Genomic DNA, 58,440 nt, shown 5'->3' with positions numbered 1-58,440 from the left:
TATTCTAAATATTTAGGATTTTCTTAACCCAGGCATAGATAACCTTAGCCGTATTTGGCACAACGTTTTGATTTTTTTTGTCATCAATGCTCTTTAACTTAATGTTTTCTGAATATTTTTATCCGAGCACTATGGTTATGTAAATAAAACGCGCGTCTGGCGTATAAAATTATATAAGTCTGGCACCTTTGATAACTATTAGCATGTCGAAATGTATTATTGTTTTGTTTGTATGTGTATTTCTCTGTCCTGAATCTTCTTGCATTTATTTGTACTGCAGTCCTGTCATGTGATGTTGTCCTTTTAGTGTTATATTTAACATTGCCATAAAACCCGACATAGCCAAAAATTAGTAGTGCTTTTGCTAATTATTATTCATAAGGCAAATGAGAATTGTACCACGTGATAATAGTTTGAACTGGACTGGCTTGATATTACTAAATTTTTTAAAACACGGATATTATAAGTTGTCCGTCACAGAGTCCTTATTTACAATCACTTTGATATTTCCGTAAAGTTGTCAGGCGGTTAAAATCAAAACAATGAACGCAAATTTAGTGAATTTTTCAAGTTTTCGTGAGTTTATTCTTCTTGAAATAGGGGCATTTTGACTTCACGTGAAATCCTAGAGTTCAACGACTACACATACAAGGTTTGGACTTGCTTATTCTTTAGACATTCAAGTTTCAAATTTCACCCCGGCAACCTGTTTTTTTAATGACCATGTAAGCCAATTTTCAACAAGAGGTTTGCAAATTTGATGTTTCAGCTATTTCAGCCAGTATTTTACACTGCAACGTTAAAAGCCTCTCGCTTCGTTTTTTAAAATAGCTCAGGAACCTTGATTTTTGCAACAACAGTCATTATGTTACGTTTAACTGGTGTATATTGTTGTGTATGCTTATTTTCTGCCCCGGCAAGCTGTCCATCACTTAAATTAAAATTAAAACAGACATTTTTTCAAAATTCCCTATCATTTTAATATAATTTCCGTGACCCGTATCTGATTTCTTTAGTGTAATATTCAAATAAGCAAAGTGGCGTTGATTTCTGGATATGAAGTTTGGCTAGCCACAAAACAAGGTTCAACCCACCATTTTTTCTTAAATTTTCCTGTACTAAGTCAGGAAATTGGCAGTTGTTATCATATAGTTCGTATCTGTGGGTGCTAAATTGTCATTTGGTTTGGTTTTCGCACTTTAGTGTTTCTGTTGCTTCGTTGTTTTCCTCTTATAGTTGATATGTTTCCCTCGGTTTTAGTTTGTAACCCAGATTTGTTTTATGTCAATCGATTTATAACCTTTGAACAACGGTTTACTGCTGTTTCCTTGATTTATTCCTTTTACAAAACAATCACATTCCGGTGGCTTATCTTTTATTTACAAAACATTCGCGAATGTTCAAAGTTTTTTGTTTCAAACTTTAGAATGTAATCTGAAACATTAGTAAAGGAAATTATAATGTCTTTTACCAAACGAGAATTAAAGATAAATGCGTTATTAGTCATGTCTGTACAGAAACACTTGACCCTTGAGGTTGTCATTCTTTACAATTCAGTTTGAGGGGTGATTGCGTTGCTGTTTATGAAGTCGGTGGAAAGCCAATATTCACGCACGTAACATACCAATTGACATATGAAAACGACAAACAAGTGACAGAAGGTATATGATCACTGAGAACCTCAAGAATAAGAAGTTGGCAACAGGAAAATTAAAATGCTATTTGTCAAGTTTGATAAAGGAGTAGGTTCAGTAAGACCCCTTTTTGGCCCCAAAATTAATCAGTTTTGCAAAATTGTGAAAATGTAATCTTTTAGCTATTTTTTGGAAAGTAGAATGCTTCTGCTACATTAAAATGTGCTGTTTTTGACAATCCAATGTACATATATCGTGTACTAGCATCATAAAGTCATGCTTAATTACTGAAATCTTCACAATTATAGCATTTTAGTCGAATTTTAGACGGTTTCCGTCTTAAATGAAAGTGGCCGCATTCGTGTTCATTCATAATATTGAAATGTAAGTTGCATTTGGTGATAATACATAACATATATAAAGGTTGAGGATGAACACGGATGCGGCCACTTTCATTTTTGACGAAAACCATCTGAAAAGTGATGTTTTTTGGCATATTTGATAAATTTTTCATATTTAAGCTTCAATCGGAGCGTTTTTAATGACTGAATCAGTTAAAATCTTTTACATAAACTAATCGAATCAATTGAAATAGACACTTAAGTGTTTTAAAAGTGTCCTAAACATCTCGTTAGATGAAACTGAAATTTGGGGTCAAAATCGGCCCTTACCGGACCTACTCCTTTAATCTATGAAAACATTTTTATAACGCCACATTCAAATTGCGTAGTTAATGTCAACCATTTATTTTCATTTATGTTTTCCAAAAACATCAAAAATGGTATCTTACAATTTTTGATTTTTTTTTATCAATTTGTAAACTTTTAATTCAAAATTATTATGTGTTTCCAAAGTAGTGGCATTTTTTCAAAGTATACAAACCCTCCTTTTCTAGTTTCTCATAAGAACGAATTAACCCCGAAAGTGCTTTGGGAGCATGGAATCATCCAAAACTATTAATAACTTATAATAAGACACGCTTAATACTAATGTTCAATGACTGATTATAAAAAAAAACGAAAAAAAAAAAAAAAAAAATGCGCAGCGTTAATATTCATAAAAGAGGGGCGAAAGATACCAGTACTGGTACCGTTGAAAACTATTTACTCTCATAGATCGAAAATAAACTGACAACGCCATGGCTACAAATGAAAAAAGACAAACAGAAAAATAATAGTACACATGACACAACATACAAAACTAAAGACTAAGCAACACGACCCCAACAAAAACTCGGGGTGATCTAAGGTGCCATGGAAGGGTAAGCAAATCCTGCTCCACATGTGACACCCGTCGTGTAGCGTAGAGATGACTAACATCAAACGTCACAAGAATACTTCCAGACGATGTATAAAACAAATATAGAATCAACAAATAAGTATTCATATCGTTTGATTAACGGGCACTAAAATTAGATCAATATGGCTTTATTTATAGATATTTTGCATATAATCAATTTCATAATGTTATAACATTCAAAGTGATAGTTAGAGTTTACAAAGAGGTCAATAAGAACAAAGCCATTATTCATATTAGAAACAAGATCATTATCACAAACGCATATAAGAAAAAAAAACAATGACAAGAAATTAACTTCAATAATTAAAAAAATGTGCAACATAATCAGGTGTTAGGTAATCAAACAAAGACGTCTAACCACATTGTCACCAATAAAAGACACAATCATGTATATAGACATTTTTAACCACTCAATTTTGATATCTTACATATACTTGTTTGTAAAAAATTTGATACAATTGAGAAATGATAAATTTAGATGACACTTACACTTAAAATAAAATGATCATCATTTGATTGATTTGAGAAAATTAGTTAATGAAAACGTTCATTCAAACTATGTGTCTGAGTTTTAATAGCTTTCTGTCAATTTCACAGATATATTTCTCTATTAAGTCGTGAATGTCCAAAAGTTTTAACTGGTCACAAGTATGTTGATTCGAAACCATTAAAATAGTAACGTAATTCGTCAACTATGCAAGATATTTGACACAATTTTGACAAGTCGTTTTGAGGTTAATTAAAGTCAAATATGACTATTCAGGTCGACTTTAATATTAATAAAGTGATAAATCATGTACGAAGAGACATTAAAAAAATAACCTAATGATAAAAAACAAAATCCTATTTAATTCTATAATTGAACACATTTAACCGGTATAAAATTGATTTTTAAGTGGTAAACTGGAAATTAAAAATTATCAATTAAAAAGGGCATTGAAGGTGAAACAAGGATGAACTATTTGCTTGACTAATTCGATCTACCAAAATATTTTGAAAACAGATCGAAACGATGACAAAGATACTTTTAAACCTGTAATATGAAATCAATTAGACTTAGACTAAACCAATTGCATGTTTTTGCTATCTAAATTTTAAGACCTTGTAATTTTGTGCTGAATATTTTTTTTTTCTGCCTAGTTTTTTTCCTCTCAAGCTGTTGAGTTGATTCGCAAGATGTCGCTTAGATATTTGGTATATACGATAGCACAGAACAGTTTATACGCTTTTGCAATTGACACTGTTCAACTGAATACTTTTTCTTGTAAAAAGTAAAATCACAAAAATACGGAGGACAATTCAAACCGGAAAGTCCCTAATCAAATGACAAAACACATCAAACGAATGGACAACAACTGTCATATTCATGACTTGGTACAGTCATTTTCAAATGTAGAAAAATTGTTGATTGAACCTAGTTTTATAGCGCTAAACCTCCCACTTGTATTCAAACAAAAAATTCTCAGAAACTGACATTATCAAGATCCCTGATTTCTTGATTGACAACATATTTGTTACGTTTGGAGGAGTGCTTTTATTATGTCTATTACCCAAAGTAAACCGTAACACCTAAATGTGATATTTGGTGCCCTCGGCATGAATCGAAGATACCTCTATATACCTCTAAAACTTAAATGGTGTGTTCTATTCTAAATTTGTACTATATTCCATATTACTAGAAACAACAGATCAATTTAGGAAATTTGAGGCTCCAGGGGGAAACCCCGTTAAAAAAATGACTACCCCCGGGGTCATTAAGCAGATAATTTAACATGTAAAAGTTATGTTTTTATTATTTAAAAGTCTATTGTATAGAAAACAACTGTGCTTGGAAGTTATGCAAAACTCAGATGTTAGCATTCAATTTTATAAATCTTTAAGTTAATTCATACATCAGACTATTGTCTTCGTACATACAGCTTTTGCTAGAATTGTAAAAAGTAAAATCTCAAAAATACTGAACTCTGAAGAAAATACAAAACGGAAAGTCCCTAATGAAATGGCACAATCAAAGGATAAACACATCAAACGAATGGACTACAACTGTCATATTCCTGAATTGGTACAGGCATTTTCAGATTTTTTGTTTAAACACTTCTAGTTCATATATTAGCTAAATTATGTTAGATATATGGTTAGAAATGATACTGTTGTGACAAGATTTCTCAACTGACTATATGAGGCAGAAACTTTGAATTTTCATTGACACATATGCATATAGTAGGATGTGGACTGACGACAGAGACAGGATTGGATATTTTATACTATCTTGAATTTTGAATGCACTCCTGTGGTGACATGAATTAATGATATGGGCATAATTATAAACTTTTTGTTAACAAAACGTTGAATTTTTGAAATATTAAGGCTATTTTACTTCAGGAATAGATTGCCTTAGCTGTATTTGGCAAGACTTTTAGGAATTGTTAGTCCTCAATGATCTTCTACTTCGTACTTTATTTAGCCTTTGACATTTTTTTTTTGGAAGCGAGCGTCACTAGTGAGTTTTTTGTAGACAAAATTTCCATCTGAGTTTATTGGAATATTGAACTACTTAACAATACATTTATAGTATTCTGAAATGCTTTTAATTTCTTATCCGAATAGTTTCAAACGGGTTCTAGACATTTCATGTCAGAAAACATTCACATAGGATAAGCTGGCAATGATTAAAGTCTAGTTTTCGAATTCTTTAAACAATTGTAACAGAAGTGGGTGTATATAAAATGTATTGTAAAAGAAAACTTGGAGTTTATGCAGTGATTTCCTCAAATCTGATAATTAAAATAAGTATTGTTGTGAGAAAAAGTGTTGGAGAGAGTTTTTTATTTGAATAAATGTTAGTATAGGTTGCACTTTGTGAACACAATTGTTTCCTATGTGAAGTTGCATTGTCTATATTTACAGAAAGGCCACCTATAGGGTCCTATGGGACTTTGTACATTACGTCACGATCTATATGACCTCGAAACAATCAACCGAAAGTAACCTTGTGTAAACCCGAAGCAGCTATGGTCTGTTCTTATTAAATATAATAGTATATAGAACCATATATTTTTGGTAATTGTAAAGTTGACTATCAAATAAAACCGGAAGTGACATTTTTTTCAAACCAGAAGTAACAAAATATATCCCTTATTTCAAACAAACGGTTATAGAAACTCTTTATTTTTAAGATCAGCGTACAGTAAGCTATCATTAAATACTGTAAATGACTTCAAACTGAATTTTTATAGTTTTGATATCAAAATAAATCGTTTCGTATGGAAAGAGCTTCCATTGTTCGTTGAACAATTGGTTTTTTAATTATATATATGTTAATATCGGGTTAAATGATCGTCGGCGGTTTTCCGTTATTGTTGGTACCAGTTTTTTCTTACCAGATACGCATATAATTTATGAAATCAATCAAAATCAATAATTATATAATTTACGAAAACTGAGAGCTATTTTTTACAACTATAAATGTCTTTTATTGATGTTTGATTAAAAAATTCTACAATTAAATACAACGTTAAAGAGGAGCCAATTGATAATTCATAAAAGGTTTTCATTCGTGTGTTGTTTTTGAGCTTTTGTTTTTACCATTTAATTAGGGTCTTTTCATTTTTAATTTCCTTAGAGTTCGGTATATTTAACAGTTTGCACATATTTGTTTTGTCCAAAAGCTATGCTAGAAATAGCTTTTATGTCAAATATGTAATTTTTGACATGTTTTAACTTAATGTTATGGAGAAAGTTAACATTAATGTGTGACAAATTATTGTTTTTTGTGAAGTGTAAAAAAAACCCACTTGTTCCCCGTTCAAAGCAAGGCGTTCGTCTGTTAATATTGATTATCTGAATTAAAAAAGGAAATATTTTTTTTAAATTACTGTTTTACAATTTTCAAAAATACAGCTTATCTAAAACGGAAAATCGTAACAAGGAGAATATTTATCATTCTACAGCTTAGATAATAAATGTCTTAAACTAAATACATTCATCGTTATTAATTAATTAACACATCATAAATCATAACCTCAAAAAAGGTGAAAAATTAATTAGTGTCATTTTCGCGTTAGATCTATGATTTGATGCTAGTTGTTTCGTTACTCTATTTCATACATCATTCTTTGAACGGTGATATGATATCATAGGAAAATAGAATACACGTATTTAAATCAGGCATATCATTGGTTTGTACATTGTCTTAAACATATGGGCAATAAAACTTATAAATGTATTAAACTATCTCATTGATATCAATCCAATATATCCGTTTTCCTAAGTATGAGCCGACAATTTTCTCGTAAACACATTTTGAATTTGCTATCGAATTTAAAAAAAAGCAAATAGCATGAATTCCAAATGTCCCGGCTGATTACATCGACAGAATGGACGTCGACTGCTATCAACGTATGAATCAAAGGCCATGAGAAACTAGAATCAAAATCTGTAAAAAATGTCGCTATGTTTTTTTGGACAACGGTACGTCACGATAGTATCGATGAACCAATTTGTGTTTGCTATCGAATTTTTTAAGAAAGCAAATAGCATGAGCTCCAAATGTCCCGGCAGATTACGTCGACAGAATAAACGTCTACTGCTATCTGCGTATGAATCAAGGGCCATGATAATCTAGACTCAAAATCAAAATATCATGATAAGTATTATAACATAATTGGTAAACTTGCAGATTAGGACTGTAAAATTTTTTTTTTTGGACAAGTGTACGTCACGATAGTATCGATTAACCAATTTGTGTTTGTGATCATTACAATTATATATTGTTGATTTCTGTCGTTCCTCCTCATTATTCTGCTAAAGAAATGTTTATGTTATAATCACGACGCTGTACAATTAATCCTCGTTGATTAAGTATATGTATGTGAGGAAATTTGTAAAAAACTAGGATTTTGTAAAATCCTTGCAATTTTAGGAGATTTGTCAAATCACTGAACTGATAAGTAATTTTATAAAATCCCAGTAATAATCAAGAATTTTGTAATAGATTCGCTGATTTTATTCAGAGAATTTGTAATATGATAAATCGTTTTGTTTAAATAATTAATTGAAAATAAAATATGTCCCGTTTAATTAAAAAAAAAAGAGCTGTTGAAAAATGAGGCGAGTTAAATGGGATTATTGAAACAAATGAATATGGAGAAATTGTGAAAACGTAGATACAAATATCTTGTATTAAAGGGAGGGATAAATACTACTTTGTAAAAAATCACTCTGATTTTAACTACGAATTTTCTAAAATTAACTTTATCAAGATGCTTGATTTTTTAAGCCCATGTCCCACTAGACCACGATCGCACTACGCTCAACGCGATCTAAAATAAATTCAGATCGTGGTGAGGTCGCGGTATGAGCGGCATGAAAATGTAAATTTTCGTTGCTTTCACGATACTACTACGTCCTCATTATGCTTCTACAACGATCCCGCTACGATTATATCACGTTCTCATCGCGTTTATTCTGCGACCTCATTACGCTTATCCAGATCTTTCTGCGCTTATCACGTTCTCACTACGGCCATACCACGAGTTATCCGATTGCAACACGATCTTACCACGCTTCTACTGCGATTATAGCACGTTCTTACCGCGATTACACTACGTTCATACTGCGATCTTACTACGTTCTCAGCAATAACGTCAACATCGTGTACATATAGATACTGTTCGATTCTTAATATTTCTGATTCAAACGTAGATTTCTCGGATACAACACAGTCATGCCACCAATATCTACCAGAACACGTGGGCGTGGTGATAGTGGTAGATGAAAAGGCAGAGGGACCTCTAATAGTAACGAATCCAGATCTAGCAGAGAGGTCGGACCAACCAATGCAACCTGAAACACCGTGGCAACCTACTGCTGGTCTATCAAACTGAAATGAAGAAATTTTAGTGAACGATAGCAGGGATGACACAGATTTGTCAAGCATGATTGAGCCGTTGGTCATATCTTAGATTATACTGTGATATAAACCCTTGCTATCACATATAAATGGATAATGATATATATTTACTCCACTCTTTAGGTCAAGATCAAAAGAAAAACTTTCATTTACTATTACTCATACTGTCACTGTATGACATTCTTCAATGTAGAGATGTTCAAACACAAGTGGATCTGTCGAAAAGCAGAACAATTATGTAACAACAGATGTCACAAAACTTTTATGTAAATTGTAGCCTAGTTATGTATGTATATCTGTCTTTTTCTCATAGACACTGTAAAATATTGGAAATTAGTAATGTCTATTACTTGAATATGATAAGAAAATTAATGGTCTATTTATATTAGAAAAAATACATTTCTAATATTAAGTTCCAAATTGTAATTAGGAATATTACCAAATATCCACAACAATATTTTTTTTAAAGTCATAAAAATTTATAGGATTTTACAAAAAATCACTAAAACTGTAATTTTTTTCAAAATGGCTAATTATTTCAGGGATTTTTCAAAATCCCTGATTTACATATTCACTGTAACATATAAAAATCCTAATAATGTGGACATGCACTCGCGTACCTATTAATTGAAAAACACAACCACCATATATACGACAAAGTGTAAGTTGATATACTACTAGTTTTTGATCCGTGTAAATTTCAAGAATAATGCCATGTAATAACAGAAACACTTAACTACATCAAAAGCAAACACCAACATACATAGAACGGACTGTAAATAATAACTGCTATAGTCATGACTTGGTACAGGACATTTTTAGAAAAAAAATGGTGTATGAACCTGGTTTTATAGCTTGCCAAATCACCCGCCTAAATTGCAATGTTAAACATACTGCTAAAATGACAACACTACGTGACAGGAATACCGACCCTCCCGTTTCAGTAGAAAACTCTAGTGTCAAGTTCATTTGGGATTATTGAGACACACGCAATCGCTGATATTGGGGTAATTTAGTGACCCTATATCACCGATACGTGTTAAAATTTTAATGAAGTTTTCCTCACAATCAAATGTTAGACATTTAATCTTCAATAAAAAACAAAAAATCAAAGCATTTTAAGATTTCAAAACCTATTGTCTTTTAACACTGTCTCAGAGTCTTGTAATAAATTCCATGTTTCAATCTAAAAGTTCATTGTTAAGCAGGATTTTCTTTTCTTTCTTTCTACGGTATTTTAATTAAGAGTTTTACAGTAACTAATCGACGTTTGCTATGTTTTCCAAGTATCCTATGGATAATTTGGATTTTTTCAGGCCATTAAGGTATTTTTAACTATGTTATTTTCAAAGATCTGTTTCAACTTTCCATCCGTTTTTCTAGGAAAATCATCACTTTCTGTTGAACTTTCTGCTATTCAGCTTATAATTTGTAAAGCTTGTTTGTTTGTAAGTACATAATCTTTCACGTTTGACTGAAGTTCGTGGATCACTTTTCGTTTACTATCTTTGATCTCTGTTATGACTTTTTTTTTTAAGGCTACGCAATGTCTTGTGATTACTTATCAGTCTTATAGTTCATGTAACATTCTTTTTACTTTTATTCATGGTGTCAACCAATTTAGTAACAACTGAGGCTACTATCGTTTCCGAATCATCTTTTCTTACAATGTTGTGTAATGCTCTGTCAAGGTCTGTTCGTTATACAAAACCCTTCAGGCTTTCATTCATACTGTCAAAATCATAGTAGAAGTTTGACAGCTAAATTTTCATATATAAACTGCTATCCAATGAGACATCTGTATGAGTTTCCTTAGTGTCTGCTATTTTTTTTAGATGTCAGCAATGTGTGTACAGTTGGTATTAGTTTTTGTCACCTTATTATCACTATTTGCTATAACATAAATGGTACATATATTAATGCATAGATGCTTATTTCGACAATCAGGGTGAAAATGGTGGTGGTGGTGGTGGTGTTTTGTTTTGAGTGGTGGGATATGGGGGGGGGGGGGGGGGGTCTTTTATAAAAAAAAACATGAATAAATGAAGTTTTCATCATGCTTTTTTCCAAAATACAATAACAAGTATGGGTCACCGGACTTTTTAGCACGCTACAGGTTGTGCAAAATAGTCATATTTTGTATAGATTATACATGGAAAATCCATTTTTGTAGGATAAAACGAAAACTACACTATAGATTTTTAAGATAAATGTGACAAGATAGCTTATTACATTTATAGGACTTGTTTTCTTGCTACATATTAAAATAGGTAAAATTATAAAAATTGCAATCTGAGTTATCTCCCCTTATGAGCCAAAGTTTTAAAATACAGCCGTAAATATGATAAAACACATGATTTCCTATGTTAGGATGAAAAGTCTTATACCAGTAAACGGTTGCCACTGCTGGTGGACGTTTCGTCCCCGAGGGTATCCCCATCCCAGTAGTAAGCACTTCGGTGTTGACATGAATATTAATTATGTGGTCATTTTCATAAATTTCCTGTTTTCAAAGCTTTGAATTTTTCGAAAAACTAAGGATTTTCTTATCCCAGCAAAAGATTACCTTAGCCGTATTTGGCACAACTTTTTTGAATTTTGATCATCAATGCTCTTCAACTTTGTACTTGTTTGGCTTTATAAATAGTATGATATGAGCGTCACTGATGAGTCTTATGTGGACGAAACGCGCATCTGGCGTACCAAATTATAATACTGGTACCTTTGATAATTGTTACATATGAATTACATACTACTTCCAAATTTGCACATACAGATCTAAATCAATTGTTATTTTAAAAATCCAATATGGAGGAAGACACCATAATGCTTCTCCGACGATCCTCGAGGTTTAAATATTTTAATATAAAAAATCTAATACAAATATATATCAAAGTTTCTATTTGACATTGTCACAGTAAAAAAATATGAAATAGAAACCCAAATTAGTTCTTTAAGAAAAAAAGAAGACTACAAATTGTGTACAGTATTATTGAAATGTTCTTACTACACTTTAAAAAAATCTTTCTCCAAAATTTCCAAAGTTCAAAAACCAAATTTTCTCAATAAAAGTTATTTGACTGTGTAGATATAATCACATGGAACATCTTGATATGCATATAATGCATAAGTTCCTTAAATCATATAAAATTTTAAATTCACAAGACTACTGAGCGGCAATCTTAAATTTTTTCTTTTCTTTTTTGCTGCTTCCCAACTCATTCAGTGTGTGGTGTTATTTTATTTCCAAAGAACGTTATATATGTATAGTTGGTAAACAATTAAATCAACTGTTTGGTGATTTTGTTGATACGATTAGTCTAAAAGCTTTCTTGTAAATAAGCAATCTTCTATCTGGAAACGTAGTGTCTAAAATTTCGTATCAACTGGGAATCACATTTTCCATTTGTAGGCGCTGCTGGAATGTTTCTACAAAACAATGGAAAGTCTTCAATTGGGAAGTTGTATTTATATCTTTTGCCGTAAAGTTATTTTCAACCGACCCATATTGTCGATTTCTAGATGTTACACAATATATGAAATGATACTTCAAGTTTGATGGAATAGATGAGTTCTTGGTTTATTTAGTGAGAAGATGTCGAATAGTGGAACGTGAATGCTGGCTTGTCTGATATTCATCTTAAACGACTAAAAACATATTAGAATCATTTTCATAACAGCGTGGACATGACCATTTCTTGGTGCGCTTAGGTTATCAATTGACTGGGTCAGTATATAGTTATCAAAGGTACCAGGATTATAATTTTACTACGCCAGACGCGCGTTTCGTCTATATAAGACTCATTAGTGACGCTCAGATCAAAAGAGTTAAAAAGCCAAACAAATACAAAGTTGAAAAGCATTGAGGACCCAAAATTCCAAAAAGTTGTGCCAAATACGGCTAAGGTAATCTACTCCTGGAATACGAAAATCCTTAGTTTTTTGAAAAATTCAAAGTTTTGTAAACAGGAAATTTATACAAATGACTATATAATTGATATCCATGTCAACACCAAAGTGCTGACTACTGGGCTGGTGATACACTCGGGGACGATCAGATTAGGCGAACGTTCGGCTGTATAGCTTAGTTGACATATCGTACGTGTTATAACGTACATTTAAACTGTGGGGTCGCCAGAGGTTCTAAACGCCTAAATCAAATAATACGAATAACTAGCAGAGGACTAAACCATGTGTGTTGATTTAAATTTTGAATACTTAAACTTTTTTTTCTTTTCGTGTACCTGCATGTACTTTACTATTTGCTATTTAATTCACCACTGGAAGGCCTCTGACAGACTTATTGAGGCTAAAATCACATATATCGATAGCCGATGACAAACAAATTAAAGGTAAATGATTCAGTATTATTACCAACATAGTATTGCGGTTGTCCACGCTGTTATGAAAATGATTCTAATTCTTTGCCAAGAAATAAAATTATTGTTGATAAATATTCCGTATCAACTTTACAAATAATACACGATGGTCTTGAAGCATAGATTATGGGTACTGACGTTGTTTATCATCTTAATAGCGTGTTATACTATTATTTTATTTGTCTTTATTAATGTTACTTTTACTGTTTAGTCTGTTTTCATCGATATCCTTTTGACGTGGCTCGATACTTGTACATCTGTCATTGTGTTATTGTTCTATGATAATTCCCGTATTCCTGTCGTTCAATTTTGCTAATGTGCTTGGTATCTATGCCTTTTTGGTGTTACTTTGATACATATGTCGTGGCTCTGTACATATACATCCCGTTATTGTGATATTGTAAAACATGTTTGTATGTTTGTCTTTCATTTTTGCTAATGTGCTTTGGTCATATGCGTGTTTGTTTTTCTTTGATACAAAAATGACGTGGCTATGAACTTATACATCCCGCCATTGTGTTATTGTACTATGGTAAATTTGTGTATTCTTGTCGTTAATCTTTGCTAATATGTTTGGTCTGTATTCCTTTTTGTGCTTCATTGTTTCATTTTTGTTTGTTTTTATAGTGATTAAGAGTATTACATAATGTTGACTGCTGTACCTTTATTATTTACATGTTTACCTATTATGTCTGTTTGTTTTGTTCACACATCTTTGTAAATACAATGGACTGCGACTGTCATACAAGTTAGAGGTTAAGCTAGCTTTAAAACCAGGTTTAATCTTCCATTTTCTACATAAGAAAATGTTGTACTAAGTCAGGAATATGACAGTTGTTATCCATTCGTTTGATGTGTTTGATTTTGCCATTTGATTAGGGACTTTCCTTTTAAATTTTCCCTGGAGATTTTATTTTTTGCTACATTGTAGTAAGATGTTAGGGCTAGTGTCCATATAAAATCATCAAAGATACCAGGGAAAAAAATATATTTACGCCAGACGCCCGTTTTGTCTACAAAATACTCATCAGTGACGCTATTGGTATTAACATTGATTTTGTTTTAAATGGGTACTAGCTGTCAAATTCATGTTTACCGATTGTACAGAAATTGTCATATTTTTATGATGCACTAGATGTACTTACAAAAAGTCCAAAAAAAACAATTAACAATGCATGAGCTTGCAATAAGGTATCAGCATTTTAACGTTTCTATGTGTGTGATCGTTTGTTTTTGTTGTACATCAGTGTTTCTGTTTTTCCATTGTTTTAGTTGACGTGTTTCTCTAGAACTCAATTTGTAATCCTGATACAATTTGATCCGTCATGAACGGTTGCTACAATGAAATGTGAGTATGTAGAATATTAGTAAGCAAAATAAGTCTAATTAGATACAGATGTATTTACAGAACCCAATCTGAATGTTAATGGGAAGAACATAAATGGAAGAATGTCATTAATACTCATTAGATACTAAAGGATGTTACAAATTAATGTAGGTTGCAGTCACAGAAACAATTATATTATAAGTACGTTTGAACGATAGATAATTCAGCTGATCTGTAGATAACGTATTTCATCTGCATACCGTGTTACGACGCTATATAAAAACTGATGAGGAAAGGTAACACCCGGCAACTGAAAGCTTGATTTAAGAGCCTAGGTGGTCGAGTGATGTAGCGCGCCGGACATAGTGCAAGGCGGTTTGGTGCCACGATATCTCAGTAGCATGAGTTCGAATCCCGGCCAGGGAAGAACAAACATTTTCAACAAATACCAATCTTAAACTGTTTGATACTATGTCAATTTGGAGATCAAACCTCCCGCACTAGTTCGACTTTGGTAACATTATATCACCATTGCTGTCCCACTTCAGTTGAATATCAAGAAAGCATTGGTAAAACAACTGTTATTTCTGTTTATAGAGATATCAAATTGGAAAGAAGATGTATCTTTCCATCATTTATTTAAAATACTTTATATGATTACTTTAATAAAAAGATTCGACAGTCACTATTTATTATTCAACCCCTTACTTTAAAACTGAAGATAAAATCACAAATTGATATAAACGTGAGTGTACTTTAAGCGTATTTAAAATGTACATAAATAAACGAAATTAAATAGATGTATGCGATTTGGGGGAGTTTTGAAATTTGATCTCTATCGATCGAAAAAAAAAGGGAACACTTTATATTCAACACTTTACATAAAAATATAAATTGTTAATTAGAAGACTTTAATTTATTAACAAATACAGGTATGAGATTTCAAACATCCAGGTACCAACAAGGTATTTAAAAACAACCATAAAATTTTGCGTGAGGTAAAAGTTAAACAACTTGATAGAAAATTGAACAGTACATACTCGGTAATTTGGTATCATTTCTGACGATTTGTGTTGTTGCTATGCGAGGGGAATCCTCTACGGTTTATCGACCAATGAAAGATAATTATCTGATGTAAAAATAACTGTCTCAGGTAATACCTGAGTCAATATTGACACAACTGATCATCTACCATCTACCCGGTTCACTACTGTAAGGTGTCAATGGATAGTTTTATTATCACCATGTAAAATTCTCACCTTCATTTTCGTTCAGGTAAGCTTTCGTATTATTTTTCAACATCTAGTTGGTAGTGATTTTCTACATTTTCATGAACTTATTGATATTATGAACGAAAGTCGTAATTATTTCGGAGCGATGAAATCAACAGCAGATCGACCTTTACTTTTTCTAGATATGTTATTACATTTACAATTATAAGTTCAATCAAATAGTATGATACATTGTAAAACAGCGAAAACGTAATGCTTAGCGTGTAATTGCAAACATCGATATAAGATGTAGGAACAAGAGACTGTTTTATAATATATATAACAAAAGATTTAGTCTGTAATTTATTGGTAGTGGTATGTAATCTGAGACGGTATTATTTTTAAAAAACGTTGTGAAGAACATTTGAATAAAGTAATTGCATTTTATATTAAATTAAATTTAACTACTTGAAACGTTTGGTGAAAACTATAAAGTTGGTGTCTTATTGTGAAACATACTGGACTGTTTGTTGTGTTAGGTTTGAAATTTTGTAAGCATTGCAATATTTAAGTGCATTTTTATGTCAATGGGTTTTTTTCTTATTTTAAAATTCTGGTCAATTTAAGTACATAGTTTCATATTTCCTTTGGTCCGTGTTTTAGTTTAAATTTAACTTTTGATACATGTTTTATTTGGTCGGTATTATAGTTTAACGTTTGATACGTGTATCATGCGTGCGGTCCGTACTATAGTTTAAAGTTTAAAATTTTGATATATAAGTGTAATTCTATCCAGTTTTGGTTTGTTTGCTACTTGTACACCAATGTGGTTTTCTGCATACAAAAAGTATTATAAAGGTCTAATGGGTTAATAAACATTAACTTAATATCAAAACGATACGTTCCCTTGCATTTGTAGCTTTTGCCAAATTGGTTGTCTTTAGTCCCTTTAAATTACATTTTGTAGCTATGTGGTCGAAGTTGGTAGTCTAGGTCATTTTTAGTGCATAGTGAAAGAATTCTTTTAAATTATTTGAAAATTGATCTTATGGAAAAGTTTTGAGATGGGAAAATGTAGTAATCTGCACGTACTGCAGATGTTCACCAAGCAATAGAGGAAAGAAAATACATTAGTAACAGTATGTTAAAGATTCATGTTAGCAGAACATTTATCATTCTATTTAACTTGCACAACGCCCGGACATAAGCATCAAGTAGAAACAAATAATATGTGAAGGTTTTTCTATACATCTTGATAGATTAACAAAATATACAGTCAGTATATAACGGTTTAAAAAAATGAATATTTTAGTAGTTATAAGAGTTGAAGTATAGCTGATAACATTACAAGTTTTAAGTTTTGTTGGCTAAACACTTCATTTTTAATATTACTTTAAAAAAAAGCAGCATCTGTTACTATATGCAAAATGAAATATGTCCCTTTACTATGTTACCAAAGTTCATCATTATTAAGTGAAACTTTTTAATTTTAAGTTGCAATGTTTGGGATTATCTAATATCAATACAATAGTCAACGACACTGTCATTTTAACCGGCAACTAACCAAGTTGCTGTGGATTACATTAAAGTAACCTATTGAAAACCAGAGCACTTAACTACGGAAATGAGATATAGGTTCATATTATTTCAAGTATTTAAAATATTCTGATTGACGAAAATAGTTAAAATTGTGTAAATCAATCCATAGTACGCTATCTAGAAGAGTTGGTGTAACCTATTGTATACTTATTAACTGAACTTAGGTTAGATTTGATACTGCTAGGAAACACGAGTTAAGAATGAAACACTCTCTATATAGATTCGAATAATATAAAAAAAAATTCTTTAAATAATTAAACTCGTATGGATTGAAAGAAGCTGCATATATTTTTTATTGTTGATGCAAGTGTTTTTATTAATATTCGAATAAAAGCTCTGGAGATTTTTTTTTTATATATAATTCTACAAAACCGAAATAAAATCAATCGTATTTGTCTTATGATAACTCATCTTGTCCTAATAGTAAATATTTAAACATTTCCTTAACCTCGACAAACCTCACGTTTCAAATAAAAAAAGATACTGCGGTGTCTGTGGTGAATATACTATATCACACTCGATGCTCTGGTTGGCTCTATATTGCCAAAAAAAAACACCCAACAATAACAGAACAGGATCTACCACTAATATATCTTCAATATCAACGATTGTACGCATTACTTTAAAGGAACACAACAGAAATGTAACTGGAGATAACATAATGACACACGATAACTGTTGTTGTTTCTTTTGTCTTGGTACCTATGAATAAATGCTTGTGTATACATCTTTTCTTAAAAAAAACCCCAACTTTTTGTCTTGTTTATTTGTTATTTTTAAGTGTTTTGTTTTGGTATACTAAAAACTAAAAGGGAAAAGACTTGAAATTTAGCTATAAATATCCCACAGGAACACGAACGAGTACTTCATTTTATAACCAGGTTCGATTTAATGCCATGAATACATTTAACAAAATGTCAATTTCGACTATAAAAACATAGATTTAAACTAAATAAAAACCACAAACCATTAGAAAAGTAATTATATATAATTTTTGAAACTTGTATGTTTGCGTTTTTAATCTTGTTTACAGGTAGTGTGAGTGTTAGATCATTTGAATAACAAAAAATGATTTATTAGATCATAATATTATTTCTAAAACATATTTTATTCATATACGTCTTCCAACAAATTGTTTATGTGCTTTCATTCAATCGGGGTTGGTTTTACAGGATTATGAAATATAGGCGAAAGAGATTGAATGCAAAACTCTGAATTTATTGAAAAGCACTTCATCATTCATATCATTAAATGAAAGTTCGGAGATTAATTCCTGACGATGAATGCGGGAATTAACTCCTGCACTTTGAGGAGAAGTTTAATGTTGTCATACATAAAGAAATGATAATTATCAAGCCATTAGGTTTGGTAGGATTAAATTTGTACGCATTTACATCGTTTCTACGTTCTTTGTATCAGAAATGTGAAATTATGGGATTTTTCTATTTTGAGTAGAAAGTGTTAATTATTCTTAGTAGGAGTCACGACAGTAGGACTATCTTGCTTAAAATCTGTCCGAATACCAAACTTAAGCATGCAGGCATTGTTCTTCTAGAGAAGCTGATTAAATCTGCAATTTTCTATTATGTCAATCAGAACCCGAGGAAATGGAGGTATTAAGCTTATATAATTGTAAATGTTCTTGATGTTTTTAACGTTTCTAATCGATCTCAGATTGATTTTCCTTAATATGCAGGAATCTATTATACATCGAGACACAAAAAATCCCTGTCGTAATTTTTACCTTAATCATCTAAATTATTATGACTACATAAAAATTCCAAATCAGTTCGACGTAGAAAGCCACATACCGTTTTAAAATCTCTTTTCAATCGAATTAATCTGCCTTAGCATAGAATCTGACTTTTGAAAATTAAAATGTAAATTTCGTGTTCTTCCTCGGATTTACATTTGAATGGAAGAATTTTCTATTGTCGCCAGGAAGTTTTCATGGAATTTTATGGCTTATTTGCTTTTATGTTTTTCCATAGTTAGGATTTATATGTAAGATAACAGAATTAATTACACAGTACATTGTATTTGAGATGTCTGTTGATCCCACACATTGGAGCAACAGGGACAACTCAAACATCTTGCAAACATTAGAAAGTCTCATACGATGAAATAAAGAGACACAGTACATGAGCCTTTTCATACTTTAATATAATGACTCTATTTTTTTTTATTTTTTTTTTATATACAGTCTTTTTTCAAACTATTTTTCTAGATTTCTCAGTTGATTTTATAGAACTAAAATTGGGAATGGAAATTGGGAATGCGTCAAAGAGAAAACAGCACGTCCAAATCGTAGAAAACAACCGAAGGCCACCAATGGGTCTTCATTATTCGAGAAAATCCCGCACCAATATCTATTGCTGCTTTAAAAACGGGTTATTCTAGATAATGCATCCAATATGCATTTAATATCAACAATTTATAAATGATGCATCGTGTAATGTTAGTTTATGTTTGTCATTTCCATTTTATTCTCTGGTAAATATAGTGACAGAATATTGAATAGTAACCAACAGTAAATAAGCCTTAATTATTGATGTAAAAAAAACCAACGAGTTATCATATTGCAATCTTTCCACTTTGCTTTGGACCTCCAATCAATTAAGCACCGATGAAAGTAGATAAGAAGATGTGGCATGAGTGCCAATGAAACAACTCTCTCATCTAAGTCACACTTTGTAAAAGTAAACTAGTATAGGTCAAAGTACGGTCTTCAACACGAGCCTTTGCTCACATTGAACAGAAAGATATAAGGGGCCCTTAAAATAAACTGTTTTGGTATGGTATTTTAGATAAATAGGTTTTTATCAACCCATACTGGTAACATTCTGTTGACAGACATTTAAAAGTTGTATTTGCAGGACAATATTATACTATTAAATGGACGTATTTTAGAACATTTTAAAGACTTCAGCAGACAATAGTGATCCCATTTAACAAAGAAATCCTGAAAGCACTCGTATACATGTAGAAATTTGGCCGATATACTTTATTTTTCTAAAAGTTTAAAGCTTTTTGTGATTAAAAACAAATAAGTTTTAATATCAACAACTATATGTGACATAGACAATTATACACGTACGCACAATTATAATGCTTCCATTAATAAACTGATTTCAATTTTGTATAAAAAATTAAGTACGTTAAACCGTATAGTTGATTGAACGTAGAGTAAAATAATGTTTTCATTTCTACTTATTGAAGAAATTTGATACAAACAACAACACCCTACCCCATCTAATTAATTTAAACTGGACCATTTTAATGTATTGGCATATAGAATGAACTTGTTCAACAGTTAGTAGATGCATTGGAAATATTTTATGCATCGTATATAGAGGTAAGAATATCTTTATCAACAAAGAGTTCAAATGTAAAATATTTTGACAAGAATTTACTATATTTTGTAATTACAATGCATCGGCAGAAATTCCTGCCGATGATAGAGTATAAGTTGTAATTGTAAAGTTAAAATTTTGATTCTGAAATGTTGAAGAAAACAATATAAAGAAAAATGAGAGATAGTACTAAGATGATTACTTTAGTTATTCATCTCCATGGAATACTTTGGGTCTCTCATCTATTCTCGAGCACCAATGTGACTTCGGAATGATAAGAGACTCGTCCTCACAGTATTTTTTGTAAATATATATGTAAATATATACTTCTTGAACACCCAAGTCATTTGAACAATGGAAGTGCTATGGACTGATTTTTAAAAGAAAAGAAGAGATAAAGCTTGTACGTTCTGTCACTATTGTTATAATGCTGTCTCTAAATCATTTTCCTTTCAAGTGTTTTTACTTTTAATTCCTATTGCAGAAATTCATAACAGAAAACAATTGATTCATCAATTATCCCAATCACACCAGGCAATCAGAGTTTTTTTGTAGATATATGACAAGATCGATAGAATTTAAAACACGTAGTTTATTTGGTACTTCTGTATGTTGCGTGACCTATTGTTATATACATCTATATGAATGATTGCTGTTGACACGAGATATACTTTCTATTTTTTCTGCATGCTGATCTGCATAACTTAATAGTTTGTTATTGTGTCCACAAATTAAATAGCATTCAAAAATACAGGTCTCTGATGTTCAGTGGTTGTCGTTTGTTGATGAGGTTCTTAAGTGTTTCTCGTTTCTCGTTTTTTACATAGATGAGACCGTTGGTTTTCCCGTTTGAATGGTTTAACACTTGTCATTTTTGAGACCCTTTATAGCTCGCTGTTCGTTATGAGACAATGCTCCGTGTTGAAGACCGTACTGTGACCTACAATGGTTTACTTTTACAAATTGAGACTGTCTCGTTGGCACTCATACCAAACCTTCTTATATCTATGTATAGCTATGTTGCTGGGTATCTTTGAACAGAACTCTTTAACTGTATGAATGGTCTATTGTTGTACAGTAACTGATAGTTTGCTTTCTCAAGTTTTGTCTCTCTTTATAAATATATATTTATTTGATTTATTGTGTAATTGTGAATTGAATAAGCTGCAGATTTATAGGGAAATGTTTATTACCTGTTAAACCTATTCTAAAATAAACATATTTGATATATAAAAAACTTTTTTGCAATAAAAATTCCTTAACAACACGTTCATATCTTCAATAACTACTCTTACCCTTTAACTTTATACAATTAATTTGGGTAGATATTTACATCGGGTACACTTTAATTTGAGAACTGTCAACTTGAACTTAAAATACAGTCATCCGAAATTTACTACCTTCCACTTGGAAAATTTTATAGGTTCACAACCATCTCAGAATTACTATTATCAATATAAAGGATGTGTTTATTACTTTTATACTCGCCAGAAGTTAGATAAATGAAATTTAGCTTCGTTTTTAGCTAGTTATAGATTTAAACAGGGCTTTTAAACAGTTAAAAAAACTGCTGTTGTTTTTTCTATGGTCGGGTTGTTGTCTCTTTGACACATTCTCCATTTCCATTCTCAATTTAAAAAAATAATAATTGTAGTTTCGACTTTTTTTTAAACGTGTCTGAATTATACACCCTTTATATGTTTAACATCTCTTGTTTTTACGTGAAAATTCAACGTTTTTCGTACAAACGATAATTGATAGACTTATCTAATATAGTAGGCCTTTACAAATTCCTTCCGACGAAGTAAAAGGTCGTCATCAAGACTTTTAACTATTAAAAACAGAAAACGGTTGAGTTGACTAATTATTTTATTGAGTTGGTATGACATTAAGATGTTAATTGAAGAGACTAGAAATATTCTTGTTTTAACCTGTCTATCATACATTTAAATTCTTTTGAAATGTCGATTTCATTTGATTACATTTGGGACAGATTTAAATGCAATTTATGTCAAATTTTCAACAAGTGAAATGGAAATACAATAAACTACTTGTATGTTTTCAGTGTGATCGGTCAAATTACAATGTTCACAGATATAAATCACGAAAATCGATGTTAAACTATTACGTACGAATATTTGTTATCATAATATAAAATAAAAATAGAATATAATTGCAGCACAGATTTGACAACCTCGGTTTTATTGACTTGATTAAATGGACGCATCGTCATTATTCTAACATTAAAATATATTTTTTTCCCCATGGAAAAACATTAATTTTTATAGAATTATTTTGTATTTCGGCTTAAGGTTTATTCTATAATAATTTATAAAATAACCACTAGAACCAATTAATTTTACAGAGCCTAATATAGATCAGTTCAAAATGTAATGTAAAATCAAAAGTCCACAAGCATATCGAAAGGGGTGGACTTTCGATGATTAAATATTTCAGAATTATAAACAAAAACAATATTTATTATTTTTTAAATCAAGTCGTTGATTTTGCAAGTTTGAACAGTTTTACATATTTCATGTCCGGGCATTTTGTTGCTGATTATACGGTATATGTTTAGCTCATTGTTGAATACCACAAGAATGCTCATAGTTGCTTACATCCACGTCATATACCCCCCTTTTCCCCCAGGTGGATATTTGTCTCATTGACATACCACACATCTCCTTATTTCTATATATATGTTAATCCGGGCAAATATTCATTTGGTGGTATAAGTCCACCAATTCACCCACTCCAGTGTAATTCGGAACATGAACCTTTTTAATTATAATATTTTAGCAGATAATTAAACCACAGGCGAAACACATCGAATACATTTCAAACCTTTATAAATTTCACTGAGTTTGAACCATCAAAAAGCAAACAGAACATTAGAATAACACTACTTGTATTTGATACTCGAGTTATTCATACCATGGTAAATAAAAATCCATATTTATCTTTATTTGCCAAGGTAAATATCTTCAAAACAAGTTACAAGTATATCAAAGATGAAACATTATTAAAAATAGAAAAAATGTCAAACGTCATATTAGGAGTGGTTCAATGTTGTTTACGCATTGCATCTTTGCATCGAGCGGAGGAATCGAGCGGAGGAATTTGTTTACAGATAAGTATGATTACAAGTTTGTGTGACAATCAACAGATCACACGCGTACTCAGTTTATTACTAAAAGTTTAATTCAGCATTTGAAAGTCAAATAAACACAGCTTGATGTTTGTGCCTGAAAGAATAAACATTGATTCTAGTAATGTAATGTTGTATCAGGGGATAAGTCAATATATGTGATTTGTTCAGACAAATCTAATATCAAACCACTGATCTATAAATTGTATTGAATAATCAAGATTAATTCAGAACGAGCAACATTTATTTAGTCATGTAACAGTAAAATAGCAATTTGACCTATAATGGTTTACTTGTATGAATTGTGACTTGGATGAAGAGTTGTCTCATTGACACTCGTAATTGTGACTTGGATGAAGAGTTGTCTCATTGACACTCGTAATTGTGACTTGGATGAAGAGTTGTCTCATTGACACTCGTAATTGTGACTTGGATGAAGAGTTGTCTCATTGACACTCGTACCTCATTTTTATGCCCCACCTACGATAGTAGAGGGGCATTATGTTTTCTGGTCTGTGCGTCCGTTCGTTCGTCCGTCCGTCCGTCCGTCCGTCCGTCCGTCTGTCCCGCTTCAGGTTAAAGTTTTTGGTCGAGGTAGTTTTTGATGAAGTTGAAGTCCAATCAACTTCAAACTTGGTACACATGTTCCCTATGATATGATCTTTCTAATTTTAATGCCAAATTAGAGATTTTACCCCAATTTCACGGTCCACTGAACATAGAAAATAATAGTGCGAGTGGGGCATTCGTGTACTGAGGACACATTCTTGTCTTATATCTATTATTTTCTTATTTCTATTAAAAGTGAAAACCTTTTTGACATCACAAATACATCAAAGGGAACTGACAACACACTCACGCACAGTCAAAATATGTACATAAAACCCAAAGTTAAAACAACAGATACAAGGAAAGCACTTATTACTGTACAAGATGTACGAAAGAGACCAAAGGTAGAAAACTCAAACCTGAAAATAGACTGCAGCTACCAGATTATGCATTGTAAGAGAAAGAGACGTTTTAAAATATAATATTGATGATTCTCGACTTACTACCATAAAACACACGCTTGTTTTCTTTTCCTTATCAGAGACAAGGTTATGTATCGGAAACATATATATATGTATATAAGTCTTTGAATTCAGTTTGATGACGTAATTCTAGTACTACAGTAAACTAAATATGAGAAACTAAAAATGTTTCAAATGAAAAATCGTTTAGAAATATTAAAAAATGTAGTTTTTCTAGTAATATTTGATGATAGCTTTGAATTTTGTATTGTATTATTTTGCCAATATTTATTGATGAACATGTTTGCTCAGCTTAATTAAGTTCTAATTTTAGTCTATCAAATAAGAATAAAGTAAATTAAGCCAACTTCACACAAGCGCCGTTGATGGTTCAGTTGAAGCAGATACCACTATTGACTTCTCTTTGTTCATTAATATATTGCGTCAATACATATTGTAGCATTGTCCTCACAAGTAAAACCTATAGTTTTTATAGGTGAAAGCGGAAATTGATTAATTTTCCATCTCGAATGTAAGGAGGTTAGCCTGAAATTTATTGTAACAAACTCAATAAAATGTTGCCGTATTTCAATCCTTTTGTAAAAAGATTTGGTAATTCGTATTCCGTTTTGTAATAATCTTGTTTACAAGCGTATTAATGCAGATTTTCCAATACAATTATTCCTTCATGATGTTATTTGCAAGTTAATATATTCAGTCATCGTAGAAAACAGATTTGTCACTTCAAAGCTTAAATCCTATATTAAAGTTTACAAACGATTTACTTTTAAATATACATAAATACATTATTGAAAAGTTTCTTGTGGCTCGATTAAATTGAATTTTCCAAAAAGCTATTTATTTTTGTTAAATATAAATAATTTACTACATGTATACAAATTATGTCTCCTCGAAACAATTAAACTGCGACTAGAGCATATTGTCACGTATCTAAAACATTCTGCTGAAATTCACAAAGTATTTACACACCACCATACAGTCTACTCAACGATGTTCAATTTTCACATTTCTAAAATATTGATTAACCAAGTCTGAAAGATAGATAGCCTGGTTATACGATAGCCGCACGTTGTAATATTCATTCTGTATGCACTGTTGGCGGCGTTGAATTAGTGTATGAATTAAATTTCTACAGATAGTCTTTGAAGCTAGAAAAATATATAAAAATGCCTCAAAATATCTCCAAAAAGATGAATTGTTTTTCATTTTTCATTTCGTGACCTTTTATAGCTGACTATGTGCTATGGGGTTTACTCATTGGTGTGGGCCATACGTTGACCTATAGTTGATAACTTTGATTGCTATTGGTCTCTGGTTGAGTTTGTCTCATTGACATTTATACCAAATATTCTCATTTATATATACATGAATATTCTGGTGAATTTGTGGGGCATAGGTGCATGATACATTACTGTGTGTCAATCCAAAAAATATGTAGCGTTTTATTACAATATACTATATAATTTTGATACTTTGTTAGAAAATGATTTCGTCGTGGATACTTCTAAGTCTGGGAAAGTCGAGTTTGTAAACAAGGTTTCATCCATATTGTGTGGGTTTCTTTTATAACTAAGTAAGCACAAGATTTGCATATCAGTCGACAAAGATTAAGTTACTTAAAACGCTTTTCCGTAGACAAACAACATTTGGATATATTAGGGCAATACAACTACTAACGAGATTCCTATACTGTTTAAAGTACCACACTCAAGAGTATGACATGTAACTATTATGCATGACGTTCGATTTGTTTTCTATTGCAAGACGGAAAATATTCAGATTGATTTCATTAATTTGAAACCATGATATTATTCTTTTCAATGATGAGATACATTTTTTTTTGCTGTCAGGTGTCTACAAGTCATATCGCAAAAATCTTACGAGAAAAAAATACTCGTGTCAGTCATTGAAATTTCAGTAATACTTACGATCAGATTTAATAGGTAAAATAGACCTTGTCTCGTACACGTTTACCCCATGTGCAACTTATTATATGATATTCTTTAAAAACTTTTATACCTTTCATATAAAAAAGAACTATTACCCATCAGTATATGCATATAATATTATAACATTGATAGTGTGTTGACACGGATTATAAGGATCCCTGCTGCCCTAAGAACTCATTAGTATTAGTTTATATTCAAGTAAACAAGTCAATCACTATTCATACCTCCATCATAGCCAATAACTTTCAACAAATATTTCATTATCGCCCCATAGGAAGCCATACATTATCAAAAATCAATATCTCTGTCCTCTGGATGAGAAATCCGTTACCAATAGTTCATTTTAAGTGTTATAGGAGATTGAGGGTTATCTTATGTGTACTCAAGTCTTTGTTTTAACTTGTAACGACGACAGACTTATCATATTCACCTGGGTAGCTTCTTATCTATGGCTTGGTCAAAATGGATATGTTAGACACTGATATTTCACGATATATATATATATATGTTTTGACGGGTAAGATTATAAAATATACTATTTATAATTTAAATCAGAATTCATTACCTTTTTTAAAATTAAGGTTTCATAGTTTTCTTTACTTGAACCTGTAGAAAATCTAAAATCATACTGTAATACATCTTGTGAAGTTAAATTCAAACACATTGAAATGAAAGGTCATATTACCAGTCGATGAAATAATTTATTTTAGAGTTCCAGTACTTGAACCTTAAAAGAATGTTGATACAAGGAAGGTTCTGCAAAAGTTATAAAATAATAAGAGATAGGTATTTCCAGCCTATTTCATACAATTATAGTACGAACGGTTTCCAATACCAGAGCTACCCTGCTACTCAATTGAATGATAATTTCGAATATCAGTTTGTAAATGGGTCCTGGAGTATATAGATTGCATACATTTATTTATTTAATTTCTGATCTATGTCTTCAAGCTATGAAACCGAGACTATACTTTACAAACGGGTTTAATTTATATCAAATTGCTAACTTGCAGGTCATTTCAACCTCGTGTATACACAAATCATTTTGTATTATAAACAAAAAGGTTACTAACAATGATAAATGAGTTTTCACATAAAAATAGAACTGCTGGTATTTAAAAATATCCTCTATTTGTAAAAATTGTACGCTTTAAATAAAAATATTTTATTAAGAAATGACAAATAAGAATAAAATTATAAGTATTTGGAAAGTTATTGCCCCATGCAATACTCATTTTCGCAATAATGTTGTTTAAAAAACAGTGTACACGACCTCCAACAGGCATTCTAAACTTTAGAAGATTAGAAAAAGTGTATTGCACTTTTAAGCTCAAAGAGACCACTGATAATCCCTCACGGTTGGAGGCCGTTCGGTGACCTATAATAGGTGTTTACATCCGAGTCAATTGGTCTCATAGATTGATAGATGTCTCAATGGCTCCTTATTTTATTTTTTATCATGATTATATTTACCACAGGTAGTCAGTTCCTCAGCGATCGCCATCGTTTCAAAATCGCTCATATCCTATCAAAACGAGGAAACAAGATGGACGAACAAAATTGCTGAAAAATAAATACATACTTTCAATTGTAACTACGATTAAATTAACATTCACTAAGCCTCTGGCGTTTGTTAGTCTTGTATGATTTTTAATTTTAGTTTCATTTATATATTTCGGAGTATGACATCCATTATCACTTAACTATTACACATTTTTGTTTAGGGGCTTACTGAAGCACGCCTCCGGGTGCGGGATTTTCTCGCTGTGTTGAAGACCCAATTGGTGGGCTTGGCTATTTTCTGCTCTTTGGTTGGGTTGAATGAATGAATTCTTTAATTGCAAAGCAGTAGTTACATGCTATAGCAACACAAACATATTTATACGTTGTTGTCTCTTTGACACATATTCCCCATTTCCATTTTCAATTTTATTTGATATGGTGATTATAGTCACCTATTATAATTTAGCGAAACTGCAGATTTGTTTGGGATTGGGACTTATATGTTTTAAAGTGTTAAATAATTTAAAAAGTCTTAAATCGAAACACTACTTTTACAATATGCTTTATGGTCTACATTGTTCTTTGACAACTATCTCGAAATAGTTGTTAGCTTTAAAAAAAAAACACACCAAGAAATGACACTAATTACTATTTGTACAAAGGATAAATCTTTCAACTTACTCTTTTTATGATAAAAAGGTGACAAATTTAGAACTAAAATAAGTTATTTTTATAAAATAAATATCAAACTAGTTAAAATAAATAAGTAAAATTGCCCTTTACCAACTTTGAAAGAGAGATATAATGATAGTTGACACTTGAAGTTTAATTTAAGTATTTGAAATTCACCAAGTGCAATTCTCTTTAGGCTGGTTTAAGTGGAGGTTAATATAAGATAAAGTTTTTGATGGTATATATTCAAATCTACATAGAAACCGATCTATATATTTACAACACGTACTTATTTAAACAAATCTTGTCTTTTGAGAGTGTAAGTAAAATGCCTATTCACAAATAATATTTCAATTATCTACCTTTATTCAATCTAACCAGACATTTTTTAATTTGTCAAAAATCTAATCTCATTTTAAAGAAGTCAAAGGGATTTTAACGCAAGGACACGAACAAAAGTGAGTCATATAAATATCTGTGTTAATTTGAATTTTTAAATTAAATTTCTTTCGTGTCAGTGTGTCATATATGATCTTCTAATTCTTTCTTTCTTAACCCGAACCATATTTATAAGATTTTCTTTATTTTTTGTGTGGTATTTGTACGATAAATATTTGTATATGGAATCTTTGGTTAAGTAAATACATATACTATTCTTCACTTTTATGATCAATTGTAAACTTCAGTTAATGAAGGGGAAAGTGTAATGATGAAAGTGTATGAATGTAAATACGTAATATTTTCTGTAAAAAGGAATAAATTCGTCAAGTAGGTTTTTGCACTTCATGAACTGAATAAAATCATAACAAATAGTATTCATGAAATTGTCAATTTTGAATGCTTTTCTGAGGTAAACAGTAGAAATATTGCAAACAAATTGGTTTTTTTTAATAGTTTTATTTGTCTTTCAAAGAGTTTCCGAAGCAAAGATTGCTTCATATTAAAAATATGTACCCGATTAATGTATTTTTAAATCTATAAAACTAGTAAAATGAGGCATTCATTTCGTATTACATTTTTAATGGTGTTTTTTGCCTTTCTTGTCGTCGACCCTGAATGTAATTTCGGGGACGACTTGTCTTCAGAACGAAGTCAATAAGGTAACATAGGGAACGACTTGTTAAAGGAACATAAACAAAAGGTTCTTGAAGAAGAAGATATAAAAAAAAAAAAAACAACTTTGTGGTTACGTTCTCATGGAAAAAAGTGTAGATATCTTAGATGTTGCTTTGTATATTTTTTTCACGCACAACACCGCATTGAAAAACCTCGTGATTTTTATCAGCGACAAATCTAAATCTAAAGTCTATAATTACAGCCCTTATATATTGATTGAATATTTTGGAACACCTAAGCATCTTTATCATATACTATTTTCTATTGCAGATTAATGGTAAGACCATAATTATAAAGAAATTTAGGAGACATTGAAAACTTCAAGATGCCGGGTCGTAGAAAAATGGACAAAGAAATGACGGCAATGGCCCACAACGTCAAAGAAAAAAGGTGCCTCGTAAAAAGTATGCAGACTTTGGATCTAGAAAAAACTTATTCCATGAAATTAATTAATCTTGATCATAGAGGAATAAAATTATCATACAAGAGACTGAAGGATAAAGTGTCAAAAATAAAATCGCATCTGACTACGGACGAAATTGTTAATTTGAAACAGTTAGAAGCAGACGGCAAACTTAGGAATACAAGTACCACAGTTAATCTTGGTAGTGCCCTGAAAATAGCTGCTGCTGCAAAGAGACTGAAACTTCAAAGTGCACCTCGCCCGGTAACGAGCGTTTTACCTACGCTTCCAGCTCGCGAGTATACGGATGTATCATTTACCCGTCATCAAACTGTGCCGTTTAACCTAAAAAGGAGTAATTCTGTTACTGGTGTATTCATTGATGCCCCGGATGAAAACAATAATAACGAGAGGAGAAATTCTATCAGTGGACCATCACTAAGACCATTTAGTGTGGCAAATATACAAGCCACAAGTAACAATTCAATTGACAATAATAAACTAGAACGTGCAATTACAGCGAATCCCATAATTAGAGAAAAAACTTTATCAAGAAGTGACACAAAAACGTCGCAGCGTGCAAAAAGTTCAATGCCCGCTCACTCACCATACTCTTCTCATTCCGCAAATGCGAATGAAAAGGAACAGCGGAATAATCCGACCAATGGCGATGTTAAAACGCCTTTCTTGTCGGACGATATTGAAAGTAATCTAGGAGACGACTTGTTTGAGGAACGGAGACAAGAACTTCTAGAAGATGAAAAAACTACTTATGAAGACATTGAACTGAAAACAAAAGATTTTCTTTATAGACTTGATAATTATTTAAAAGAAAATCCCTTAGCTAGGCTTGACGAGGAAGAAATACCGATTTTTAATGTTTCTGATGCCTTGAACGGTCTTCCGGAAACTGAAGAACGTGTCCAAAGCGCGGGTTTGAAAAAGCGCAAACGTTTACTTCCTCACAGATCGCCTTTAGAAATGAGGGCATTTCCAAACGATGAAGCGTATCAAAAGAAATTGGGAGAATTATGGAAAGACATGTATAAATGTCGCTATCTACGTATTCCAGATGAACGAATTGACCTGTCTGGAATTACAACTCTTGCTAAAGACCAAATGAGATTGTATACGTATCTCAGGGAAACAGAGGCTGACAAATTAAACTAAACAAGGTGGTTAGGGGATATTGGTTTTGGGTATTGTTATTCAAATATACTGTTGAAATTTATTAATAAACTCATTTTGTTATCATAACATACAATTGCAATAAAAACACAAAATATATAAAAGAAAAATTTGTCCTATGCTAGCAAAAGCAAGATAGTATTAACAAAAATACCAAACTCCAAGGAAAATTCAATAAGGAAGAAGTCCATAAAACTTGAAAAAATCAAAGGAACGAATGCATCATAACTGTCATATAATTCCTTACTTACTACAGAAATTTCAATAGAACCTGGTTTTATAGTTAGTTTAATCTCCCACTTTCCGTAAACTGACAAAATTGGATGCTACCCAAACTGACAATAAACAATATTAAAATATTTAAAATATTATACATTGGTTAGAATAAAATTGAGAATGGAAATGGGGAATGTGTTAAAGAGAAAGAGACAACCATCTGACTAAAGGGCAGGACACAGCCGAAGTCTACCAATGGATCTTTAACACAGCGAGAACTTCATGTACCTGGAGTGGGCTCCTAAACTAAAATAACAAAAAAACATAACAGTTAAAGAAAGGCCAGAGGCTCCCGACTTGGGAGAAGTACAAAAATGCGAAGGGGTTCATTGTGTTTTGTGAGATCTCAACCCTCCCCTATACCTAAAGCCAATGTAGAATGAACAAACACACAGCAATACGTACAGTTAAACCCAGTCCCAGACCGATGTCAGAACAAGTTACAGAAGAAACAATGCAAAATGAAAATGATACATAAATAGCAAAAGACTTCTAGCAATTACTGACATGACAGCTCAAGACATCATACAAACTGATTGAATGATTGTGTCGTCATCACATGAAACCATACGCTTTTGTGACCATGCATCCTTGTACCTGCACTCAAAGCGATAGCAGTATCATAATGAAATGACAACATATCAGAAAACGAAGACATATGTTTTAATCAGAGATCTAAACGTAATTTACATTTATACATTTTTATCATCCTTTTAACAGGAACACAACATAGAAAATGGTAAAACATGCAAATAAAAAGGATTGGAGGTACAGCTTCATTATATAGATATATGTTGTATGAGTGCCAATCTCCAGGCAAGTCACTACTTAAAAAAAAGTAAACCATTACATTTCAAAATAAGGACTTCAAAAGAACTAGTGTAAAACCATTCAAACGAGAAAAAACAACGGTATAATCTATTATATATAAAAAAAGTAAAAACACAAAAATACTGAACTTCGAGGAAAATTCAAAAAGGAAAGTCCAAAACGATGCCATTGTGCATTGTTTCTTCTGTAACTTGTTCTGACATCGGTCTGGGACTGGGTTTAAAACGATCAACAGAAACAATTATGAACTACATCAACAAACGAACAACAGGTTTTATACATAATTTTAGTACGACCTTTTTAATGACGATAATTATGCTCTTTATTATTGTAATCTGTATCTTAGGTGAGTATTTATTGAACAGATATATTATGTGTTGGATGAGTCATAGCAAAATTTGGGTCTCTCGTCGGTTCTGAATATTTTCAACTAGTATTGTTTCTTCAATAACCCTCAAAACTTATATATATCTGTTCAATATTCTGTTAACCCACAAGATAGCCGAAATTACGGATGACACACATGGATTGATGTCATTGATAATGAATTAAAATAAGTAGTATTTTGTACACGTTCTGCTTTGAAATGAGAATAAAACAAGTAAGCGAGTTGGGGTGACGATCTGACGTGAATGCAAACTTTAGTTGATATCAGTATACTGACAAAATCAACTCAAAATGTTAGTTACTTAAAATTGGGTGTATTTGTTATTTGAATCAGTCGGTATCTCAAAAAAAGTAGAATACATTTAGTTATTGGCCTATGATATAGAAATTTATATTTGCGTTTTATCATTCTAATGACGAAACACATTTAAAAAAAAGAAGGCGAAGAAAAATTTCACAGATTAGTATTCAATTCCACAGTGTTGAAACTGATTAAATAAAGGAATTGTATTTGGAATGTCTTTTTTATTATTCATATTTGTCACTATATAAACCTATTTGATGTTTTTACTATTTGAACAGGTTTCCTATCGTTTTTGAACAGCAGCTTTTAATGCATATATAATTCGAAATCAATGCACTCATCATAAACCTACCAGTCTCGGGATCTAAGCAGACAAAACAATTGTATTGATGCTTTGTAGTTTGTTGCAAGAAATGCTTTGTAAGTTTATAAATCAAAGCGATACTTCGATTGAAAAAAATCATCAAGACCTTCTTAGAGACTAACTATGAAATGAATGTTATAATGCAAGAATTTTTAAATATTCACACAATAAAAAGATAATTTTGAAGAACTTTATCACATGATTTGAATGTACGATTCCATATCATAGAATTTTAACAAAACGTTTACTTAATGAATAATGACACCTTCCTCAGAAAAAATAAATATGGTCAACTTCACTTTTCTCACCCTGCCGTGAAACCCATGCTTGTCTGTATGGGTTGGTAGTGCAGCCACATCCGGTAGAAGGAGGACGTAAATGTGCTGTCTCGTGTTTTGTTAGTACCATACTATCTATACGCCAGAAGACCATTGCAACAACTATTTCTCGAGTCCGTGTTTGACCTGTTGCAAGAGGAAATTTCTGAGCCAGTCTATTATCTAAAATATCCCTTTGTTTTCCATCGGAGTGTTCATTATTAAACTAGTCGGAAGAAATGGTGAAAACCTTTTTTTTTTGCCATCTGTTTGCCCATAGAGAACTGTACAATATATGTTGCAGTGTGTTTCCCGGATGAAGTTTCGGCATGCAGACACCCTTTTGCAATTGACGTACGACCGAAAGGCTGCTTTTTTCTAGACCGACACGCTGAGTCGGAGTTTTAACGAGCTATAAAAAAAAACAGAAAAGGAAATTTTGTCCCCATTCTATTAAAAGCTTGGGAAATGTCTGAATATATTAATATATATGATGTATACAAATGAAGTGAACTTATTTTCATTTAGCTTTGTTTTGGTGAAAGAAAACGTTCGTGGATCACTTTATGCCAAATTACTTAAACTCAAAAGAGTCTTTCCAGCATAGAAATCGATGTTGTTGATATTATTTCTTTTGACTAGTATTGGTTAACTGTTAGTTAATATATATACGGAAAATCGGTATGTTCCATTGGTGTCTTCCTCCTATTCCAACTTTTAAAAACATTATTCATTCGAATCCTTTGTTTTTACATGTTTTCCTGCTATTCCCATATGCAATTTTAATTTTTCTTACCATATTTTAAAAAAGTGGGATTAGGAGAAATGAACCGTTCTTTTTCTTTTTTTATGCTGTATTCTATAACGCTACATCTCGGGCTTATCATTAGTAACGCGGTAAAATTGCAAACTGTAAACGAATAGTTCACATACTCAGTGTTTCTCAAGGGTAATGTTTGCGAAGATATTCTTCACTGAATGCTCAATCACCATTTCACCAAAAACATAGTAATGTTTAGCCATAATAATAGCATGATATCATTTAAGAGCTTTTCTTCCAGATGGCCGGTAGGATAGATATATTTTGCCATTTTAGCCACTGCACTTTCCCTATGTAGTGATACATCAGAGCTTTATACGAGTCGACTTTTTTTTAAAGACGATATATATTAGATGCGTGGACATTAAGCAAACTACAATGAATAAATTAATTAAATTTGCAAATATAGATATTACAAAAACACCATATAATGAAGGTAAACCGGACGAATGAAGTGTATTTATAATGTTTTTGTTAATTCATTTGCGTCACTAGATGCAACCTATTTGATACTACTTGTTTTCTTTTTGAACCGTTTTCTTATCTCTATTTGAACAGCAGCTTTTTATTGCACAATTTAGTCGAAATCAATGTAACCAGTGGACAAATTAAACACATCAGTCATGGAGTTTTAGCTGATAATACAATTATATTGACAAAAAACTAATATTAATAGTTTGTGATCTAGAGATGCAAAGGGTGGCAGTACATGTTAATCTTTTTTTCATGATGAACCGATACCAACGATTATTCTATTGTTTTTGTGGGGAGGTTTGTTTTAACAACATGCATTCAAAACTTGTCAGTTGGAACTAAACTCACCAATCAATTATAGAAAACAAAAGTAAAGGATAGAGTCCATTATTCGCAAATTGTTTATGTTTTGAGTTATTGTAATTTGCTATGAAAATTTCCGAGATCCGTAGAATCAAAACACAAAAAAGGTATTGCGTAATAAAATTATATGTAAAAACAGTATAAACTAAAATTCTAACTAATATTCATTTATTTGTTAAAGTTAAAATTATGAATAAAACCTCGTAAATATAACAAAATCAACAGTTCTATATACTCACCAATACACTTAAAATTGTTCTTCCTCCCTTGATCTGAAGATTTATAATACCAACTGGCCTCTAGAAAACACTGCAAATTTCGACCAACTTTTATAATAAAACTGCATGAAACCAGTAACAAATCTCACCAAATGCACAAAGCTTCAGGAGAGATTTTTCTCGCTTAGTGTGTGTTTACTTGGGCGGCAGTTTGCAATAAACTCATAATAGATACCAGGATTGAAATTTTATATTTGCGCCAGACGCGCGTTTCGTCTACAAAAGACTCATCAGTGACGCTAGAAAAAAAGTAGTTAAAAAGCCAAATAAAGTACGAAGCTGAAGAGCAATGAGGACCAAAGGTCTTAAAAGCATTTCCAAATACAGCTAAGGTAATCTATTCCTGAGGTAGAAAAGCCCTAGTATGTAAAAAATTCAAAGAAAACAGTTAATTTATAATTATGAACATATCAATGATAACTCAAGTCAACACAACAGTGCTGACTACTGGACTGGTGATGCCCTCGGGAAATTAAAACTCCAGCAGCAGTGGCATCGACCCAGTGGTTTTATATAAACTCAACATAGATATTATGTTAATATTGAGTCACTGATAAGGTCTTTGCATCGAAACTAAACACATTTATTCTAAAAACAGTTGTTGGCATGACACGGGTTATGTTCTTCTCATATATGTTATGATGGTATGATACTAAACCCCTAACGGGAAGGATTGTGCCTGATGTTCATATGATGAAATCATAATCTTTCAGTCAGTTTAATTGAAGTCTGGAGCTGGCATGTCAGTTAACTGCTAGTAGTCTGTTGTTATTTATGTATTATTGTCATTTTGTTTATTTTCTTTGGTTATATCTTCTGACATCAGACTCGGATTTCTCTTGAACTGAATTTTAATGTGCGTATTGTTATGCGTTTACTTTACTACATTGGTTAGAGGTATAGGGGGAGGGTTGAGATTTCACAAACATGTTTAACCCCGCCGCATTTTTGCGCCTGTCCCAAGTCAGGAGCCTCTGGCCTTTGTTAGTCTTGTATTATTTTAATTTTAGTTTCTTGTGTACAATTTGGAAATTAGTATGGCGTTCATTATCACTGGACTAGTATATATTTGTTTAGGGGCCAGCTGAAGGACGCCTCCGGGTGCGGGAATTTCTCGCTACATTGAAGACCTGTTGGTGACCCTCGGCTGTTGTTTTTTATTTGGTCGGGTTGTTGTCTCTTTGACGCATTCCCCATTTCCATTCTCAATTTTATAGATACCAGGATTTAAATTTTATATTTGCGCCAGACGCACGTTTCGTCTACAAAAGACTCATTAGTGACGCTCGAATAACAAAAATGTTAAAAAAGGCCAAATAAAGTACGAAGTTGAAGAGCGTGGAGGACCAAACATTCCTAAAAGTATTTCCAAATACAGCTACGGCAATCTATTCCTGAGATAGAAAAGCCTTAGTATTTCAAAAATTCAAAGTTTTGTAAACAGTTAATTTATTATAATTACCATATCAATGATAACACAGATCAACACAGTGACAGAAGTGCTGACTACCAACTATCGCTTGCTTCCCGTAGTAGTAAGCTATTTTGAGACGGCTTACCAAATTAAGTAACGTTTTGTATTTCTTCTTTTATATGTACATAAAACTTGTGTACCTCCACCCAACCTAGTCCTATAATACAAGACTCTGCAGGTTCATATCATTTTCATTCAACGTTTTTTATCGGATTTTTTTTTTACTATCAATGTTGAAGCGCAGATTCAACATTGATAGTAAAAACAAATCCGATAAAAAACGTTGAATGTAAATGATAAGAACCTGACGAAACTTATATTATAGGACTACGCCCCAACCCAAACCTCACATTTTGTACTTATACCAAGCCAAGCCAAGCTCTTGTTAATTGTTTCTTCACACTTGTTTATTTATATATACAAGAATACAATGGTCTGTGTTAGGAACAGCGTACAATGTCTTTCTGTAAATGAAATGCTCACTAAATTAGAGAATCAAAGGTTCTTTAAATTCAAGAGTTTAAAATGCTATAAAAAGAATATCTGATATTAGTACCAATGAGACAACTATCCCCCAGAGTTTAAAAGAACTGGTTTAATTAGATGGAAAAAAATCAATTTGTATTATACCTACTATTTACATTTTGACGACTGAAAGGCAAAAGGCCATATGTTTCGATAGATAGAACAAGTCCTGTTATATTGTGTATCAACCATCATGTCATTTTAAGGTTATATATATAAATAATGTTTATGGTAGCTGAAAAATGACAAGTCGACCAAAGATAGACAACACTATGATCAATAGAAAACTCATTCTTGATCTATAATTTATAATATATCATGTTACATTTTATCTTAATATCCTTATTCGGTTGCGTATAATTATGTCATTAGCAGGGCCGTAACTAGGGTTCTAATTCAGGGGAGGCCGGGGTTTGGGGGCCGCCGACTAAGGCTGCCCCCCCCCCCCACCCCGCCATTTTTTTCCTCTCAGTAAAATGACTAAAAATCACCCTTTTTCCTTTCATTTCCTTACTTTAAGGATTGCTTGAACCTGGAAGCAAATTTTATGCAAAAACAAGCTGAGATTGCTGAGAGTGTTGTTCGGGGTGAGCCAAGGCTCCGTCTTGAAGGCCGTACTTTGACCTATAATTATTAACACTATTAAAATACATTTTGACCGCAGAATTTTTCTCAATAGAATCAGTGGCTAAAAATGATATGTTTTCCTTCGATTTCCTTACTTTAATAAACATCAGTATTGCTGGATCCTGGAAGCAATTTTTATGCAAACAATTATTATCTGTATTTAAAGATATTTTCGTTAGAAATCGACCTGAACTGGTAAGTTAAAAAAAAAACATATAAAGCAAGATCATAGAACGAAAGATATAAAAACAATAATAGTGCATTGACTAGACATATCAACGATATAAGAATGAGGCTTAGAAACGGGGAAATGCGAGGCTGTGCCGAGCTATTTCCCCGTTTCGGGCCGAATCCTTATATCGTTGATATGTCAAGTCAATGCACTATTATTGTCTTTATACTGCAATCTAAAAAAAAAACATTTTCAATTGTTGTTTAATGCGTTAAGGTTATTTATTTGATTTAAATATTTGGGGAAATACCCTTTAAAAAGGCCTCACATCATGCTCGCGGAGAAATATACAACGCAATGAAATTTACATTTACCTGTTGAAACCAACACTCGATGGTGAACGAAATCGTTTGAGTATGGACTTATATATCAACCATAAGCATAAAACATAATGATTTATAGGTTGCATACAAACAATATTAACAAATTAAATATGTTTTTCCAATAATTCCAAAAGAAACAATGTTGAGTCGTTCCACGCATCGTTGTATGCATTTGAAACAAGAACAGGTTGAAGAGGTCGTATGAATAATTCAATATTATTTCGGCAATTTCTATTTAAATATTCATGAGGAAAAGTGTTATCGGGTCAGTGACTGTATATGACATAGAAATATACAGTCAACGCATTTTGACTGCTCAAATAGAACGAGTGCAGTATAATTTTTTTTTTATCGAGGCCCTTGAATTTCAATATTGTTGACATCTGAACAGACATGTATATAATTACAACCAGGGACTTTCTATGCTAGTATATATTTAGTATAGAAATTCACTGCTACAACGAATGGGAGTGTTTAACTACTAAGGCATTGACCACAATGTTCTTGTACGATATGGAGACGTTAAAATAAATGATCCAACAGCTGATTCAGTCGGTAACAAATTTCTGATATCATAAAAGATTCATGATACAAAGGGAACTTCCTCTGCTTAATTGAGCCCCTAAATAAATATGAACAGTTAAGTTTTATTCAAAATTGTCGAAAGCAAAGTTTCATATGTGTTCTCGTACAAATACTGAATAACAGACGGACGGCTACACGAAAAAAAAACAAATACTGAAACCAAGGACGTATATTTATACGTCCTTGCTGAAACGTTCCACTATCGATCAAAAATCCGGAAAATGACGTATATATATCACGTATCATGATAACACTGTTAAAACTGTAAACTTGTATTGTTTATAATACAAATTCAAGTTCTTCGTGTACATATTGTCAATATTTCATTTTATTACTTAAAAAAAAATTGGTGTAGAAAATTCAGGGGAGGCAGTTCTCCCCTGCCTCATAGGTAGTTACGGCCCTGATCAGCTAAACTATTATATGTATTGTGCTAACCTTACCACTGGTATGCTTTGTACTAACGTTCACGAGGCCGGTATAAGGTATCGGTACTTAAAGTTTATGTATCTCTAACAAATGTCAAATTCAAATAAAATAGTATACCATTTAAAAAAGAAAAATAAGAAAAAGAAAAAGATAACAAAAATAGAAACACAGCGGGCTAAACAAAGAAAGCTGACATGGACCAATCAAGACTAAGCTTTTAGAATACGTCACGCAAAATTAACACACATTTTAACCGTGTTGTTCTACTTTGAATAATCAAACGCACAAGAATTTGCAATGAGCAATTTTTATACTTAAAAAAACAAAACAACAGTTACACACCACACAGTATATATAGTGAAATTCGTATAGAAGTCGTTAAACATTTATTACTGAAATAGTACAATTCTATATTAGATATACTGATGTATAAATCACTACAAAACATCGAAAAACTACGTGCTAAGCAAACTTGAAGAAACATAATCATAATAGGCATTGTCAAAAACAAATTCGCCCAAAATCACACCAAAATGAAAATACCGTTACGTCATTGGATGGATTTCCATTGTTTATAACGTTTTAAACCAATCACAACGTTTTGGTGTACGCTTTTGAAAATATTAACCAGAATGCATTAGATTCTAAAACGGCGAATTGTGACCTTACCGTTATGAGATTTTTTGTCGTTTAAAATGCATCATATGTGTTCTTGTAATAAAAAAAATGTACAGATCTTTTCAAGATCCACTCACGCCAACCTTTGTTAAATTATAATACTTTTATGGCAATAAGGCTGTGAAGGAAATTATTTTGATTGTATTATCGCTTCGATACACAGAAAAGTACAGACTTGAATGTACTGCGTTTATCCCCGATGATGAGCTGCAATCAAAATAATATATACTAGTTTTAATTTTGCATATTTCATTATTATGTCATCGTTCTGAATACGTATGAAATACTTGTAGCTTGATGTTAATCATCCATCGCTTAAAAATAAAGGTATATCAAATTAGAACAGTCCAGATATTGTAATTAAAGTTGACGTATTAGTTATTGCCGAAAGTTAGGTACCTTCAAATTTTGAGATACAAGTTTTACAAAAAAACAGGAGATACGGAGTTGTCATACACCTCCGGTGTGGTGTTTATTAGAAATCTACTTATCAAACAGGACGCTGTGAATATAAAATCCTTTAGGGAAATTACAAATATCCTCCACTATTGATAAAAGAAAACAATAATAAGGAAAAAAAAAAAAAACTCCCGGAAAACCGCACTGATATAAATTTATCTATTTTCCTTTTTTTGTATATTTTTAGAGGTGACTTTCCTCCTAAAACAATGTTAACAAATGAAAGTCATAAAATCATGATTATAAAATAAACAGTTTTGTCTTTTGACCGATGTCCATATTCATATTGTTCAGGGTTATATACGTTTTATATACAGATTCAATATTTTATTATAGTCTCACCACATACAAACATAAAATGAGATTCACATAAATAGATTTAAAACATTAAAACATTTGCATTGCATGTACCAATCTTAAAAAGATTTATGAGAGACATATGAGAGACTATATGCATCACAATAGCCATATGATTTCTTATCCGATTTACACCAGTGTATTAAGTTTTGTAAGTATTTGTTTAGATATTTGTCAAGTTTTTATTGACGACTAATTCACACACCTCCCTTAATTTATTTGAATCGGGCTCATTAGAACTAGGTTTAGAGGCAACTTTTTACGAGAAAGGCTTTCTTAAATTCTGACCTATTTAAACAGCACAGATGAGTTTTATAGCAGATTTCGTTTTTGTTTTTTCAGAGGGCTATTTTCAGCATAATTTTTATCCTTAATTCGCCGTTTCAGAATCTAATGCATCCTGGGTAACATTGTCAACAGTGTACACCAAAACGTCGTGATTGGTTAAAAATGTCATAAACAATGGAAATTCAATCAATGACGGGACGTTATTTTCATTTTGGGGTACGAACAATATGAAACTACCCATGATTCTTTATAGATTCTGTAAAAGCGAATTATATCCTTTATGGTTACTAGGGAGCTTGTTTGTTAGCTGACTCGGTTCATATAAATCATTTATATAGTGTGCCTTCTCAGTTCTATTTTGACACTTTTATTGTATTTTGGCTGACCTTCGGTTTGGTGTTTATGCAATAACATTATTAGAATTTCTACCTTGATAATTCTTGAAATTGTTTATGTGTTTTTGTAAAAGTTATACACCGAGGGATAACTGTTGTCTGGATATTAAGAAACCCCGACGGTCGGAAATTCCTTACACCCGACGCTAAACCCTATAGTTGTTATCATTGATTATTAATGAAAACGAACAGAGAGCAATTTATTGACAATATTAAACGATTTATAAGATTTGTTTGTTGTACATGAAACCCAACTAGTAGCTTTACTTTGGCTATCCTCTTTTAAACGATTTGCAGGTTAAGGTTGAGCGTTTCGTGCATTCTTAATACAGAAAAAAAGCAAGAAAAACAATACGTGAACCTAAGACCGCTGGTTGGTCACCAAAAGATTGTTGCTGATTTTTCGTTTGCCTTTGAATTGAAATAATTGACTGTGAAAAGAAGAAGATATATATATATAGATTCTACCACTGCATCTAGTGTGATACGATATTTATCCACTCGAGACAGTTAAATTTTCAAATTTAAAACGCGAGGCTTCGCCGAGATATATTTATGTATAGATATATTTAAAGTCCATTTTCCATGTGAAGTGGAACCCTATTGCATGCAAGGTTTCGCATAGTTTTCTTGAGAGCAACACTTTTTTACACATCAGCTTCCTTTTAGACCTCTTAAATAGACACGTACTAGTATTTTGGTCTCATAAAACATATAAAATCTTATGGATTTCCAGATTTTACTTAAATCAATCCACATATTCTACAGGGAAACTTTGTGTAGTAGAATAGCTTATTTTCAGAAGTGGTATGAATACCTTAACAGGATCTCAAAAGAACCAATTTATATAAAAAGACATGAATAGAAAAACAAATACCAGGATTACCATGTTGTACGCCAGACGCAAGTAAAGTCTCCAAAAAAGCATCAGTGACGCTCGAATAAAATAAAAAAAAAAAAGTTAAAAAGGCAAAATAAAGGTCGAATTTAAATAATCTATTCCTTAGGTAGAAAATTCTTGGCATTTCGAATATGTCAAATTTTATAACAGGACAGTGACTTATAAACAAAAACAAAACAAAAGAGAAACAGCTAGAGTTCAGAATACCGTAAACAATGATGACTGTGCTTGAAAATCACATGTCAAGCTCTTACTGTCGTGTCCTGAATTTATATAAGAAATGCAAAAATTCGTATTCGCGAGTGAAATTAATACATTTGGTATTTATGCATGAACGTGGTAGTTTTGCGCAAGAAATAGTTAACAGAAAGCATACGCACTGATACTCTGGATAAGAATACGCATTTGCTTTATCCCACATAGTAATCCAATAGTTGAATTCGAATGTCAAACTACCTACCCCAAGCGTTTTAACTCCGGATTCATAAAGGTGATTTCTAGCCATGAGAAGAAAAGTCTTGATTTAAGTACTCTATCCGTCGTGGTTTCGACTTAAATATGCGATATATGCTCGGCCGTGGTCTTAATTAATACACTATGCTCGGTCGTGGTCTTAATTAATACACTATGCTCGGTCGTGGTCTTAATTAATACACTATGCTCGGTCGTGGTCTTAATTAATACACTATGCTCGGTCGTGGTCTTAATTAATACACTATGCTCGGTCGTGGTCATGATTTATGTACTATACTCGGTCGTGGTCATGATTTATGTACTATGCTTGGTGATGGTTTTGAATATAGACTATACTCAGTTGTTGTCTTGATTTATATACTATGCTCGGTAGTTGTTTTTGATTTATGTACTATGCTCGTTCCTGGTATTGATGTTTATACTATCCTCGGTAGTGTTCTTGATGTATGTAATGTACTCGTTTGTGGTCTTGGTTTATAGTCTAAGCTCGATAGTGTTCTTGATATATGTACTATGCTCATTCCTGGTCTTGTTTATATACTGTCCTCGGTTGTGTTCTTGATTTATGTACTATGCTCGTTCGTGGTATTGAGTTATATACTATGTTCAGTCGTAATCTTGATTTATATACTATCCTCGGTCGTGATCTTGGTTTATATACTAGTATGCTCGGTAGTGTTCTTGATGTATGTACTATGCTCGTTCCTGGTCTTGATTTATATACTATGCTCGGTAGTGTTCTTGATGTATGTATTATGCTCGTTCCTGGTCTTGATTTAAATACTATGCTCGGTAGTGTTCTTGTTGTATGTATTATGCTCTTTCCTGGTCTTGATTTATATACTATGCTCGGTAGTGTTCTTGATGTATGTACTATGCTCTTTCCTGGTCTTGATTTATATACTATGCTCGGTAGTGTTCTTGATGTATGTATTATGCTCGTACCTGATCTTGATTTATATACTATGCTCGGTAGTGTTTTTGATGTATGAACTGTGCTCGTACCTGGTCTTGATTTATATACTATGCTCGGTAATGTTCTTGTAATATGTACTATGCTCTTTCCTGGTCTTGATTTATATACTATGCTCGGTAGTTTTATTGTTGTATGTACTATGCTCATTCCTGGTCTTGATTTATATACTATGCTCGGTAGTGTTCTTGTTGTATGTACTATGCTCATTCCTGGTCTTGATTTATATACTATGCTCGGTAGTGTTCTTGATGTATGAACTGTGCTCGTACCTGGTCTTGATTTATATACTATGCTCGGTAGTGTTCTTGTTGTATGCACTATGATCTTTCCTGGTCTTGATTTATATACTATGCTCGGTAGTGATCTTGTTGTGTGTACTGTGGTCGTTCCTGGTCTTGATTTATATACTATGCTCGGTAGTGTTCTTGTTGTATGTACTATACTCGTTCCTGGTCTTGATTTATATACTATGCTCGGTAGTGTTCTTGTTGTATGTACTATACTCGTTCCTGGTCTTGATTTATATACTATGCTCGGTAGTGTTCTTGTTGTATGTACTATACTCGTTCCTGGTCTTGATTTATATACTATGCTTGATAGTGTTCTTGTTGTATGTACTATGGTCATTCCTGGTCTTGATTTATATACTATGTTCGGTAGGGTTCTTGTTGTATGTACTGTGCTCGTACCTAATCTTGATTTATATACTATGCTCGGTAGTATTCTTGATTTTTGTACCGTGCTCGTTCCTGGTCTTGATTTATATACTGTGCTCGTACCTGATCTTGATTTATATACTATGCTCGGTAGTGTTCTTGGTATATATACTATGCTCTTTCCTGGTCTTGATTTATATACAATGCTCGGTAGTGTTCTTGGTGTATGTACTGTGCTCGTTCCTGGTCTTGGTTTATATACTATGCTCGGTAGTGTTCTTGATGTATGTACTTTGCTCGTTCCTGGTCTTGATTTATATACTATGCTTGGTAGTGTTCTTGATTTATGTACTATGATTGGTAGTGTTCATGATTTATATACTATGCTCGGTAGTGTTCTTGATTTATATACTATGCTCATTCCTGATCTTGATTTATATACTATGCTCGGTAGTGTTCTTGATTTATGTACTATGATTGGTAGTGTTCTTGTTGTATGTACTATGCTCATTCCTGATCTTGATTTATATACTATGCTCGGTAGTGTTCTTGATGTATATACTATGCTCATTCCTGGTCTTGATTTATATACTATGCTCGGTAGTGTTCTTGATGTATGTACTGTGCTCTTTCCTGGTCTTGATTTATATACTATGCTCGGTAGTGTTCTTGATGTATGTACTATGCTCATTCCTGATCTTGATTTATATACTATGCTCGGTAGTGTTCTTGATGTATATACTATGCTCATTCCTGGTCTTGATTTATATACTATGCTCGGTAGTGTTCTTGATTTATGTACTATTCTCGTTCCTGGTCTTGATTTATGTACTATGCTCCTATATGGTCTTGATTTATATACTTTGCTCCGTTGTGGTCTTTCATTATGTACGCTGCTTAGTGTTCATCTTATTGTTTACAGATGCTTTGTATTTCGTATTGTAAATGCTCGTTTGTTTACGAGTGTTTTGATATCAGTTCGGTACATGTCTCATTGTTTGTTTTTTATTTCTATTAGATTTCTAAAATTTGTCTCTGTGCATACTGTTGCTGTGATCTTTTCGGTGTTCATAATTATTTTTGAACAAAAATAAGATTTTATTAAAGTCACAGCTCATTTAATATAATGACATTAATCTTATTGATGTTTTGTTTATTGCATCATATATGCTTCTTAAGGAATGACTTATATTTTTCTGTCTATGCAAAAGTAACATCCAAATTGTGTAGTGGGTTATTTTAAAGTGTGCACAACATGTTTGATGTTTTTTCGAAACGACAGATAAAATATTACAGCCGTTCCTTATACTTTGATTTTGAATTCCATTTTTAAGGAGTAAATCGTGAAAAAACAACGTTGTTTAAATAACGTTACGGTCACATGACAAATTTATGTTTATGATCTGATAAACTAACAACTTTTACTATCAAAAGACGTCTTTCATTTAAAATTAGATAATATAAAATCATTTTATGGTACATAAAAACATTTTTGTCAGGAAATTATTCTTATCAAGAGTAATATGAAACTGAAAATTTGCATGGGGTTGTCTGTAAGTTTTTGATTACAGGCAAAGATCAGTGGAGTAATCTCACGATCAGGGTCAAGATTAATTACTCATATGATTGTTTAATGATATTTAATTGACCAATGAGGATTAGGCGAAATTATCTTTTCATATGTGTTTATTTAGATGAGCTAGCATTCTCGCAATTGCACTGAATGCTAGCGGACGCCATTTTAGTTTTCTCAAGAAAAGTGAAGATTTTTAATTTTGACAACGATGTTGTACGCTGAAATGACGCAGAAAGACGAATATAGATAGATAGATAGATACTTTATTCTCTACAAAACTAGATACAAGTTTACAGAGAAACATACAATATAAATACAGACACAATAGTTAAGGTAAACAAATACGGTGATTATGATGACATACATGTTAAGTAACATGTAGAATTAATGATATAAGAAGGAAAAATGATCGGTAAGATGCTTATGCGATTACATTTACATTGGGAGACAAACTTTTTTTTGTTGATACACAGTTTCCGATTGTTTTTTACTATTAAATAATGAGCAAAATGAAATTATATTTGGATTTTTTGAAAACTTATTTTGTAGAAATAATAGTCTTTCGTTCTCCAAATGCGAACAGCAAAACAAATAATGAAATTCGTCGCCTATCTCACCGAAACTATACAACGAACATGTTCTTTCATTTCGGGCAATGTTTTGCCATCTTCCCTTTTCTATAGGTAACGCATGGTTACCTGCTCTGAATTTACAAAATGTAAACAAATGTTTATCTTCAAGAATATTCAAGTAGTTCTCAAACTCCAATGTCTTTCTAAACAGTCTATAATAGTTAATGCATTTTGGTGAGTTTTGTATTGAAGAGTACCACGTATGCTTATATTGGTCGATTAGTCTCCTTTTCATGCTCTGATTAAGCCACTTTGAGAAATGTCCATTTTATTGTTGAAAAATATTTGGAAACCCGCTCGTGTTAAGAATATTTGAACATATTTGATCCATTTGATGCTTTCATTTTTCAAACAATGTTGGTAATATGCAGTCTTGTAAATTAATGAAGACAGTTTGTTTTCGTCTGAACATAGTTTGCACCAGAACGAAATAGTTCGGCATTTTATGCTGATGTCAAGTGGGTATCTGCCCGTTTCACCATACACAATTATGCTTGGTGTTGATTCTTTCAAGTGCAATATATTTTTTAGAAATTTCAGGTGAACTTGTTCGATGACATCATTTTTCTCAGATCCCCAAACTTCACACCCATACAGAATGATAGGTTTAACTATTTTGTCGAACAGATCAAGTTGGCATTTTATTGAAAGGTTAAATAAATGGCTTTTTTGTATGACGCCATACATGGCTTTCGTTGCTTTTTCTGCATTTTTTTTCTTTGCTTTTGTAAATGTTCCTGTCCTGGCAAGATTTATACCCAAATAATTGAACTCGTTTACTATGTCTAGTTTGTTTCCTTTGTACACGAAATGTACGTTACTAGGAGGTCTTCCCTTTGAAAATATCATAACTTTTGTTTTTGCCACATTAACTTTTAATTTACAAATATCACAGTATTCACTAAATATATCTAATTGATTTTGAATATCGTCTCTATTCTCTGACATAATGACTGTTTCATCAGCATAAAGTAGTATAAATAATTTTAGGTACACATTGAGATCATTTTCCAAACATTCAGATATGGACGATAAGCCATTAATTTTTTTGCTATTCAAATAATCTGTTAAATCATTTGTATATAAAGAAAATAATAACGGTGATAGGTTTTCACCCTGTCTAACGCCAATATTGCAAGAGAAAAATATTGAAGATGCATTGTTATATGTTATCCGTGATTTGATACCATTGTACATATTTACTATCACATAGTACATCTTACCATTGATATCATTCAAGTTCATTTTATACCAGAGTCCATTTCTCCAGACAGTATCTAATGCCTTTGCGAAGTCGACGAAAGCGCAGAACATTTTTTTTTCTCCGATTTTTCATTATTTCAAAAAGACAATGTAATATGAATAAATTATCTATATATCTTTATTCTCATAAACCAAAATCCATGGTACAGAGATAATATAAACATTAATAATATAACATATAATCAGAATTAATACAAATGTATGATCTTCAACTGGAAAAATATTTCCAGTTACATGTAATATACAAAACACATTTTGCATGTCTAAAATATTATATCAAAAAATATTAAACAATGTTTCCCCTAAGAGTCCAGCTGTTTATTAATCAGTCTGATAAATTTGCATAAATGATTCAACATACTGATGTTTCTAGTATTCATCAAATCATGAAATTTCAATATGTTTGGTCTATTTAGATAATATGGTTTCACAAATTTTTCTCTATCATGATTAAATTTCGAACATTTAAAAATATAGTGGAATTCATCCCCAATATCTCCTGAATTACATAGTTTACAATTTCGATTTTCTCTAGGTACATTTTTCCACCTTCCAGTTTCAATAGGAAGTTTATGACTGAGTATCCTGAATCTACAAAAAGTAATAATATTTTTATCATCTAGGATCTTAAAATAGTTTTCTCTTTCAGCATTATCTTTGAATAGACGATAATTAATAGCTTTTGGCGATTCTAATAAGATAGAGTGCCAATTTTGTTTGAATTGGTCTACAACACTAACTTTAACCTTATGATATAACCATGTATTACTAACAAAGTACTGTGCATTCCAAACATATGACAGTCCACTGCTATCAAGAACAGATTTTATATTATTAAGCCATGGGATACTCATCCCATACTTTTTATATGCATATTTATACAAAATAACAGGGAGTTTTTCTTGCTTTTCACACATAAGTTTCGACCAGTAATTTAAAATCCGCAATTTGATATCAATTTCCAAAGGATATCTCCCAAGTTCTCCATAAATCATGAAATCTGGCGTTGACTTCTTTACATTTAACAAAATTTTACAGAATTTAAGGTGGACCCTTTCAATAACAGAATTATTGCCCACTCCCCAAACTTCACTTCCATACAATAAAATAGGCTTGACAATTTTATCGAAAAGATCGAGTTGACATTCTATAGATAAATTATGTTTTCGACCTTTGCGGATAACATCGTACATAGCGTGTGTGGCTTTTTCGGATTGTGCCTTTTTTGCCTTAGAAAAACTTCCTGTTCTAGAAAAAATAACACCAAGGTACGTAAACTCATTCACAATTTCTAAAACAGTATTATTATATTTAAATTCTATATTTGATAATGGTCTACCTTTTGAAAAAACTACAATTTTACTTTTATTTACATTAACCTTCAATTTCCAAAGTTCACAATAGTTATACAAAGAGTCAAGCTGCTTCTGTAGGTCATCTTTTGACTCTGCCAAAAGAGCTGTGTCATCTGCATACAGAATCAGAAACAATCTTAAATAGTAGTCTAGCTCAATTTCTATATCATCGGATACTGTTTTTAACCCTTCTACATCTTGTTCTTTTAAAAAATGTTCAAGATCATTAATATATAGAGAAAATAATAAAGGTGAGAGGCTTTCGCCTTGACGTACACCGACATTACAAGGAAAATACTCTGAAAATACACTACCATAAAAAATTCGAGATTTAATGTTACTATACATATTTACAATGGTATCATACATTTTTCCACTGATAAAATTCTCCAAAAGTTTTTGCCATAAACCAGATCGCCAAACTGTGTCAAAGGCTTTTGCAAAGTCTATAAAAGCACAAAAAAGTTTTTTCTTTCGCATCTTCAATAGTTCAAAAAGAATATGTAGGACAAAAATACTATCTGTGGTCGAGTAGCCTTTTCTAAATCCTGATTGATTTTCATTTAACAATAAATAAGTTTCCAAAAAAGTGGATAGTCTCGAATTCAGAACTGAAGTAAAAAGCTTTCCCATGCAGCTAAGAATTGTGATAGGTCTATAATTTTCTGGGTTTTTTGTATCACCTTTATTTTTATAAAAAGGAATAATGTTACCAACTAACCATGCTTCAGGAATTTTACCGGAATCGAAAACAATATTAAAAAATTGAACATAAATAGGCATAAAAATATGGCATGTGCTTTTAATATATTCGTTTATAATTTTGTCATCTCCACAAGCCTTTCCATTTTTTAAATCTTTAATACAATTAAATATTTCTTTTTCTGTTATGATACTATTAAGAATTTCATTGAACTGGTTTGGTACTTGTGAAACAGGGATATTGTCGACTGAATCCGATGAATTCAAGTCTTTAAAGAAATCAAAGAGAACATCGATCGAAATTTTTGGACTATGTTTTTCTCTTTTTTCATTTAAAATTTTCCAGTACTCCTTAGAGTTACTGTTTTTTAAATTTTGCATCTTTTTTCTAAAAGTCTTTCTATACTCTTGTATAGAACAATCCATCTGTTTTTTATACTTTCTCTCTGCATCTTTCATTTGAACTTTATTATCTGTTGTTTTGTTGTTTTTATAACGTCGTTTTGCAATTCGTGAGCACTTTCTTTGCTCCCAGCATTTTTTGTCAAACCATGGTTTGCTTTCCTTAGTGTTCTTTTTAACCTTCGTGTTATAAGTAATGGTACCAAGTACCTTTTCTGCTGATTCCAAAAGTATTTCATTTATATGTTCGGACAATTTATTTACAGAATTTTGCGACATAACACTCGAATGCAAAAATAATAATTCATTTTCTAGTTCTGCAATCTTATTTACATCAATGTTCTCAATGAAATCTTGTTTTTTTTCATTATCCCATTTTTTAAACTTAATATTTTCACTACCACTTGTAACATCATTGTTTTCAGCTTCAGTTACATCAGCATTTTGCTCAATTCTAAATTTTAACAAAAGTGTCAATGGACAATGAACATCTGAGTAAAGAGACGAAAAAGTATCTACATGCATATTTACAACATAATCTAATAATTCAAATGAGCAAATAAAATAATCAACAACACTAGAACTTCTACATGTAAATAATCCCTCTTTATCACCATTCACTCTACCATTCAATATGAACAAATTGTTATTTTTACAAATATCAAGTAAAGCGTTTCCATAAGTGTTTTTCGATATATCTTTACTTTTTCTAATACTTAGCATATTTAACTCTTGTAAAGTATTTGAGTAATCATAGCATAAATCTGAATCACTAACTATATCATGTTTGCTATTTACAATATTTGAAAAATCAATATCAGATGCAGTTCTGCTATTAAAATCTCCGACAAGCATAATAAATTTATAGTTGACAGAAAGTGTCAACAACTCTTGTTCTAGTTCGTTTAATGCATCAGTTATTTTGTACAGCGAATTTTCAGGGGGGATGTACACGTTCCCAATCACAAGGTCTTCATCAGTCTGCAGGAAATCTGCAGATATCTTAGCCCATAGTACTAGGCTACTCTTGGTTTCAATGATATGAATGTATTTAGATATTTCATTTTTATACCCAAAAGCAATGCCACCTGATTTAACTCTAGAGTGTGACTTTCGATTTTTAAATTTAAAAGTATACTCTGGTATGTGAATATTATCGAAATTATCAGTTTTTGTTTCAGTCAAGCATATAATGTCATGGTCGCTTATCAATTTGATAAATTCAGGATACTGCGATTTTCTCACTAAACCACAGCAGTTAAGGTTTAACATTTTAATGTCTTTCAGTACAACTGACTCTCTATGGGGTTGCTAACAGTGTTTTGGTGTCGTTGTACGTTTGCGTTTTTGTACGGGGTTTTTGTCTGGAGTATGCGACATTTTTGTGTCAGTCTGTGTGTTCATAGCTATATCGTCTTCAACATTGCGTTCTTCATTGTATATTTCCCCATCGACATACAAGATGTCCCTCACTAACTTGACCTGGCAACCTTCAGCTCGTTTTTTCTTCATGAGCGGATAAAGACTTTTTCTAGCCTGCTCAATTTCGTCCGGGAATTGTTGGTTGACTCCGAACGATTTGCCTTTCAAGCGGTAGGTGTTCGATAGTACCCTTGCAAGATCTTTATAAAATATAAATCTGGTTACGATTGGTCGCGGGCGGCCTCTTTTTCCTGCGCGAGCTCCACTGCCGAAGCGATGAACATTTCCCAATTCTATCCAATCTGAAATATGCAGTTCTTTGCGTATAAAGTCTTTCACTACTTGCTCTGTATTTTCATGCTCTGACTCTTGTATTCCTGTGAATACCAGGTTATTTTTCATCGATCTGCATTGCAAATCGATTACTTTGTTGCGAAGTTCTTCATGTTCCTCTCGTGCACCACTTAAAGCTGATTTAATTTCTGACCTTAATTCGGTTGTTCGGTCGTCTAAGTCGTTAGCTACCCTACTAACAGAAGATCTTATTTGTTTTACATCTTTTACATTGTTGTCATGTTTTACTTTAAAGTCATCCATAAAATCACTTAAACTCTGTAAGTTATTATTCACTTCTTTATTGTTGACATGTAAATTCTTTAATTGTTTATCTAGATTTCCATGTTGTGTTTTGATTTGTGATATTTCTGACTCACTTTTTTCGCACCTTACATTTATTTTTTGAACTTTCGATTCAACTTCGTTAACTTTTGTTTTTAACTCGCTAAAATTTTTAGCTAATGTTGATAATGTTCTGTTCATTTGGGTGACTTGTGTCATTCCCGTTTCAATAGAAGTAAGTCTGCCATTCATGTTTATCAGCAGTTGATATACGTTTTGTAGTGTTATGTCCTGGCTAGGATCTCCGTAAAGAACATCCCTACTTTCGGTTAGTACTGTAGATGTGTCCGTTTGGCTTGGTTCCATATTTTAACCCACTCGTATAGAGCCTCAATATATAAATCGTAGTTCTAATTATTGTTCACTTGGAATACAATACACCCCAGGGTACAGGTGATAAACAAATAAATAAATATGTCTCTCGGGATTCTACTTATTGTTGATACTGGATTTCGAAAAATAAATAAATCAACAAAAGAACCAGCGTCTTTACCATATTAATAACGGGCGAAAGGTCCCACTATACCAATCAAACACTTGAAAGTTCTTATTTCCAAAATTGTCAATTTCATTATCAAATAAGATGACTTATCTTAGGAGCGAAAAAATCAACACCTCCATTCATACATTCGTATTCTCTCAGTGGTGGAGTAATTTTTCCTAAATCCGCTCTGGTTATTATGAGGTATAGAAAAAGATTCAATAAAAGTGGATAATATTTCATTTAAGACAGACGTGAATAATTTCACAAAACAGCTCAAGATCGTTATTGGTCTAAAGTTATTCGGATCCTCCACATCTCCTTTGTTTTTGTACATCGGATTTATATTTCCAAGGAGCCAGCTTTCCGGTATAATTCCAGTATTAAAAATTATATTGAACAATTTCACATATATATTTATCATTTTGTTAGCTGTTGATTTTATGTATTCATTAATAATAAGGTCATCGCCACTAGCTTTATTGTTTTTAAGCTTCTTTATACATTTCAATATCTCTTCTGCTGTAATTACATCATTAATAATTTCGTTCGACTCTTTCTGTACATCATTCATGGTATCATCATGATCATTTTGTTTTGGGTTTCCATTTTCATCGTTGCTTGTTGTCTCGTTTAATTCCTTAAAAAAGTCATATAAGATTTGTATAGGTATATTTGGTTGTTTTTGTTTATGTTCACCATTCAGTAATTTCCATTATTTCTTATGCAGCAAAAATACTACAATCTGATTGGTTGACTACCCCGGTGTAAATAACACACCACCCTTGTTCACCCGGGGATAAATACAATTTTGTCCGAAAAAAATTAATTTTTTTTTCCCCAAAAATAAAGAAAAAAAAATGAAATTTAGAAAAAAATAATAATAAGAAAATGCTAAAAAAAAAAAATTATAAAAAAAGTAAAAAAGTATTTGACAATGTGCAGCAACATGGACATTGAAAAAATATTACGCTGGGAATTTTTCATTACCATTTTTACAATTTTACATCCTGGTTTCAAAATGAGTAAATTGTTCATAAGAAATAAATTCGTTATCTTACGAAATTTTACACCGTTGTTGAAAATTCATACACCCATTCGGCTGCGCCTCAGGGTGTATGAATTTTCAACAACGGTGTAAAATTCTGTACACCCCTGATTACACCAAGATAACTAATAATATTCCTTTGGGTTTTTTGTTTTCATATTTTTCATTTTATTTCTCATTTCGATCCTATATTTTTTAATACATTTGTTTAAGGTCTTTTTATATTCTTTTTCGCTTTGGGTTTTAATTCTTTTATTTTCTTCGGATTTACATAGTCTGTATAATCTTTGAGTGCGTCTCGTTTTTATTCTTTTTTGCCTGCATTCGCTGTCAAACCATGGTTTATTCGATTTCTCTTTTTGCGCATTGTAGGTTCTTTTATCAGATTTTTTTGGATTGTAAGTTCCAACGTATGTTTTGCGGCGTTGACAAATATATCACCAATATTCTTTACAGTTTCATTAATATTATTCAGGTAAACCAGGGCCGTAACTAGCCACTTTTAATAGTGAGGCAAAATATATTCGGCGAGCGGAGCGAAGCGAAAAAATTTGGGCGAGGGCTTCTGGGGGCCGCTTAAGGCCCCCAGAAGCTCTGAGAAAAATAACGCAAAATCTTGCATTCTGAGCGTTTCCCAGACTCTTCCTTGCATTGAAACGGCTTAATTAATTTTTATATATTTTTTTCGACAATCAGGTCCCAAAGGAAAAACAAAGATTCATTGTAATTTAAGACTTTAATGTATTAGAGACAACATTAAAAGACCGATATGTAGGATAAAGCAAAAATCGTAATTCTCATAATTATTGATACCGTATCTGTCTGTCTGTTCTTGTCTTGTATTGTGATTAGACTTTAATTGGTGATTTTTTAATGACTAGATTTAAATATAGTGACATTGCAGTATTAGACTTTAAGTACTAGTACTGTTTAAGTCCACACTAGGGACCATCTTCACCTTTTTTTACGGTATTAATGATTCTTTAAAAGTATTGTTGAAGACGCCTCCAGCAACTATCAAGATGAAGAGCAGGAACACAAATTTGACCATTGATCATTTGTATTTTTTCTATGCATTGACTTTGTGTGCGATTATGTCCCCATACTTCTTTATTATCTGTTTAAGGGTCTCAACACGACTTAATGCAAGTTAATCCTTTCAATGTAAAAGGTCATATATGGCAATACCTTGTTTTTTTTCTTTAAATTATTTGATACCGGGAAATATGTGACCTTACTTTAATTCAAACAATGTCAGCTATCTAGTTTTATTTACAATAAAACAAACTGTTCTGTATTCGTTGATATAAATTTCAATTATCCATGCAGAAAGGACAATTTTTGTTTGTGTCCACTGAGTAGCATCGCATGTTCTTAAAATATATTTCTCGCAAAATTCTGGACATCGGTGGACATGCAACATTGCAAAACCACGTTTACAAATGAAAATCAAAGCTCAGACTATAGTCATAAAGTAGGACAATAAATGAACAAAAGACAAACCCGGAACACAGAAGTACAAACAATAGACCATCAACTCTGAAAACTAAAATGAAAAATAGAAACATGGATAACGAAAAACATCCAGGGGATACATCAGAGAGTGAAGAGAACTTGCTTCTTGCAAGACACTTTCCGTGAAAACAATTTGATATGAAAACAACCTTTTGCTTCATTTTTTTTTTTTTTTTTTAAATTTTTTACATGAGGCATTTGCCTCATTTGCCTCAATGCAGTTACGGCCCTGTAAACATGGTCATCTGTCAGTAGATCCAAAGCATTATCAATAGTTTCATTTTTTGTAAGATCCAAGTATTCATTAAATTCATCCGCTTTAGCTAAATTCCACTTCTTGATCTGTTCTTTTTTTGGTTGGATATCCGTTCTAGGGTTACATGCATTACAGGTACATGTAGTACATGTAGTGTTGGTGTTTATAGAAATGTCCAAAGGACAGTGGGCGTCATAAAATAAATAACTAAAATGTAGCACATCAGAGTTTGAAATAATATTAAGGAGGTCTGGGGTTGCTAAAAAATAATCAACGGTAGCTGCATTTTTGCTTGTTAGTTTACCGGTAATGTTATCACCTTTTCTTCCGTTCACAATATATACACCAATATATCTACATAAATCTGTACAGATTGGCTTATGTATACAAAATGTATCTTTTATAAATGTATTGTGTAATTTTATACATAAGGTGAGACGTAAATAAAAATATTGAATTGAATTGAGTAAATTACGGTAATTATTTTTTGTTTTATCCATATTTTCCCTAGTAGTAGGACATGTGAGGTTGTGAGGTATGTGCAGACTATTTTCTTCAAAAATGGTTAATTCGATGAGAATATCGTCAAAATCGTTGTGTTCACTTGATACATGATCTAAGTCTATCGATATTCTGCTGTTAAATCACCGGCTAAGCATACATATTTATATCGAGAAGAATATTCTAAAATATCATTTTCAATTTCCCGAAAAGAATCGGAGGAACTGTATCGTGTATTTTCAGGTTGAATGTAAACCGAACCAAGAATAACATCGTCGTCTAATTTAGTGTTTTGGGATGACATATTAATCCGCATGACAAAATTGCTCTCATTTTCTATAAGTCGGACATATTTTGAAATCTCATCTTTATAACAAATTATTAGGCCGCCTGGTCTTCTATTTGATAAGCTGAACCTGTTTTTCATTTTGAAATATCTATGTTGGAATATACAGACGCAATTATTATAAGAGATAACTAAATGGTAAAAGCCATCTGAAATAAATTTATAGGCACAGTTTAATATATTTTTATTTGATTTATATATAACGTAATCTTTTTATAGCTTTGTGCATTATAATTTATGGTTTATTGACTCAGAGTATTTATAATGTTTTCATTCAATTGTGCATGAGTTATGATCTTGTTATACATGTCGTGAAAGTGACAAAGGCCGATAAAATTTTGGTTTCGACGATTCCAAAATTCAGGTTGAATTTGCAAGTTTATATTATATTGTCGCTTTGACACATTCCCCATTTCCTTTCTCAATTTTATAATGTGGAGGTACCTTGTGTCCGAGTCAAAATACACTGACACACTAATTCATAGCCATATCGATATTTATTAAAATTAGTGGTATCTAGTAAGCGGGAATGCATCAGAGAAATTGGCTCGGGATATTCGCATCATTCACGGACTACATATTATGTATGATGTAATTACGTGATCAATGAATGTGTTAAGTGTCGAGGTATTCCGAAAGGTCGGTTTTATGGTGACATGGATTCCCCTAACCCAACCGGGTTATTGTTTTACCGCCGGGTCATTTAATTTTTTTGGAAAAAAAAAAAAAAAAAAAAAAAAAAAAAAA

At 31.9% G+C, this 58,440-nt stretch overlaps 2 protein-coding genes across 4 annotated transcripts; one reads left to right on the top strand and one right to left on the bottom strand.

Moving 5' to 3' along the window:
- Positions 1–15,557: 15,557 nt before the first annotated feature.
- LOC139521816 (uncharacterized) lies at positions 15,558–31,792 on the top strand. 3 transcript variants are annotated; one of them, XM_071315457.1, is made up of 2 exons: positions 15,558–15,825; positions 30,403–31,792. In XM_071315457.1, the coding sequence occupies exon 2, from the start codon at positions 30,458–30,460 to the stop codon at positions 31,703–31,705; it is 1,248 nt and encodes a 415-aa protein (XP_071171558.1). In that variant the 5' UTR covers positions 15,558–15,825; positions 30,403–30,457; the 3' UTR covers positions 31,706–31,792. The 3 variants fall into 3 exon arrangements, with proteins under 3 accessions (XP_071171558.1, XP_071171560.1, XP_071171559.1); XM_071315459.1 differs by lacking the exon at positions 15,558–15,825 and adding an exon at positions 20,664–20,715; XM_071315458.1 differs by lacking the exon at positions 15,558–15,825 and adding an exon at positions 27,089–27,358.
- Positions 31,793–52,757: 20,965 nt separating this feature from the next.
- On the bottom strand, positions 52,758–53,852 carry LOC139521320 (myosin heavy chain, clone 203-like). The gene has a single exon (XM_071314799.1). It carries the CDS (start codon positions 53,850–53,852, stop codon positions 52,758–52,760), a length of 1,095 nt encoding a protein of 364 aa, XP_071170900.1.
- Between the last annotated feature and the right edge of the window lie 4,588 nt (positions 53,853–58,440).

Source organism: Mytilus edulis, chromosome 4 (assembly GCF_963676685.1).
Source record: "Mytilus edulis chromosome 4, xbMytEdul2.2, whole genome shotgun sequence".
Taxonomy (NCBI): Eukaryota; Metazoa; Mollusca; class Bivalvia; order Mytilida; family Mytilidae; genus Mytilus; species Mytilus edulis.
The sequence above is the reverse complement of the archived record's forward strand: the minus strand, read 5'-3'. Positions and strand labels throughout refer to the sequence as shown.

Bases quoted from the DNA above. Each gene is read 5' to 3' on its own strand.
- LOC139521816 (XM_071315457.1), top strand. From the start codon at position 30,458: ATGCCGGGTCGTAGAAAAATGGACAAAGAAATGACGGCAATGGCCCAC.
- LOC139521320 (XM_071314799.1), bottom strand. From the start codon at position 53,852: ATGGAACCAAGCCAAACGGACACATCTACAGTACTAACCGAAAGTAGG.